Consider the following 72,089-nt stretch of genomic DNA (forward strand, 5'->3'; position numbering starts at 1 on the left):
TTTCCCCAAATTAATTTAAAAGAAACCAAAAAGATTTATAACCTGAAAACGTACTGTACGAAAGAAGTTGGACTTATAAAATCTGACGTATATTCCCTTGGAGCCCAAAAGAATATTTCTCTGCTTTTGATGCTAAGTGGAAAACACAAGACGCTGTAACACAAGAAAAGGAAGCCCTGTTCAGAGGAGATAACAAAATATTAAAAGCGTAGGACATGTTGCCATTTAGAAAAGTAGAAGGGCTACTGAATATACAAAAAATAGATTCACTTATTTTTGTGGGGCATATATTCCTGTCTTTCCTGTGATATTTCTGTTGTATTTTCAGAATTCAAATTAAGATGAAAAGTCAAGAAAAAGCAAAGTCAGTATCCAAAGAGCTGAGGTATACCCCCAGCTCAGGATATTAAAAAGAAAAACTCTCCATTCATCAATCTGCCACATAATATATTATGAAGTGGTCAGCCAGCATGACTTAGTTTCATATTTGGCTAATTAAATAATATCTTCATTGTCTACAGTGGAAAAAATATATTGAGAGGCATTTTATCTGTTGTTGTTGTTAGCAGCCCTTGAGTCATGGTGGCCCCATGCACAATGGAATGAAACACTGCTCGATCCTGTGCCATCCCCATGTTCCATTGCAGACTTGACCATTGTGATCCATAGGGTTTTCACTGGCTGATCTATAAAGAGTCCTAAATAAGAGAACTGATTTGGTGTTCACATTGGTTTTCCCCAATCCTTTTCGGTACTACAGCAAAAAAATCAGAAAATCCTCTTTAAAATGTGTAATTTTTTTGTTTGATTTTTTATATAGTAGCTGTTGAATAACATTGGATGCATATGTCAATCGTGCTTTTAAAGGATGTCATTTTAATGTCCTGTATCATTTTTAGATTGATGTTTCAACTACAAGCACTGCAATACTAATATGCTGTAATATTTAGAGCCCATAAATGCTCAATAGATTCTAAAACTGCATTAAGTTTTTGTAACTATTGTCTCAGTAGGGGAGGAGAAGAGATGATGATAACTTATGAGTAATTTATCACTCCATTAAGAATGAAATACAATGAATTAAAATCGCTGATCTTAATTAATAACTTATTCATTTAACTCTCCCCCTAACCCTAAAAGGATTAGACGAAGGAGTTAGACAAAGGATGCATTCTTCAAGACGGGTTAGAAAGTATAGTATTGTGAGCTGAGTCCTGAACCCCAGGAATGAACGCTTGCAGCTGCAACATGAACTGTTTTCTGTTACCTTAAATACTGCTGGGCCATATGGAGCATTTCTGAGGACCTTCTATTTTAAAACGTTCTGTTCATATTTTATGCTTTTCCATATGTCTCCTCCTTATTTCAGAGTTTCTATTCATTTCTATAAAAATAAGATCTTTGTTTTAGAAGCGTTCATTTTCCCTGTCCTCTCATCCCTATTATGGTGGCAAACCTCTACTTGGGTTATTACAGCCACTCCAGGACCAGCTGATTGTGGCAAGATGAATAGAGAATTATTTGGAAGAAAAACAGCAGCGGCAGATGATCTGTGGGGCTACAGAGCTTCTGCTTTCTTTACTCATTCCAACCGACCCAGCGTGAAAGATAATAAACCTGACATTGGTGGTGAACTGTTTTAAAACGAAGAAAATGTTTACAGAAATCATTGTTGAAACCCTGAAGGAAGTGCTGAAGGAAGACATAATTTAGTTAACCGAAAATTAACCAAAATGTGCTTTCTGAAAGAGGGAGCTCCCTGTAGTTTGGGGTTAACACAGAGCAATTATTAAAACAAAAAGCTTGGCTCCTATGTTGGTGACAAAGTAGTGTTTGCATAAAGTAGAAGAAGGAGAAGACAAATATGCATGAAAATTAAATTTAGGCCTCTGGGACTACCCTTTTGGGGCCATAGAAGAGCTGATTACATGTTCACAGCTGGAACTGGTGTTGGCAGGCAGGCCTTATTCACGGGCAGAGGGAGGGACTCCCCTTTTGAGCGACACTTGTGGCAAAGCAAGAATGGCAGCATTAAAGACATCTGATGCTTACAGACCTCAAGCCCTGTGGCCTCATGCTGCTCAGATCAGGCATGCAACTGGCGTTCTCTCCACTGAGAAATATTTATGCAGCTCAAAATGTATGGGTCTCCTTAAGCTCAGGTTCTCTCTCACATCTGTCATTCCATGCATCTGTCCAGACTACTACTTTTAGCAACTTTTCCATTCAGAAGGTAGCAAATATGGCCAAGAGAACAGCCAGTGTTCTGGACAAGAAGACTGGTCTTGCAATACCACAGTTAAAGGTCATGACATGATGCTGAAGCTGTCTTGCAACAGGGTCCTTGGGGAACTTCAGTGACCAAAAGTGTGTTCTTGAGCAAACATTTGGCAATAGTCCTCTGGGCATGGTTCTCTTGGCATCTGTGGTATAGAATGCAAAAATGGACCCAAGTTTCCACCCCTTCCTATAGCAATGTGACTTTGCCTCATCTCAAGGTACAGTCTATGTCCCCACCCCTTAATCTGGGCTGAACTTGTGACTCGTTTTGTCAAACAGAAGGTGGCGGAAGTGACAGTGTGCCAACCTGAGCCTAGACCCACTAGATCTGGTGCACTTGCATTCTCTTTCTCTTGGAACCCTGCCACTACCATGAGAAAAAAACTTAGGCTAGCCTCAGGGAGGATGAGAAACACCATGGAGAAACGCCTCATTGTCCCAGCTGAGGCTATCCTAGACAAACCCTTAGCCAGCCAACCCACAAACATGCGAGAGAACCTATCCAAGGTCAGCAAATCTACCTACCTGTTTTTCAGATGGCCACAGACCCACGAGTCAGCCTAGCTAACACCTGAAGAAATGTTCAACTGATTCACAGACACATGAGCAAAAATAAATGTTTATCATTTTAATCCACTGAGATTTGGTGCAGTTCGTTGCATAGCAACAGCTGATATGGCATCTATTTGTGATGTGAATTTCCTAACCCAGAAAATAATTTCATCCTTTCATATATCTAAAAGAATAAGAATTTGTTTTTCATTATTCACTTGTATGTCATGCCCTTCTCTATAAGCGCACTGTGTTGGCAACTCCAGGGTTTATTGCTGAGTCACCCAACATTTATTGATGGATAGGAATACGCTGTGGTTAGGCACTATTCTAGAAGGTGGGAATTCTAGAAGTAGTGAATAAGAAAGATATGAACCCTACCCCAAAGGAGTTCACATATTAAAAAACAACCAAATAAGCAATCACAATATAGCAATAAAAGATCTTTTAAGGGGAGTGTTGTGTACTTGGGAAAAGATCAAGATTTTGTAGGCAGGAAGGGCTGCCTATGACAACTTAGATTAAAGGATAAAGGATGAGTAGAAATTTGCCTGATAAATAGGGCAAAATGGACAAGAATCCTAAGAGAAGAAAAAGCATATGATGTTCAATAAAAATAATAACATCTAACATTTATTTGGACACTCATATCCAGGAACTGTGCAAAGAATTTTACTTGTATTAATTAATTCAGTTCCCAACAACAACGTGATGAGATAGGTACAATTATTACCCTCATTTTTTAAATTAAAAAACAAGGCCCAAGGTGGCTAAAAACCTTGCCCAGCATCTCACAGATAGTAATTGGCAGAGTCAGGATTCAAATCCAGGTCATTTGACTGCAGAGCCTACACTCTTTTACCATTATTCTATGGTGCTCTTGAAAGACCTGGAAGAAGCTTAGCAAGACAAGAACAGGTTGTGAAAGTCAAGAACCATAACCCCTGCAAAAGCCTGACAACCAGAGTTCCATGTTCACTCTGTGCGCCCCAATCTATTCTCCATAGGGCCACAAGGGGGATCCTTTCGAAAATTCAATCAGATCTTGTCTCTTTCCGGCTCAAACCTTTCAATGAGTTCCCACTGGCCTTATAGAAAAACCAAAATTGCTTATCATGCCCACAAGGCCTTACATGATCTAGCCCCTTCCTACCTTTCTACCTACCTATCATACCACTCTCCACATTTTCCACTCGGCTCCAGCCACAGTGGTCTTCCTGCTTCTCAAACACACCAAGCTTATTCCTACCCAGATTTCATGCCTTTGCTGTTATTTCTCCTTAAAATGCTATTTCCCCAGACCCTGGCATTGGCTCAGCCCATCACTTCTTTCAGACTCTGCTCAAATATCACCTCCTCAGAGAGGTCTTCCATGATCACCTTATCTAAAACAACATCTCTCCCTCTCATTAATCTCTCTTTACCCTGATTTATTTTTCTTCATAGGGCTTATCACTGCCTAAAATTGTTGTTATGTATTTGTTTGTTTACTTTCTGCTCTACTAGAATGTACACTCCATAAGGAATAGCCCTTGGTATTCTTGTTTACTGCCTAGACTAGGTCCTGACATATAAAAATAGCTCAATAATGTTTACAAAATGCCCAAGAACCTTAATATTGCTTGAGATTTCTTTCAAAAATTTGGAACATAATTAACAAGAGTATGCCCAAAGTAAGACAAATAGGAGTATGAGAAACAGTGAAAGAAGTAGTTTCAAATCTTCAGTGAATAAATGTACATTTTCTGAGTCAGGACCTCTGAGGAAGAGGCCCCAGGTTATTCTGAATCGGGTGCTCTGTGGACAGGGTTGCCATACTTATATAGTAAAACTACAGGATGCCCAGTTGAATGTGAATTTCAGAACAACAATGAATAATATTTAAGTAAGTAATAGATAAGGACCCCTGGTCTTGCAGTGGTTAACCACTCAGCTGCTAACCTAAAGGTTGGTAGTTCAAACCCACAAGCCACTAAACAGGAGAAAAGATGTGCCAGTCAGCTTCCGTAAAGATTGTTGTTGTTGTTGTTCTTAGGTGCCCTTGAGTCAGTTCTGACTCACAGTGACCCTATGCACAACAGAACGAAACACTGCCCAGTCCTGAGCCATCCTTACAATCGTTGTATGCTTGAGCTCATTGTTGCAGCCACTGTGTCAATCCACCTCGTTGAGGGTCTTCCTCTTTTCCGCTGATCCAGTACTCTACCAAGCATGATGTCCTTGTCCAGGGAATGATCCCTCCTGACAACATGTCCAAAGTATGTAAGACGCAGTCTTGCCATCCTTGCTTCTAAGGAGCATTCTGGTTGTACTTCGTCCAAGACAGACTTGTTCGTTCTTTTGGCAGTACATGTTATATTCAATACTCTTCGCCAACACCACAATTCAAAGATGTCAATTCTTCTTCGGTCTCCCTTATTCATTGTCCACCTTTCACATGCATATGATGCCATTGAAAACACCATGGCTTGGGTCAGGCGCACCTTAGTCTTCAAGGTGACATCTTTGCTCTTCAACACTTTAAAGAGGTCCTTTGCAGCAGATTTACCCAATGCAATATGTCTTTTGATTTCCTGGCTGCTGCTTCCATGGCTGTTGATTGTAGATCCAAGTAAAATGAAATCCTTGGAACTTCAATCTTTTCTCCATTTATCATGATGTTGCTCATTGGTCCAGTTGTGAGGATTTTTCTTTTCTTTATGTTGAGGTGCAATCCAAACTGAAGGCTGTGGTCTTTGATCTTCATTAGTAAGTGCTTCAAATCCTCTTCACTTTCAGCAAGCAAGGTTGTGTCACATGCATAACGCAGGTGTTAATGAGTCTTCCTCCAATTCTGATGCCCTGTTCTTCTTTATAAAGTCCAGCTTCTCAGATTATTTGCTCAGCATACAGATTGAAAAGGTATGGTGAAAGAATACAACCCTGACGCACACCTTTCCTGACTTTAAACCAATCAGTATCCCCTTGTTCTGTCCAAACAACTGCCTCTTGACCTATGTAAAGGTTCCTCATGAGCACAATTAAGTGTTCTGGAATTCCCATTCTTCGCAATGTTATCCATAGTTTGTTATGATCCACACAGTCGAATGCCCTTGCATAATCAATAAAACACAGGTAAACATCCTTCTGGTATTCTCTGCTTTCAGCCAGGATCCATCTGACATCAGCAATGATAACCCTGGTTCTACGTCCTCTTCCGAAACCGGCCTGAATTTCTGGCAGTTCCCTGTTGATACACTGCTGCAGCCATTTTTGAATGATCTTCAGCAAAATTTTGCTTGCATGTGATATTAATGATATTGTTCTATAATTTCCACATTCGGTTGGATCATCTTTCTTGGGAGTAGGCATAAATATGGATCTCTTCCAGTCGGTTGGCCAGGAAGCTGTCTTCCATATTTCTTGGCATAGATGAGTGAGCACCTCCAGCGCTGCATCTGTTTGTTGAAACATCTCAATTGATATTCCATCAATTCCTGGAGCCTTGTTTTTTGCCAATGCCTTCAGAGCAGCCTGGACTTCTTCCTCCAGTACCATCGGTTTCTGATCATATGCCACCTCTTGAAATGGTTGAACATCAACTAATTCTTTTTGGTATAATGACTCTGTGTATTCCTTCCATCTTCTTTTGATGCTTCCTGCATCGTTTAATATTTTCCCCATGGAATCCTTCACTATTGCAACTTGAGGCTTGAATTTTTTCTTCATTTCTTTCAGCTTGAGAAACACTGAGCGTGTTCTTCCCTCTTGGTTTTCCATCTCCAGCTCTTTGCACATGGCATTATAATACTTATTTTGTCTTCTCAAGCTGCCTTTTGAAATCTTCAGTTCTTTTACTTCAACAATTCTTCCTTTTGCTTTAGCTGCTTGACATTCGAGAGCAAGTTTCAGAGTCTCCTCTGACACCCATCTTGGTCTTTTCTTTCTTTCCTGTCTTTTCAATGACCTCTTGCTTTCTTCATGCATGATGTCCTTGATGTCATTCCACAACTTGTCTGGTCTTCGGTTACTAGTGTTCAATGAGTCTAACCTATTCTTCAGATGGTCTCTAAATTCAGGTGGGACATACTCAAGGTTATATTTTGGCTCTCATGGACTTGCTCTGATTTTCTTCAGTTTCAGCTTGAACTTGCATATGAGCAATTGATGGTCTGTTTCACAGTTGGCCCCTGGCCTTGTTTTGACTGATGATATTGAGCTTTTCCATCATTTCTTTCCACAGATGTAGTCAATTTGATTTCTGTGCATTCCATCTGGCAAGGTCCATGTGTTTAAAAAAAATTGGTGAAACAAGGTATCTGCAATGAAGAAGTCGTTGGTCTTGCAAAATTCTATCATTCAATCTCCGGCATCGTTTCTATCACCAAGGCCATATTTTTCAACTACTGATCCTTCTTCTTTGTTTCCAACTTTTGCATTAAAATCACCAGTAATTACCAATGCATCTTGATTGTGTGTTCGATCAATTTCAGACTGCAGCAGCTGATAAAAATCTTCTATTTCTTCATCTTTGGTCCTAGTGGTTGGTGCATAAATTTGAACAATACTCATATTAACTGGTCTTCTTTGCAGGTGTATGGATATTATCCTATTACTGACAGCGTTGTACTTCAGGATAGATCTTGAAACGTTCTTTTTGACGATGAATGCAATACCATTCCTCTTTGAGTTGTCATTCCCAGCATAGTAGACTGTATGATTGTCCAATTCAAAATGGCCAATATCAGTCCATTTCAGCTCACTAATGACTAGGATATCGATGTTTATGCATTCCAATTCATTTTTGATGATTTCCAATTTTCCTAGATTCATACTTCTTACATTCCAGGTTCTGATAATTAATGGATGTTTACAGCTGTTTCTTCTCATTTTGAGTCATGCCACATCAGCAAATGAAGGTCCTGAAAGCTTTACTCCATCCATGTCATTAAGGTAGACTCTAGTTTGAGGAGGCAGCTCTTCCCCTGTCATCTTTTGAGTGCCTTCCAACCTGGGGGGCTCATCTTCCAGCACTATATCAGACAATGTTCCACTGCTATTCATGAAGTTTTCACTGGCTAATGCTTTTCAGAAGTAGACTGCTGGGTCCTTCCTCTTAGTCTGTCTTAGTCTGGAAGCTCAGCTGAAACCTGTCCTCCATGGGTGACCCTGCTGGTATCTGAATACCGGTAACATAGCTTCCAGCTTCACAGCAACATGCAACCCCCACAATACGACAAACTGCGAGACACATGGGGGCCATAAAGATTACAGCCTTAGAAATGCTATGGGGCAATTCTATTCTGCCCTATAGTGTTTTGGAATTGACTAGAAGGTAAGAGCTTTGGGCTTTTCTTTTTTAGGATTATATAATACATAGAGTACTTTTAGACATACTGTATATATATAGCATATATGGAGCCCTAGTGGCAGAAACAGCTAATAGCTCGGCTACTCACCAAAAGTTTGGTTGTTTGAACCCATCCAGCAACTCTGAGGGAGAAAGACCTAGAGATTTGCTTCCATAAAGATTATTGTTTGTGTTATTAGGTGCCCTGGAGTCAGTTCTGACATGTAGTGATCTATGTACAGCAGAATGAAGCACTACCTGGTCCTGCATCATCCTCACTATGGTTGCTATGACTGAGCCCATTGCTGAAGCCACTGTGTCAGTCCATCTCAATGTGGAACTGCGTCTTTTTCGCTGACCCGCTACCTTATGAAGCATGATGTCCTTTTCCAGGGACTGGTCCCCTGATAACATGTCCAAACTACATGAGACAAAGCCTCACCATCCTCACTTCTGAGGAGCACTCTGGCTGTACTTCATCCAAGACAGACTTGTTCATTCTTCTAGCAGTCCATGATATATTCAGTATTCTTCACCAACACCATAATTCAAAGGGATCAATTCTTCTTCAGCCTTCCTTATTCATTGCCCAGCTACCGCATGCATCTGAGGCAAGTGAAAATATCATGGCTTGGGTCAAGCACACCTTAGTCATCAAAGTGATATCTTTGCTTTTTAACACTTTAAAGGGGCCTTTTGGAGCAGATTTGCCCAATGTAACATGTCATTTGACTTCTCGACTGCGGCTTCCATGGGTGTTGATTGGGGATACAAGTAAAACAAAATCCTTAATGACTTCAATATTTTCTCTGTTTATCATGATGTGGCTTATTGGTCCACTTGTGAAGATTTTTGCTTTCTTTATGTTAAAGTAATCCATACTGAAGGCTGTGGTCTTTGATCTTCATCAGTAGGTGCTTCAAGTCCTCTTCACTTTCAGCAGGAAAGGTTGTGTCATCTGCATATCACAGGTTGTTAATGAGTCTTACACCAAGCCTGATGCCATGTTCTTCTTCACATGCTTCTTGGATTATTTGCTCAGCATACAGATTGAATAAGTATGGCGAAAGAATACAACCCGGACACACATGTTCCCTGATTTTAAACCAGACAGTATCCCCTTGTTCTCTTTGAATGACTGCCTCTTGATCTATGTAAAGGTTCCTTATGAACACATTTAAGTATTATAGAATTCCCATTCTTTGCAATATTATCCATAATTTGTTATGATCTACACAGTCCTCGTGCTGCAGTGGTTAAGAGCTATAGCTGCTAACCAAAAGGTAAGCAATTCAAATCCACCAGGCACTCCTTGGAAACCCTATGGGGCAATTCTACCCTGTCCTATTCAGTCACTATAAGTTGGAATCAGCTCAACGGCAATTTTTTTTTTTTTTTTTTTACACAGTCGAATGCCTTTGCATAGTCAAAAAACACAGGTAATCATGTTTCTGGTATTCTTTGCTTTCAGCCAAGATTCGTCTAACATCAGCAGTAATATCCCACATTTCATTTCACGTCCTTTTCTGGATCCAACTGCGATTTCTGGTAACTCCCTTTCTATACACTGCTGCAACCGCTTTTGAATGATCTGCAGCAAAATTGTACTTGCATGTGATATTAATGATATTGTTCGATAATTTCCACATTCTGTTGAATCACCTCTCTTTGGAATGGGCACATATATGGATCTCTACTAGTTGACTGGCCAGGTAGCTGTCTTCCAAATTTCTTGACATAGATGAGCGAGCACTTCCAGTGCTGCATCCATTTGTTGAAACATCTCAATTGGTATTCCATCAATTTCTGGAAACTTGTTTTTCACCAATGCCTTCAGTGTAGCTTGGACTTCTTCCTTCAATAACATTGGTTCTTGATCATATGCTACTTCCTAAAATGTTGAGCATCTACCAATTCTTTTTGGTACAGTGATTCTGTGTGTTCCTTCCATCTGCGTTTGATACTTCCTGGGTCGTTCAATATTTTGCCCATGAAATCATTCAAAACTGCAACCCTAGGCTTGAATTTTTTCTTCAGTTCTTTTGCTTGAGGAATGTCAAGCATGTTCTTCCCTTTTGGTTTTCTATCTCCAGGTCTTTGCACATGTCGTTGTAATACTTTGCTTTGTTTTCTGGAGCCGCCCTTTGAAATCTTCTGTTCAACTCTTTTACTTCATCATTTCTTCCATTCACTTTAGCTACTCTATGTTCAAGAGCAAGTTTCAGAGTCTTTTCTGACAACCATTTTGTTATTTTCTTTCTTTCCTGTCTGTTTAATGACCTTTTGCTTTCTTCATATATGATGTCCTTGATGCCACCCCACAACTCAGCTAGTCTTTGGTCGTTAATGTTTAATGCATCAAATATATTCTTGAGATGATCTCCTAATTCAGGTGGGATATACTCAAGGCTGTAATTTGGTTTTCATGGACTTACTTTAATTTTCTTCAGCTTCAACTTAAATTTGCATAGGCGCAATAAATAAATAAACTTGCATAGGCGCAATTGATGTAATCAGCCCCTGGCCTTGTTCTGAATGATGATATTGAGCTTTTCCATCATCTATTTCCACAGATGTAGTCAATTTGATTCTATATCTTCTATCTGGTGAGGTCCAAACGTATAGTAGCCATCTACGTTGTTGAGAAAGGGATTTGCGATGAATAAGTAGGTGGTTTTACAAAATTCTGTCATGTAATCTCTGGCATTGTTCCTATCACCAAGGCCATATTTTTCAACTACTCGTCCTTCTTCTTTGTTTCCAACTTGTGTATTCCAATCACCAGTAACTAACATTGCATCTCGATTGCATATCTGATCAATTCCAGACTGCAGAAGTTGGTAAAAACCTTCAATTTCCTCATCTTTGGCATTAGTGGTTGATGCATAAATTTGAATAGTAGTCATATTGACTGGTCTTCTTTGCAGGTGTATGGATATTATCCTATCACTGACAGCTTTGTACTTTAGGGTAGATCTTGAAATGTTCTTTTTGATAATGAACGTGATGTCATTCCTCTTAAATTTGTCATTCCCGACATAGTAGTCCATTATGATTGTCTGATTCAAAATGGCGAATACCAGTCCCTTTCAGCTCACAAATCCCTGGGATACTGATCTTTATCTTTTCCATTTCATTTTTGAAGACTTCCAGTTTTCCTAGATTCATACTTCATATATTCCACATACTGATTGTTAATAGATGTTTGGAGCTGATGCTTCTCATTTTGAGCCGTGCCACACCAGCAAATGAAGATCCCAAAAACTTGACTCCAACCACATCATTAAGGTCGGCTCTACTTTGAGGAGGCAGCTCTTCCCCAGTCATATTTTGAGTGCCTTCCAACCTCAGGGGCTCATCTTCTGGCACTATTTCAAACAATGTTCTACTGTTTTCATAAGGTTTCCACTGCCAAGTTTTTCAGAAGTAGACTGCCAGGTCCTTCTTCCTTGTCTCTCTTAGGCTGGAAGCTCCGCTGAAACCTGTTCACTATCGGTGAACCTGATGGTATTTGAAATACTGGTAGCATAGCTTCTAGCATCACGGCAATACAAAAACCACTACAGTTCAACAAACTGACAGATGTGTGGTGGCCATAAAGATTACAACCAAGAAAACTCTATTGGATAGTTCTCTGTCATGTGGGGTTTCTATGAGTTAAAATCAACTTGACAGCACCTAACAACAACAGCACATCTGTCAGTTTGTCATAGTGTGTTGGCTTGCATGTCATTATCATGCAGGAAGCTATGCTACCAGTATTTTAAATACCAGCAGTATCCCCCAAATTTCAGTGGCACTTCAAGACTAGGAAGAGAGATCTGGCCATCTACTTCAGAAAACCAGCCAGTGAAAGCCCTATGAATCACAACAGTATATTGCCTAATATAGTGCTGAAAGATGAGCTCCCTAGTGTAGAAGGCACTTAAAATACACAGTCGTTGCAATAATCGTTTGGACTGTACCAAGGATCATGAAGATGGTGCAGGACGGGGCAACAATTCATTCTGTTGTACACTGGGTCACCATGATTAAAAGCCAACTCAATGGAAACTAACAACAACAAAAAAAATCATGGGACACATTTATATTAAAATATTATTCATTATTGATCTAAAATTCAAATTTATTGGGTGTCCTGTATTTTATCTGATAACCTATCTGTGGATCACACTTAAAGAAACCCTGTATTAAAGGGAGAAAACCAAAAACCCATTGCCATTGAGTTGATTCCGACTCATAGCGACCCTATAGGACAGAGTAGAACCGCCCCATTGAGTTTCCAAGGAGCGCCTAGTAGATTTGAACTGCCTGCCTTTTGGTTAGCAGCCGTATCACTTAACCACTATGCCACCGGTGTTTCAATTAAAGGTAGCGGTAATATTTAGTCTGGAGAAAGTAAAACTAGTTGAGAAGATATGATTTATAGCTATATGCAAATGTATGAAGAGAAAGGATCTTTAGTTTATGTTAATCTAGAGGACAGAACTATGGCCATATATTGAAGTGACCAGATGACAGATTTCAATTCTTTAAATAGAAAGATAACCTTTCCAATAAATCTAGGTGGGCAATGGTAGAATAGGTTACTTCTCAGAACAGCAGCTATTTCTCTCTAAACAACAACAACAAAAAACATTGCTATTGTCATGGAGTTAGTTTAGACTTATAGCAACCCTATAGGACAGAGTAGAACTGCCCCATAGGGTTTTCAAGGCTGTAATTTTTTCTTTTCTAAATTGTACTTTAGATGAAGGTTTAAAGAACAAACTAGTTTCTCATTAAACAATTAGTACACACATTGTTTTATGACATTGGTTAACAACCCCACAACATGTCAACACTCTCCCTTCTCAACCTTGGGTTCCCTATTACCAGCTTTCCTGTTCCCTCCTGCCTTCTAGCTCTTGCCCCTGGGTTGGTGTGCCCCTTTAGTCTCATTTCGTTTTATGGGCCTGTCCAATCTTTGGCTGAAGGGTGAACCTCAGGAGCAACTTCATTACTGAGCTGAAAGGGTGTCCAGGGGCCATACTCTCAGAGTTTCTCCAGTCTTTGTCAAGCCAGCAAGTCTGGTCTTTCTTTTTGAGTTAGAATTTTGTTCTGTATTTTTCTCCAGCTCTGTCTAGAATCCTCTATTGTGATCCCTGCCAGAGCAGTGGGTGGTGGTAGCTGGGCACCACCTAGTTGTACTGGACTCAGTCTGGTGGAGGTCGAGGTAAACGCGGTCCATTAGTCCTTTGGACTAATCTTTCTCTTGTATCTTTAGTTTTCTTCATTCTTCCTTGCTTCCAAAGGGGCGAGACCAGTAGAGTATCCTAGATTGCCGCTCACAGACTTTTAAGAAGGGCTGTAATCTTCACAGAAGCAGATTGCCATGTATTTCTCCCATGGAGTGGCTGATGGATCTGAAACGCTGACCTTTGGGTTAGCAGCTGAGCTCTTAACCACTGTACCACAAGGGTTCTGGGAGTGGCAAACCATATTGTTGAAATAATTGAATGAATTTTGAGGTGGGAAGACCATTCTGGATGAGGGAGGAACTAGTTAAACTCCAAAGATTCTTTTAACACCTCAGATGGAGTGTGAGACAACCTCCACTGTATTGAATGGAATTCTTGTTCATTGCAAAGTAACCAAAACCTAACTCAAATGAGCTTAAGCAAAAAACTGAGTTCATTATTTTGCACTGAAAAATTCAAGAGACTATTGATTCAGAATGGCTGAATTAAGATGTGTAGAAAGGATGTCATCAGAATTCCACTCCATCTCTTGGGACTATATGTCTCTGTGTTGCCCTCATTCTCATTCACCTCTTTCATGGGGGACAAAATGGTCACCAATGTTCTCAGGCTGACATCCTAACAGCTTAGCAACCTTATCACAGGGAAAAAATTCTTTGTAAATTTTTCCAGCAAAAGTGCAAGGATAACACTTCATGGGCTGCCTTGGGTCAGATTCCAATCTCTGAGCCAATATCAGTGTCCGGGGAATTAAAGGCTCTGATGGGACTCTTTGGGGCCACGTTCTCATCCCCGGTACCTGGGAGTAAGATCAGTCACATCCAAGTCATATAGACTGAGAGTGAGGGATGAGGAGTAAAACTGCCAAATAAAAAGGAGACTGGATGCTAGACAGATAAAAAACACCAGATAGCCTTATATTGTAAATTCAATCCATATCGGTTATGTTAAATAGCATTATACATGTTAACATGTTATCAAAGTCATCCTCCTTCAACTATGCCTTCACCATTTCTTCAGCAAGTTGCAACTTTACAATACGAAGATGCATCTCTGTCCCTCCCCACAAGACATAATCAGTTCTACTGAGTGAAAACATTTATTGAGTACTTACTATATTCCAGCTACTATACTGGAAATATAAAGATAATTAAAGCACAGTTCTGGTGGCACAGTGGTTAAAGCCTGGCTGCTAAGCAAAAGATCTTTTCGAACCCACTAGCCACTCCTTGGAAACACTATGGGGCAGTTATACTCTGTGCTATAGGGTTGGTATGAGTCAGCACCGACTGGGCGGCAATGGGTTTGGGTTTTTTGGAAGAGGGAAAATGCAGAAGAGATTGTGACATGATGTAATCACTGTGGTGAGGCAGATGAGCGTTTGGGGTTATGGCAGCACAGGAGGTGGCACTTAACCAACAGAGGGTCATGCAGAGGGCCCTTATTTCCACTTTTCATAATGCAGTGGCCATGTGTAAGTGTGTAAGAATTTTTAACATCTTTTAGTTTGACACCTTGCTGTTTTAATGGTCACTTTTTTTTTTTTTAAGATAGCTCAAGAAGCCCTGCTGGTGCAGTGGTTTAGAGCTATGGCACAAACCAAAAGGTCGGTGGTTCAAATCCAACTGTTGCTCCTTGGAAACCTTATGGGACTTCTTCCATTCTTCCATTCTGTCCTATAGGGTCCCTATGGGTCAGAATCAACTTAAGAGCAACGGTTTTTTTTTTTTTTTTTTTTAAGATACCTCGAAAGAGACTAAACTAAATAATTCCATTGCTCTTTATAAAACACAAAAGTTTTTAGTTTACTAGCCCTGGTGGCTGAGTAGTTAAGTGGTGTTTAGCTGCTAAACAAAAGTTTGGCAGTTTGAATCCACCAGCTACTTTTTGGAAACCCTATGGGACAGTTCCACTCTGTCCTATACAGTCATTATGAGTTGGAATCAACTCAACAGCAACAGGCTGTTAATAATAAAAACAGAATCCAATTTCTCATGGAATACAGACATTCTGCAGCCATGGAGGCTGAATATTGCCCTCAGATAATCTTTAAACCTTAACCCAAAAATATCCCCTGAAGTCTTCTTAAAATCAAACAATAACTTAGCTTAACTAGCAAAAAATATCTGCCTTGAGTATTGTGCTCTTTTAAGAACTGTCTATATAAGATCAAATTGACAAAAACAACTCAAAAGATTAGATAGGAAACTTAGGGGGCAGAGAGTTTATGTTAATGGAGAAGGAACAATTCAAAAAGGAGGGTGAAAATGGTTGCACAACTTGAAGAATGTAATCAATGTCACTAAAGTGTACATGTAGGACTTGTTGAATTGATATATGTTCTACTGTGTATATTCTTAACAACAGCAAAAATAATTATAAAAAATACATATTCATTGCACAGCATTTGTCGAATAAAGGAAGACATGGGAAGAGGAAAAAAACACATAGCAACTATTGGCATTTTTGTGCTATTTTCATTCCAGTCTTTTTCCTCGCTCTTTCTACGAAGAATAAATAAATAAACCAAACCCATTGCCAGAGTCAATTCCAACTTATGGAGACCTTATGGACAGAGTGTTTTATTGAGTATGCAAAGGCATTTGACTGTGTGGATCATAAGATATCGTGGATAACATTGAGAAGAATGAAAATTCCAGAACACTTAATTGTGATCATGAGGAACCTGTACATAGATCCAGAGGCACTTGTTCAAAAAGAACAAGAGAATACTGCGTGGCATGGTTTAAAGTCAGAAAAGGTGTGTGTCAGGGTTGTGTTCTTTCACCACACTTATTCAATCTGTATGCTGAACAAATAACCCGAGAAGCTGGTCTATATGAAGAAGAACACATCAAGATTGGAGGACGACACATTAACAATCTTTGATATGCATATGACACAACCATGTTTGCTGAAAGTGAAGAGGATTTGAAGCACTTACTGATGCAGATCAAACACTACAGCCTTTAGTATAGATTGCACCTTAACACAAAGAAAACAAAAATCATCACAACTGGACCAATAAGCAACATCATGATGGATGGAGAAGAGACTGAAGTTGTCATGGATGTCATTTTACTTGGATCCACAATCAATGCTCATGGAAGCAGCAGTCAAGAAATCAGACCACATATTGCATTGGGCAAATCTTTTGCAAAAGACCTCTTTAAAGTGTTCAAAAGCAAAGATGTCACTTTGAGGACTAAGGTGTGCCTGACCCAATCCATGGTATTTTCAATCACCTCATTGTATGTGTAAGTCTGACAATGAATAAGGAAGATCAAAGAAGAACTGATACCTTTGAATTATGGTGTTGGCGAAGAATACTGAATAAATCAGCCTTGGAAGAAGTATACCCAGAATGCTCCTTAGAAGCAAGGATGGCGAGAATTCATCTCACGTACTTTGGACATGTTATCAGGAGAAACTAGTCCCTGGAGAAGGACATCATGCTTGGTAAGGTGGAGGGCCAGTGAAAAAGAGGAAGACCCTCAACAAGATGAATTGACCCAGTGGCTTGCAACAGTGGGCTCAACATAGCAAGGATGTGATGGTGGCACAGCACTGGGTGGCATTTCTTTCTGCTATACATAGGGTTGCTATGAGTTAGAACCAATTCGATGGCACCTAACAACAACAACAACAGAACTGCCCCATAGGGTTTTCAAGGCTGTAAATCTTTACACAGGCAAACTGCCACAACTTTCTCCCATGGAGTGGCTGGTGGGTTCAAACCACTGACCTTTCAGTTACAGAATGTAATTAACAAATAACTCTCATGTGATTCACATTCATATTAATGGCAAAGCATTCTTTATTATATTTACAGTGCTCAGTTGGGATGAATATCAATTACTTTTAGTAGTCTGTTTAAAGAATTTAATAACCTAATCCAACTCCTGATGGACCTATGTACAGAGGTTATAGCTGTTGATTTCACAGGCTGTTCCTGTATTAAATTCAAGAACGAGGAGGCAGTTCCACTGGAGCTAAAGGAATTGCTCCCAGGAGTACACAAGAGCTTTAATGGGATTAGGCCCATTAGTCTCAACAAATCCCTTGGTGTCAAAATCTGGATAATCTGTAACCATTAATTTTAAATTTAAGTGGGTGGCTGCTCAGACTCAGAACATAGAGGCACTACATGGGTCTAATTTTATTAGAAAGCTGGCTAAGACAAGCATGACTCCAGGGAGAAGGACCACGGCCATTCGCCCACTGTCACTACTGTTCCTAAGTCCTCCAATTTTCTTTCTAACTGCGTTATTTTGCTGTGTCTGCCTGTGTTCTGGAAATCCTGGTGGCATAGTGGTTAAGTGCTATGGGTGCTAACCAAGAGGTCGGCAGTTCAAATCCACCAGGTGCTCCTTGGAAACTTTATTGGGCAGTTCTACTCTGTCCTATAGTGTCGCTATGAGTCGGAATTGACTCAACAACAGTGGGAGTGGGTCTCTGTGTTCTAACTCCCTACAGGGCTTCATTCCTCACCACTGAGTCCATCTGAATTATAGTCATCTGTGTCCTCGCCTGACTCCCATGTTAGTAAGAATTATCTAAATCTTTCTCATCTATTTATGTCAATTTGTCATACTGCAGTGGCTTGTGTGTTGCCTTTCTGCCTAGTCTGTCTTGGTCTGGAAGCTCTGCTGGAACCTGTCTACCATGGGTGACCCTGCTGGTATTTGAAATTCTTGTATCATAGCTTCAGCTTCATAGCAACACACAAGCCTCCACAGTATGACAAACTGGTAGACAGGTTGTGGGTGTATAGGGCTTAAAACCAAAAAAACAAAGTTACGAGAAATGGGCAAAAGAAGTCTAACATTTTTACCTCCCTTAAAGTTTATGGCACTTTAACTTTCTTAAATTGTGTAGGAGTTGTAAATCTCAGACTATTTTGTTGTAAAACATCTTCGCGTGCCAAATGAGCCACTTCACATGACAATTTCTTTTTATTGCCTCTGTCATAAAGAAAGACTGTCCAAAAAGAGCAGTAATGTCATTGTACATGTAACGCAATATTAAAGAGTCTTCAAAGAATATTTATTGGCATGGGGAATATCTAATGATGGAGAGTAAAATGTTGCTACAATGCTGGAAACTAACCCACCGGTATTTCAATACCAGAAGAGTCATTTATGGTGGACAGATTTCTGTGGAGTTTCCAGACTAAGATAGACTAGGAAAAAAGGCCTGGTGATGTGCTCCTGAAAATTAGCCAATTAAAACCCTGTGGATCACAACAGAACATTGTTCGATACAGTAGTGGAAGATGAGCCCTCTAGGTTATTGGAAGGCACTCAAAATACACAGTGGCTCCAACGATTGGCTCAAGCATACCAATGATTGTGAAGATGGCGCAGGACTGAGCAACATTTTGTTTTGTCATATGTGGGGTCACCATCAGTTGGAGCCAATTTGATGGCAACTACCAACAACAAATTTAAATGTAGAAGATAGTCAATGTGAGGATCTTACCAGTCCTCTTCTCCTACCCCATGCTTAGTCCTCTCCCCAGGATGGGACTGGCCAGGTTATCAGCTGTAGGGATCACTGTACTTCAAAGCAGAAAATAGGATTTAGGCACTGTTGCTCTCCTATTTCCTTATATGCCTACTTTCAAGCATGGTGGGCTCATCTGGTGCTTCCAGTTCCCTTACTGCAAGCAACCAAGTAAAACTGCCACCTTCTCCTGCCCAGCTTTACCATTAGCTAGTAAGCCAAGGCTTTGATTTTTATTATGGTGAGGGGACTGAGTTAGTGATCACACCCTCCAGACCCCTAGCACTCCCATTCTGACTGAGTCTTGGCACAGGAACAACTGCTCTGACACTAAGGCATGCATGGCTGGGTATGCTTCAGTGAGAGTATGATTAGCTTCCTGTCACCAGATTTGCCCACCACCACCTGGAAAGGCTTTTGCTCTATGCATCTTTCACTCTCAAATAAAACTTAAAACTTACAAAATTCATCTGCTAACATCTACTAAATACAAAGTGTTATGGATTGAATTGTATCCCCCAAAATGTGTGTCAACTTGGGTAGGCCATGATTCCCAGTATTGTTTGATTGTCCACCATTTTGTCATCTGATGCAATTTTCCTATGTGTTGTAAATCTTACCTCTATAATGTTAATGAAGCAGGATTAGAGGCAGTTATGTTAATGAGGTGGGACTCAATCTACAAAATTTAGTTGTGTCCTGAGCAAATCTCTTTTGAGATATAAAAGAAAGAAGTAAGCAGTGAGATGGGGGGGACCACATACCACCAAGAAAGCAGTGCTGGGAGCAGGGTGCATTCTTTGGACCCAGAGTTACTGTGGGGAGAAGCTCCTAGACCAGGGGAAGATTGATGACAAGGACCTTCCTCCAGAGCTGACACAGAGAGAGAGCCTTCCCTGGAGCTGATGCCCTGAATTTGGACTTCTAGACTACTAGACTGTGAGAGAATAAAATTCTGTTTGTTAAAGCCATCCACTTGTGATATTTCTGTTATAGCAGCACTAGATAACTAAGACACAAGGCAATGAATAAATGAAGCCCAATCTCTACCTTCTAGAGGCTACATTCATGAGGGTAGCAGGATAATGTAAACAGATAATCACCACCTAGTGTGACAAAGCTGTCATAAAATCCTGCACAGAGTAGAATAGGAACATCTCATAGTAGTCCAGTGATTCAGGTTCCATTTTACAGATGTGATAACTGAAGCTTAGAAAACCTGAGCTGCCCAAGGTAATATGGCTCAAGATAGTTAGGCAGAACCAGAGAAGGCTCTGGTCAATCGCATTTCCACTACATCATGTAACTTCTGCAGAATCCTGAGACCTCATTTGTCCTAGAAGGAACAGAAAGCCAAGATGATTAAGGAAGTCATCAACGATTTCCTCAGTTTATGCCAGACTGCACCAGCTCACATAGATCTTTTAATTCTCTGAACCACTCTGATGGATCTTACTGCTGTTGGGAAATCATCTAGCACCTGATTTCAAGTTATATTTATTGATCAGCCTAAGGGTAAGTTATGCTGCAGTAACAAACAACCCCAAAATATCAGTGGTTAACAAAAACAAAGAATTATTCTCACTCTAATTCATACTTTTAAGCAGGTCAGCTGCAGCTCTGCTCCACATCACCTTCCTTTGGGTCTCATGAAGAAGAAGCAGTCTGCATTTGCGACACTGCTGTTATTATAGAATCAGGAAAAGAGAACATGGCAGAGCTACATGAAGGCTCTTACAGTATTTGTTTAGAAGTGGCACACTTCTGCTAACTCTTTATTGGCCAAGGCAAGTCACATGGCCAAGCCTGATGTCAATGACATAGAAGGACATAATCCTCCCACAGGTAAGGGCAACACATATTCTGAACAACAGGAGCCCATTAACTCCATTCATGACTATAGGAGGTCAACCAAATGTGGAGACAGAAGATCTGGGAGTGAATACTAACTCATCCATTACAGGTGAACTGAAATGAAACTCTCTGAACCTTAGTTATATCACCTGCAAAACAATGATACTTATTACCATCTATCTCAGGAATTTGCCTTGAGGTTCAAGTGACGATACGTAAGAAAAGTTCCTTATAAATCATGGTGTGCATTGCTCTTGCTCTCACATATAGCTTCACGGTCAAATTTCTTGTATCTTCCTGTAAATCAGAGATTGTAATCTCAAAATCTACAGGACCAAGCAGATAACACAAACATAAGTATGTAAGTTCCTTGTTCTGAAAACAGAAACAAGAACAAAAAACCCTAATACCCACCTAGTCACATTTCTAGATTTGGCCTGTAGAACCACTTCTATAGACTGTGAATTCCTTAGCATATGAGAATATGACCAATATACACAATCTACAGCTTCAAACACAGCTTTCACACTCAGTAAATACCTGATGAAGTTAACGAAACTGAAGTCCATTATCAAGTAAATAATATATTAATCTAAAAATGAATGCAGTAGTTGTTCTTATTATGGAACCTAGAATATTCAAGACTCATACCTGCTAACTTGTGACTCTTCCTTAATAAAACAAGTCAACTCTCTATGTAAAAGATATAATACTTCATGATTGACCCTGATATAATCATCAACCATTTCAACTATGAGGAATTATTCATTCATTTCTTCATTAAGTGTTTGCACGGCTGTTATATGGTAAGGACTGTGCAAGGCCATGCTGTCATTGGACATGCAGTATAACAGATGGCAACTCACACAATGTAGAAAGTGTGAAGATAAGCTAAGCCCAGGGAGCTAAAGGCGACCAAAGGAGGAACATGTTGCCTAGTTCACTGATGAAAAGGGTAGAAAGGGTCACGATGCCTGGAGGTAAGTGAGATGATCCTGGACTTAGAGGAGGACAGTGACAGGGGACAACAGCATGGGATGGAAACTTAGGGAACAGGAGGCAGGAGAGGTGAGCAGGGTTCAATCATACAGAGCCTTGGCAAGCCTCATCCACAGCCTAAACCAAAAAAACCAGCTGCCATAGAGTCGATTCCCACAAATTGTGGTCCCTAACTGACCAGCAAAGCTCAAAAAGCCGCCTCCTGAGTCTCTACCATTAAAACCAGTTATTGGAGGGTCAGCTTAGCCATGTGTGTCAGAGTAGAACTGTGCTCCACAGGGTTTTCAATGGTAATTTTTTGGAAGTAGATCATCAGACCTTTCTTCCAAGGAGCCTCTACACAGACTCACACCTCCAAATTTCATTCAGCAGCCAAGCTCTTTAACCTTTTGCACCACCCAGGGTCTACTGCATACCATTACCCTGTTTAATTCTCTAAATAGCACTCATCTGTAACAAATATTTGTTTATATGTTTATCTGTCTGCCTCCATGGGATGGAGGTTCCTTAAAGGTAGGGACTTTGTCTAATTTGTTTGTTACTGTATCATCAGCATGTAGAGTAATGCTAGGCACTCAGCAAATAATCTTGAAATGAATCAATTGTGAGGCGATAAAGATTTAAAGCAGTGGAAGTTGCCAGTGGGAAAAAACAGAAAGAACAGGTTAAGGGATTGCATTGGAAGCATCAGCAGGGTTTATTGTTAAGGAAAGGCCCAATCTGAGTTCCCATTCAGTCAGTAGAAAAGTCCTCATTGAAAGGATTTACTCTGACTTGGGAAGATTCTTATGTGGGTCTTCAAACCCTAGAGTTCTCCACCTATAGGCAGACCAGAGGTATAGGTACACCAGAGTGGTTAGGAGCAAGACATTTAGTGAGACAGACCTGGGGTGAAATACTGGCATGGTGTCTTATTTACAGTGTGAACTTCAGCTCCTTGACATCTCTGACCAGGCTATGTGGACTAGCTCAATTCTTCCTTGTACATATGTAAATACAGATTCTGATTCAGTAGATCGGGGGCAAGCCCTTTGATATTTGGCATTTCTAACAGCTTTCAGTGATGCCCATATTGCTGGCCCTTGCACTACGCTTTGAATAGCAAGGGGCTAGAAAGCATCAGTTCTTAAAAGAAGCTCAGTGGTGGACTCAGCAGAACCAAAAGAGGCTGTAATAGAAAGCAACGTAGCTAAAAATAATGTTAATATCTGTTTGAGCTAAATAGAACATTTGCCCAGTAATGCATTGGATCAGCAAACTACAGTCCATGGACCAAATCTGGCCCACCTATGCACTGCAAAGCCTAAAATATTTACTGACCTTTAAAAAAATGATTACCAGTCCTGAATTAAAAGGTCTGCCTCTCTGTTTTGAGAATTAAAAAACATTTAGGAACTCACTCCCAATTGTATTAAGAAGTAAGCAGCATGCCTTGTGCACAAAAAGAAATCTCAGATGGTAAGGAATAAGCACAACAACTCGGCTGGTCTTCGGTCACTAGCGTTCAATGCATCAAATCTGTTCTTCAGATGGTCTCTAAATTCAGGTGGAATAAACTCAAGGTCATATTTTGGCTTTCGTGGACTTGCTCTGATTTTCTTTAGTTTCAGCTTGAACTTAAATATGAGCAATTGATGGGCTGTCCCACAGTCAGCTCCTGGCCTTGTTCTGACTGATGATATTGAGCTTCTCTGTCGTCTCTTTGCACACATGTAGTCAATTTGATTTCTGTGTGTTCCATCTGGCGAAGTCCATCTGTATAGGCGCCGTTTATGTTGGTGAAAGAAGGTATTTGCAATGAAGAAGTGATTGGTCTTGCAAAATTCTATCATTCGATCTCCGGCATTGTTTCTATCACAAAGGACATATTTTTCAACTACCGATCCTTCTTTGTTTCCAGCTTTCGCATTCCAATCACCAGTAATTATCAACGCATTTTGACTGCATGTTTGATCAATTTCAGACTGCAGCAGCTGATAAAAGTGTTCAATTTCTTCATCTTTGGTCCTAGTGGTTGGTGCATAAATTTGGATAATAGTCGTATTAACTGATCTTCCTTGTAGGTGTATCGATATTATCCTATCACTGACAGCGTTGTACTTCAGGATAGATCTTGAAACATTCTTTTTGATGATGAATGCAACACCATTCCTCTTCAAATTGTCATTCCCAGCATAGTAGACTATATGATTGTCCAATTCAGAATGGCCAAAACCAGTTCATTTCAGCTCATTTCATAATGCCTAGGATATCAATGTTTATGCATTCCATTTCATTTTTGACAATTTCCATTTTTGACAATTTCCATTTTTGACATCATCTATGAAGAAAGCAAGAGGTCATTAAAAAGACAGGAAAGAAAGAAAAGACCAAGATGGATGTCAGAGGAGACTCTGAAACTTGCTCTTGAGCATCAAGTAGCTAAACAAAAGGAAGAATTGATGAAGTAAAAGAACTGTACAGAAGATTTCAAAGGGCCTCTTGAGAAGACAAAATAAAGTATTATAACAACATGTGCAAAGACCTGGAGATGGAAAGCCAAAAGGGAAGAACACGCTCGGCGTTTCTCAAGCTGAAAGAACTGAAGAAAAAATTCAAGCCTCGAGTTGCAATAGTGAAGGATTCCACGGGGAAAATATTAAACGACACAGGAAGCATCAAAAGAAGATGGAAGGAATACACAGAGTCATTATACCAAAAAGAATTAGTCAATATTCAACCATTTCAAGAGATGACATATGATCAGGAACCAATGGTGCTGAAGGAAGAAGTCCAAGCTGCTCTGAAGGCATTGGCGAAAAACAAGGCTCCAAGAATTGATGGAATGTCGATTGAGATGTTTCAACAAACAGATGCAGCACTGGAGGTGCTCACTCATCTATGCCAAGAAATATGGAAAACAGCTTCCTGGCCAACTGACTGGAAGAGATCCATATTTATGCCTATTCACAAGAAAGGTGATCCAACTGAATGTGGAAACTACAGAACAATATCATTAATATCACACACAAGCAAAATTTTGCTGAAGATCATTTAAAAGTGGCCACAGCAGTATATCAATATGGAACTGCCAGAAATTCAGGCCGATTTCAGAAGAGGATGTGGAACCAGGGATAGATGTCATTGCTGATGTCAGATGGATCCTGGCTGAAAGCAGAGAATACCAGAAGGATGTTTACCTGTGTTTTATTGACTGTGCAAAGGCATTCGACTGTGTGGATCATAACAAATTACGGATAACATTGCGAAGAATGGGAATTCCAGAACACTTAATTGTGCTCATGAGAAAACTTTACATATATCAAGAGGCAGTTGTTTGGACAGAACAAGGGGATATTGACTGGTTTAAAGTCAGGAAAGGTGTGCTTCAGGGTTGTATTCTTTCACCATACCTATTTAACCTGTATGCTGAGCAAATAATACGAGAAGCTGGACCATATGAAGAAGAATGGGGCATCAGGATTGGAGGAAGACTCATTAACAACCTGCGTTATGCAGATGACACAACCTTGCTTACTGAAAGTGAAGAGGACTTGAAGCACTTACTAATGAAGATCAAAGACCATAGCCTTCAGTATGGACTGCACCTCAACGTAAGCACCTCAACGTAAAGAAAACAAAAATCCTCACAACTGGACCAATGAGCAACATCGTGATAAATGGAGAAAAGATTGAAGTTGTCAAGGATTTCATTTTACTTGGATCCACAATCAACAGCCACGGAAGCAGCAGTCAAGAAATCAAAAGACGTGTTGCATTGGGTAAATCTGCTGCAAAGGGCCTCTTCAAAGTGTCGAAGAGCAAAGATGTCACCCTGAAGATTAAGGTGTGCCTGACCCAAGCCATGGCATTTTCATCACATCATATGTATGTGAAAGCTGGACAATGAATAAGGAAGACCAAAGAAGAGTTGACACTTTTGAATTGTGGTGTTGGGGACGAATATTGAATATACCATGGACTGCCAAAAGAACGAACAAATCTGTCTTGGAAGAAGTGCAACCAGAATGCTCCTTAGAGGCAAGGATGGCGAAACTGCATCTTACATACTTTGGACACGTTGTCAGGGGGGATCAGTCCCTGGAGAAGGACATCATGCTTGGCAGAGTACAGGGTCAGCGGGAAAGAGGAAGGCCTTCAACGAGGTGGATTGACACAGTGGCACCATCTAGTTCTCCTGGTCTCAGGATGATGTAGACTCTGGTTCATGTGGCCCTTTCTGTCTCTTGGGCTCATAATTGCCTTGTGTCCTTGATGTTCTTCGTTCTCCTTTGATCCAGTTGGGTTGAGACCAATTGATGCATCTTAGACGGCTGCTTGCTAGCATTTAAGACCCCAGACACCAGTCTTCAAAGTGGGATGCAGAATGTTTTGTTAATAGATTTTATTATGCCAATTGACTTAGATGTCCCCTGAAACCATGGTCCCCAAACCCCCGTCCCTGCTATGCAGGCCTTCGAAGCATTCAGTTTGTTCAGGAAACTTCTTTGCTTTTGGTTTAGTCCAGCTGTGCTGACCTCCCCTGTATTGTGTGCTGCCTTTCCCTTCACTAAAGTAGTTCCTATCTACTATCTAATTAGTGAATGCCCCCTCCCACCTTCCCTCCCTCCCTCTCCCCCTCGTAACCACAAAAGAATGTCTAAACTATTTCTCAAGTTCTTATAGTAGTGGTCTTATACAATATTTGTCCTTTTTCAACTGACTAATTTCACTCAGCATAATGCCTTCCAGATTCCTCCATGTTATGAAATGTTTCACAGATTCCTTACAGTTCTTTATCGATGTGTAGTATTCCATTGTGTGAATATATCATAATTTATTTATCCATTCATCTGTTGATGGGCACCTTGGTTGCTTCCATCTTTTTGCTATTGTAAACAGTGCTGCAATAAACATGGGTGTGCATATATCTGTTCGCGTAAAGGCTCTTATTTCTCTAGGATATATTCCAAGGAGTGGGATTGCTAGATCGTATGGTAGTTCTATTTCTAGCTTTTTAAGGAAGTGCCAAATCGATTTCCAAAGTGGTTGTACCATTTTACATTCCCACCAGCAGTGTAGGAGTGTTCCAATCTCTCCACAGCCTCTCCAACATTTATTATTTTGTGTTTTTTGGATTAATGCCAGCCTTGTTGGAGTGAGATGAAATCTCATTGTAGTTTTGATTTCCATTTCTCTAATGGCTAATGATCATGAACATTTCCTCATATATCTGTTAGCTACGTGAATGTCTTCTTTAGTGAAGTGTCTATTCATATCTTTTGCCCATTTTTTAATTGAGTTATTTGTCCTTTTGTAGTTGAGTTTTTGCAGTATCATGTAGATTTTAGAGATCAGGTGCTGATCAGAAATGTCATAGCTAAAAACTTTTTCCCAGTCTGTAGGTAGTCTCTTTACTCTTTTGGTGAAGTCTCTGGGTGAGCATAGGTGTTGGATTTTTAGGAGCTCCCAGTTACCTAGTTTTTCTTCTGCATTCTTAATAATGTTTTGTATACTGTTTATGCCATGTATCAGGGCTCATAATGTTGTCCCTATTTTTTCTTCCACGATCTTTATTGTTTTAGATTCTATATTTAGGTCTTTGATCCATTTCGAGTTAGTTTTTGTGCATGGAGTGAGGTATGGGTCTTGTTTCATTTTTTTGCAGATGGATATCCAGTTAGGCCAGCACCATTTGTTAAAAAGACTATCTTTTCCCCATTTGACTGTTTTGGGGCCTTTGTCAAATAGCAACTTCTCATATGTGGATTTATGTCTGGATTCTCAATTCTGTTCCATTGGTCCATATATCTGTTGTTGTAGCAGTACCAGGCTGTTTTGACTACGGTGGCAGTATGATAGGTTCTAAAATCAGGTAAAGTAAGGCCTCCCACTTTGTTCTTTTTCGGTAATGCCTTATTTATCCGGGTCCTCTTTCCCTTCCATATGAAGTTGGTGATTTGCTTCTCGATCTCATTGAAGAATGTCGTTGGGATTTGGATTGGAATTGCATTAAATATATAGATTGCTTTTGGTAGGATAGATATTCTTATAATGTTAAGTCTTCCTATCCATGAGCAAAGTATGTTTTTCCACTTATGTAAGTCTCTTTTGGTTTCTTGCAGAAGTGTACTCTAGTTTTCTTTGTGTAAATCTTTTACATCTCTGGTAAGACTTATTCCTAAGTATTTTATCTTCTTGGGGGCTACTGTAAATGGCATTGATTTGGTGATTTCCTCTTTGATGTTCTTTTTGTTGGTGTAGAGGAATCCAACTGATTTTTGTATGTTTATCTTGTATCCCAATACTCTGCTGAACTCTTCTATTAGTTTCAGTAGTTTTCTTGAGGATTCCTTAGGGTTTTCTGTGTATAAGATCATGTCATCTGCAAATAGAGATACTTTTCCTCCTTCCTTGCCAACCTGGATGCCCTTTATTTCTTTATCTAGCCTAATTGCTCTGGCTAGGACTTCCAACACAATGTTGAATAAGAGTGGTGATAAGGGGCATCCTTGTCTGGTTCCTGATCTCAATGGGAATGCTTTCAGGCTCTCTCCATTTAGGGTGATGTTGGCTGTTGGCTTTGTATGAATGCCCTTTATTATGTTGAGGAATTTCCCTTCTCTTCCTATTTTGCTGAGAGTTTTTATCATGAATGAGTGTTGAACTTTGTCAAATGCCTTTTCTGCCTCAATTGATAAAATCATGTGATTCTTGTCTTTTGTTTTATTTATGTGGTGGATTACGTTAATTGTTTTTCTAATGTTGAACCATCCCTGCATACCTGGTATGAATCCCACTTGGTCATGGTGAATTATTTTTTTGATATGTTGTTGAATTCTATTGGCTAGAATTTTGTTGAGGATTTTTGCATCTATGTTCATGAGGGATATAGATCTATAATTTTCTTTGCTTGTGGTATCTTTACCTGGTTTTGATATCAGGGATATGGTGGCTTCATAGAATGAGTTTGGTAGTGTTCCGTCTTTTTCTATGCTCTGAAATACCTTTAGTAGTAGTGGTGTTAACTCTTCTCTGAAAGTTTGGTAGAAGTCTGCAGTGAAGCCATCCAGACCAGGGCTTTTTTTTTGTTGGGAGTTTTTGATTACCTTTTCAATCTCTTCTTTTGTTATGGGTCTATTTAGTTGTTCTACCTCTGTTTGTGTTAGTTTAGTTAGGTAGTGATTTTGTGTTTCTAGGAATTCATCCATTTCTTCTAGTTTTTCAAATTTGTTTGAGTACAGTTTTTCATAGTAATCTGATATGATTCTTTTAATTTCAGTTGCGTCTATTGTAATAACGCCCATCTCATTTCTTATTCGGGTTATTTGGTTCCTCTCCTGTTTTTCTTTTGTCAGTTTGGCCAGTAGCTTATCAATATTGCTGATTTTTTTTTAAAAAAAACAGCTTTTGGTCTTGTTAATTCTTTCAATTGTTTTTCTGTTTTCTATTTCATTTAGATCAGCTCTAATTTTTATTATTTGTTTTCTTCTGGTGACTGTGGGTTTCTTTTGTTGCTCTCTTTCTATTTGTTGAAGTTATAGGGATAATTCTTTGATTTTGGCCCTTTCTTTTTTGTTGGCTGTAATCTTAATGGAAGCAGAGCACCAGGACTTTTCATGAGATAATAAACACAAATTTCTTATAAATTGCTTGTCACACAGTATGCGTGCAATAATTGTCAGCTATTGTTATTACTATTGCTACTAGAAACCAGAATTGTATCTGCAGTTTAATTGACATGACAAGGAACTGTAAAGCTCACTCCTCAGAAACAGAGCTTCATTTTCAAAACAGTTAGACTTATTGAAAGGTAAAAATAAATCCCAGGAGCAAGGAAAACACATAAAGAATAAAAACCTGTTTTCCTTTTTCAGGTGTAACAGGTAATCCGTGGTCTTACTCTGAAAACTCAGAACAACACATCCAAGACAAGCTGAAAAATTCCAGTCACTTCTTTCAATATTATTGTGTTGTACTGGTACCAAACTTTTAATAACAGACTTTCAAAGTTAAAAAAAAAAAAAAAAAAGACCTATAACGCTTGCATTTCAAAATCGCCAAGCAAGTTTGCTATTAAAATCTCCCTAGATGGGACCCACTGTAGTTAGCATCCAGGGAAGTTATCATGGGGAGTCAGCTTTGAGAGACGCACTCCAAAATTAAGACAAAGAATAATGTCTGATATGAAAACAGCAGCATGAGTACCTGCCCAGACCTCTAACTTCGGTGTCCTAACTGCAATCAGCTACTCAATTAAAGTTTAAGTTCCTGAGTGTGAACAACTGTAGCCTAATCTGTGGTTTTATGCATATAAATGCCCAGTTAATTTCTAATTGGCAACTTTAGCCTCCTTCTATTCTTTTTTTTTTTTAATAATGTAAAATCCAGAAAGCATCAAATTTGTGCCTGCACAATTCCATATTACTCTCAGCCTTTCCTCTAGAAAGGAAAAATAAATAAATACAACTTAAAAAGCCCTACAGTAACTTGTTTCAGGCGGTTTGAGTATCCTGAATCTAAACCAGCCCTTATCTAAACTTGCCTATGTGAGATTTACAAATGGAGAAAGAACAAATAGGGAGTAATTTAAATTTAAAAAAAAAAACCCTCTATTTTCTTATCCCTTATCAAACTGCCAGCACTTTTCCTGCTGACAATGAGCAAGTGCCATTGGCATAGGCCAGACCCTACCCACAACCAAGTAATCTCTTTCATCTAAAACCCTGATCCCTTTAATAAACAAAATACGAAAAGGCAGTCAAAATTACGCTGTGGCTTTATAAAAGAAGGCAGGGAAATCCTCTGAGGACAATCCCCTACTTGTTATTTTTGCATACCATGTGACTCAAAGTCATTCTGAAGGATAAAGAGACAGGGGCTGCCACCAGATCCCAGCCATGCTTTCCCCTCCATTCCCAGCCCCGGCCCATCTGTTATCCAGAGGCCACATGGATGGCATGTGTCAAGAGAGTCAGAGCTGTGCAAACTGCCCAAAGAAATCTCTCGGCCAGCTTCTCTTTGCTTCCACGGCTTCAGTAATTGTTGCTGAGCCAACCACCATATGGCGAATAATTAGTTTTTCGACCCCACTCAAGAAAAATGTTCGCTTCATTGCCAAGCGTTAGCAATATATGTGTTAATGAATAGTGGGAGTGGAATGCCTATACATGGATAAAAGTTGGGATTTTTTTTTTCCCCCTTTTCCAGCTTCAAACTCTGTCCCGTTTGCTTCACCCCCTTTTAAATAGGTGATGGTCTGGAGTCTATAGTATTTGGGAGCAAACTGGTTTTTTTTTTTTGCTAGAAAGAGAGACTGCAAGCTGGTAGGAGACGCTCAGTTTCCAGTTTTCACAGCCAAAGATCTTCTTTTCAATAAAATACCTTTAATCTTTTTTCTCTCAAAATGATGAACTGAGCTCATATAAGGATTTGGAGGGCAGAGCCAGACAACAGGACTTCTTCGGCAGTTGACATTGAAGAGGTAAGCGTAAATGTATAGTGAATAGCACTGGTGCTCTGTCTCAAGCAGGATGTACTTTTGGCCTCTTGAAATAAACACTTACCTCCTCACTCTAGCAGAAAAGCCACATATAGGCTTTTAGCATGAAGATTTATGAACCTAATTAACATTTCAAGCTCGCTATCCCAAGAGTAGAAGTCGTAATAGGCAGATAATTTCCCTCAAGAGAGAAAGATCTCTGCACTGTCAGAAAATAAGGATTTATTTCACATAAGGGGTGAAAGATAAAAATCCATAAGTTTACATCATTTTTGCATTTTCTGGTGCAAGGCCACACTGATTTGTCCCTTGTAAGCTTTGAAGCAAACTGCTTTTTGACCTTGGCCTTCACATTGTCTGCATACAGACACAGGAACCCTGAGAAAAAGAAACAGGGAATTGAAATGTTTTCTAATGCAATGTTCAAAGAGTCTTGCTATAGGTCAGTGGTTCTCAAATATCTTCAGTTTGCAGACCATGGTACCATAACAGAAGTCCCCAGAGGCCCTCCCTCCTATTTGCAGCTGAAAAAGAAATGCCTTACCAGAAGAAATCAGCAGAGGGGTGCTGATTTAATGAGGCAGCCAGCGGAAATCTCAAAAGCAAAACATGAATTTGTACCAGACACAATGATGACTGTCATTTTCTTTTTATACTTATAATCCATTAGAATAACAGCTGTATCTTCTTCAAGACTATAAACTTGTCGAGGACCAGAATGGCTTCTGTTTTTTTCACCACTGTATCCTCAGTACTTTCATCTGTACCCAGCTAGGTGTTGGTGATTCAGTGTACAAACTTTCAACGTGTATTTGTTGAGTAAATGGTTTTAAAAATCTTGACTATGACCTGAGACTAGCTTGGAACCACGGGCATTTTGTAAATCACAGTTGAGAAACTTTGCCAGTGGGCATTATAAGGTGGTATTGAAGATAGCACCTAGTGGTATCTTCAATTTCAGCTAGGGTGAAGCCTGTGTAGCCGAAACTGGACGGGACTGCCTTGCTTTTCTGGGTCTCAAGAGTTTTCTGTCTTTGACAGGGTACAGTCTTACCATTTTCTATCTACTAGTCTCTATTAAAAAAAAAGAAAAAATCAAACCCATTGCCCCAGCCATAGCTCTTAGCCACTCTGCCACCAAGGTTTCCTACTCTCTATTAGTGGAAGATACTTGAGTGTTCCTTCTCTGACAGGTTTCCAACTTGCACAGGTTCCAGTTTTCACAGGTTTTACTGTAATTAGAGTTGTCCCTATGACCATCAGCAGACTATAATTATGGTCTTTATGCCTCCCTGCTCTAAAATTCTAATTGCAAGAAAGAAACATATTCCATTTAGGGTCATGGAGCAGCTGATCAGGCATTTTCTGCACACTTTTGGGCAGAAAACTCAAGGGTAACAGCAGAGTTTTAAGGTTATCTACCCCTGAACTTCAATTCCAGTCCTATCATTGACTACCAGCTTTCTTGTCATTGCTCTGTGCCTCAGTTTCCTTAACTGTTTCCAAAAGGTGGGTTGTGTGTATGGGAATAATACCTCATTTGTGGGATTTGCGGATTAAAAAATAAGTCAGGCAAACTGTCTAATATGGTGCCTAAGACATAGTAGATCTATAAAATATGACTATTTTGCATTGTAATCAATGAACATATCCTCTAAACATCAAATCTACTTAATCCTGGAGATCATGAAAGCTGCAGGCTTGGAGGAACCTTTGAGAAACACTGACTTGGAACATGAGAAGAACTGATTATAGGTTTATCCTCTTATTTGAAGCAATGCTTTTTTTTTCATACACACCAATTAATAACACAGTAAACATGCATCACGGGAAAAAATAAACAGCTTGATGTGTCTGTCTTCATAGTTCACACAATGCATTAGAAACACAAGTTTCCCTTTGCTTCCTATCCTGAGGGGAATAACAATAACCTGGTTGACTGAAAGATTTTCAAGTCTCTGGAATTCTTCTTTTGGTGAACATCAAAATTGCATCAAACTTGGTTCTAGGTGCAGCTCCTGATGGAAGGATGGTGGCTTCACAAAAGTGTCTCTACTTTAAAGAGCATATAGGAGGATCACCAACGAAATTGCTCTTAAGGGAACTACTTCTGCTGGATGACCAAGAGTGTCACCCTGCAGGGTTACACTTGAATTGTGCTGAGTTGGTTGGAATAACATTAAAGTAAGTCTGCTGGTCTGATATAGGGTCACTATGAGTCGGAATCAACTCGACAAGCAATGAGTTTTGGTTTTGCTGGTCTGACTGGTCTACAGTCAAGAAATTTATTCAATGAGGAACCAAACCAAAAAGTGCTTAGTTGTAAAAGAGGAAGTAACTCCCTGCAGGAATAGGCTGTCCCAGGTGCTGTCTGCCACTGGTTCAAACCTGTTTCTTGTCAAGTCAATCCTATAGAACAGAGGAGAATTGCCCCACAGGGTTTCCAAGGCTGTAATCTTTAGAGAAGCAGATTGTCACATCTTTCTTCCACAGAGTGGCTGGTGGGTTCAAACTGCCAAGCTTTCAGTTAGCAGCTGAGCACTTAACCACTGTGCCACCAGGGCTCCTTCTGCCCTTGGTACACACCTGAAAAGTTTGCTCCTAAATGGAAGCTTCTAAATTCCAGGTGGGGGGATGGGGATGAGGGAGCAGAATCAGAGAAGTTGGAGGGACAAGAAGTTTTAATATAAGACATGGATTATTGTTAAATATCCCTTTGGCTGAGTATCTTCTAATAAGCTACACACCCTTTCACCAATTTAAACTAACACCCTCCTCTTCCTGCCTCTTACCATACTCATAGCCTCCCTAATCAATGGCTAAATGGCTGCTTTGTCAAATGATTCTCTCAATATTCCCCTACAAAGAGCTGTCCCACTTAAAATAAGCTGGTTGAGTAAACAGGAAGTGACGATTAGGGTAGAATGCACCCCCACCCACATGAGGTGAGCTGTAAAGTCTACTTTCCTTCCCCAAATGGTGTCCCCCCTCAGACTTAACAAGCGAATTGGTTCCCTAAGGAAAAAAAAAAAAATGTTGCCATGGAGTCAATTCTGACTCATAGCGACCCTACAGGCTCCCTTAACAAATTACCAAAACCTTGGTGACTTAAAAAAACACAAATACATTCTTTAACAGTTCTGGAGTCTTGAAGTCTGAAGTCAAGGTGTCAGCAAGGCAATGCTCCCTCTGAAGGCTCTGAGGGAAAATCCTTCCTTGCTCTTCCAGCTTCTGGTGGCTCCTGGCATCCCTTGGCTTGTGGCAGCATAGCACCAAGCTCTGCCTCCATCTTCATGTGGCCTTGTTTTCTATGTGTCTCTGTGTGTCCTCTCCTATTCTTACAAGGACACTAGTCACTGGATTTAGGGCTAACCCTAAACCAGGATTATTTCATCTCAGAATCTTTAAATAATTACATCTGCAAAGACCCTATTTCCAAATAAGGTCACATTATATACAATGTTCCAGATGGATGTGAATTCTTGTGGGGACACTATTCAGCCCACTCAACCAGGTTACTCAGAAATTCTTATCCTTACTTTTACACATGGTTTTGTGGAGAGTCCAGAAAGTCTCCATTAAAAGACCTATATTTTAGTTGGAAGGACTCATTATTCCACCTCTTGCTGACTCACTTTGGTGTCTATACAAGTCTTCTTCACTTTCCTCAACTTCAAATGCTCCTACTCACCCCGACACATCATGAGAAGATGGAATCCATCCAGTATGCACCCTTCCCCATACTTCTTCTCCATATCTCTAGCCACCCACTTTTTTTCTGTCTTCCTTTCTTTGCTAAGACTCAAACCTTTACCTGGACCTATGATTTACCTGGACCCTGCCACTTCTCCCAGGACCACATTGTGTTAATTGTCCATGTTTCTATTGGAATATTTAATCTCTTTGTACATACCCATATATGTCTCAGGTCTTTTAGCAGTAAGATTACTAACTTATCTTACTCTTTCCCTTTATAACCAAACTTCTGGGAGGGAGAAGAACTCTACTCATTGCCTCCATTTTCTTACCTCCAACTCATTCTTCAATCTTCCAATTTGAAATTTGCCTCTATCAACTGAAACTGCTCTCCCAATGATCATTGTTGAACTTTAATCACGTAATCCAATGACCATGTCTTCTTCCTTCTTGTCCACCATGCAGTATTTCCCTACTTTGTACGCTCTCTATTTTCACAATTCTTCTGGCCTCCTTAGGCACTGCCCGCTCTGGCTCCACCCACATTTCTGATTTTCTCATTTCTACCTATTAGTTCTCCCGACATCTCTGTCCAACCACCCACCTCCTAAAATGCAAGCATCCCCTAAAAAGGGCTGTACAATAGAACTTTCTGCAAAGATGGAAGTGTTCTGTGTCTGCACTGTCCAATACAGTAGCCACTAGCCAGATGTGGCTAACAAGTGCTTGAAATGTAGCTAGTGTGACAAAGAATTGAATTTTCTTATTTTATTTATTTTTAATTAATTTACATTTAAACTGTCCATGTGGCTACTGGCTACCATTTTGAGGAGAACAGCCAAAAAGTTTAATCTCTTCTTTTGTGCATCCTGTCTTAAGACTTCACCATCTCCCATAGGTTTGTCTATCTCCCTTTTGCAGAGAATGGCCAAAATTCTCTAATGGGTATAAAAAATAGTCCCAAGTTTCCAATTTCCTTTTAAAAATCAACAGTAGCTCTCTCATCAAACCTGAAACTCAGCATTTCAGACCTTGATTTTACTGCTGTACTTTATACACTTGAAGCTGATGTCAACCTGGAAAAGCTCTGAGCAGCATCTGCTTCTGTACAACAAACTCTTCTGAGGAGGAGTGAAGGATTATTTTCTGGCCACTTGAAATTTCTCTGTTGCATTTAAATCTTTACAATTCTCCCACCCCCTGGATTATATTTCTTCCTAGGACCCCTCCTCAAGATAAGGGCTTCCTAAAGTGTTTTTATTTTTTACAACCCTTTCGTCCCTTTTAGTTTACAGACCACAGATTTACCCTGTCACCTAGAGTTCTTGAGTCCCTGACACTTACAAAATTAAAGGGATGCTCTATGGGTTCTCTGGCCAACCTCCAGGTTTACAAAGACTGGTGATTCGTGAATTTGCAGAAAGGGGTTTTAGAGAGGCAAGACATTGAACAGGAATGGGATCAGGCGGAAGAGAGGGACTATCTTAACTGATTTCAACACTTAACAAAATCGTTAGCTGAATCCCATTCTGTTAAGCCATAGTCACGTAGTATCAGGGCACAGTGTATCTCTCCCTTCACAAGAATACACAAAAATTCACATTTTTATAAATACAACCTCAAATTTTCATTCACATTTTTATCGTTATTGTTAAAAAATATTGTTAGGTGCCATTAAATAAGTTCTGAGTCAGAGCGTACAACAGAACAAAATGCTACCTGGTTCTGCACCATCCTCACAACCACTGCTATGTTTGAGCCCATTGTTGCAGCCACTGTGTCGATCCGTCTCCTGGAGAGTCTTCCTCTTTTTCACTGAGCCTCTACTTTACCAAGCTTGAAGTCCTTCTCCAGGGACTGGTCCCTCCTGATAACATGTCTAAAGTAAATGAGAAGTCTCACCATCCTCGCTTCTAAGGAGCATTCTGGTTATACTTCTTCCAAAACAGGTAAGTTCTGGCAGTCCATGGTATATTCCATATTCTTTCCCAGCACCATAATTCAAATGCATCGATTCTTCTTCAGTCTTCTTTATTCATTGTCCAGCTTTCACATGCATATGAGGTGATTGAAAATACCATGTCTTAGGTCAGGTGCAACTTTGTCCTCAAAATATCTTTGCTTTTAAACACTTTAAGAGGTCTTTTGCAGCAGATTTGCCCAATGCATTGCATCATTTGATTTCATGACTGCTGCTTCCATGGGTGTTGGTTGTGAATCCAAGTAAAATGAAATCCTTGAAAACTTCAATATTTCTCTGTTTATCATGATGTTGTTTATTGGTCCAGCTGTGAGGATTTTTGTTTTCTTTAAGTTCAGGTATAATCCGTACTGAAAGCTGCAGTGTTTGATCTTCATCAGTAAGTGCTTTAAGTCCTCTTCACCTTCAGCAAGAAAGGTTGTGTCATCTGCGTAATCCAGGTTGTTAATGAGTCTTCCTCCAATCCTGATGCCATGTTCTTCTTCATATAGTCCATCTTCTTGGATTATTTGCTCAGCATGCAGATTGAATAAGGACGGTGAAAGGATACAGCCCTGACACACACCTTTTCTGACTTTAAACCATGCAGTATCCTCTTGTTCTGTCCGAACTACTGTCTCTTGGTCTATGTACAGGTTCCTCATAAGCACAATTAAGTGTTCTGAAATTCCCATTCTTCTCAATGTTATCCATAATTTTTTATGATTCACACAGTCAAATGCCTTACACAGTCAATAAAACACTGGTAAAAACCTTTTTGCTGTTCTCTGCTTTCAGTCAGGATCCATCTGATATCAGCAATGATATCCCTCATTCCATGCCCTCTTCTGAATCTGGCTTGAATTTCTGGCAAGTCCCTGTCAATGTACTGCTGCAACCACTTTTGAATTTTCTTCAGCAAACTTTTACTTGTGTATGATATTAATTGGATCACCTTTCCTTGGAATGGGTATAAATACGGATCTCTTGCAGTCAGTTGGCCAGGTAGCTGTCTTCCAAATTTCTTAGCAAAGGCAAGTAAGTGCTTTGAGCATTGCATGCATTTGTTGAACTCCTCAGTTGGTATTCTGTCACTTCCTAGAGCCTTGTTTTTCACCAATGCCTTCAGTACAGCTTGGATTTCTTCCTTCAGTACCTTTGGTTCTCGATCATATGCTGCCTCCTGAAATTGTTGAATGTCAGTGTCTCTTTGTATTCCCCCATCTTCTTTCAATGCTATCTGTGTCATTCAATATTTTGCTGATGGAATCCTTCAATGTTGCAACTCAAGGAAGCTATGCCACCAGTATTCAAATACCAGCATGGTCACGCACGGTGGACAGGTTTCAGCTGAGCTTCCAAACTAAGACAGACTAGGAAGAAGGGCCCAGTAGCTGACTTCTGAAAAGATTTAGCCAGTGAAAACCTTACGAATAAAAGCAGAACATTATATGGTATAGTGCCAGAAGATGAGCCCCTCAGGTTGGAAGACACTCAAAAGATGACTTGGGAACAGCTTCCCCCTCAAAGTAGAGTTGACCTTAATGACATGGATGGAGCCAAGCTTTTGGGACCTTGATGAATCACATAAACATTTGTAATTGCCCATGTTTTCTCATTTTACTGTTTTTAAAACCAGAAATAGTTGAAATTTAGAAGACTTATCTTTTTTTTAACCTTCATAATAAAAAACAATTTAAGACAAAAATATTATTTGCATTTTGGGTTTCTAAGGTAGGATACCATATTAAGATACATATTTTATTGAGTAAATTCAGATATGCACTTTATATTTCTTTCATGAACTTTTTGTACTCTAGCAAAGTCATGGTATTTAAGAGCTTATAGTAATTTTCAGAAGATCATCTGGACCAAAATAATTTACTCAGAATTTAAATAAATTGCAAGTGATAAATTTGGTTATTTGGCGAGGAGTTTTCTAAGCAGGCTCTTAAAGGGGCAGCATGATTTCTCCATGCCACTTAGTAGAATGCAGGTGGAAAGAGATGGACTAAAAAATGAACAGTGCAAAATGAAACCAGAACATAAAGACTTGGAAAATTCTGTTGTACAAAATTTTTAAAAATGTGTCCTGGAAAAACTTTCACCAAGGACATGGCTACACCATCTTTTGTTAAAGAGCCTAAGCCTGAGTGATGGATACAACAGCAGAACACCTTTCAGCTTAGACTGAAGTGGACAGAGACAGGATAAAAAGAAGAAAAGATGCCTGCCTCTTGGAATTCTACAGGCAGGAAACAGGCCAATGGAGCTACTTGGTTGCAAACATTTGTCGTCCTCCAAGAAAAGAAAAGGACCATCCCTGGAGCAGTACAGAGATAAGCAGAACTGTTGGAAAGAGCACAGGGAGCAGGGCGGCCTGTTTCAAAGGGTGTAGCCAAAGTCTCCTAGGTTTCAAAGACTCCAGTCTTTACCACCTCAGTTCTGGAAGGTGAGGTTACCACCAACATGTGGACTAGAAGAATGGGGCTACTCAAAGCTGAAAGGGGAGAGCTGCCATCCCAGTGAGCCTTGAAGGTGGGGCTGGGTCCCATGCCAAGGGTCCCCCACCTAGTATCTGGAGAGTGTGGCCAATATCCAGATTCTGGAGAGCGGGGCCATTGCCTAAATGGTCTCAAAAAATAATACATTATTTTCAAGCCTTGAGAGCTGATATAATTTGTTCTGTTTGGTTGTGGTCTTACTTGATACCCATGAACCCTTCTTTCCCTCCAATTTCTCCCATTGGTAATGGCAACGTCTACCTTGTGTTTGTTTCACTATTGTACTTTGGAAGCAGATAACTTGTATTCTAGATTTCACAGGTCCAGAGATGGAAAGAAATTTTGCCCAAGGATGAAATACGCACAGGTTCTCACCCATACGTGATTTAGATGATTCAGAATATGGGACTTTGGACTTAGAGTTGATTTATGACTTTTGGGATGGTGTGATAGAGTGAATGTGTTTTGCATGTGGGAAGGATCTGAATTTGGGGGGGAACAAAGGGTGGAATGTTATGGATTAAATTGTGTCCCCCAAAACAAAAATATGTGTTGTAAATCCTAACCCCTATATTTATGAATGTAATCCCATTTGGGAAGAGAGTTTTCTTTGTTATGTTTACTGAGGCCATAGCAGTGTAGGGTGTATCTTAAATCAATCACTTTTGAGGTATAAAAAGAGCAGAGTAAGCACTGAATCAAGGAAGCACAAAAGGAAAAAGATCAATGCCACGTGGAGATCACCAAGAACTAAGGAAGAGAAGCTCAAAGAGACAAGGATTTTTCCACAGAGTAGACAGAGAAAGTCTTCCCCTAGAGCCAGGATCCCGAATTCAGACTTCTAGCCTCCTAAAAAAAAAAAAAAAAATTTTTTTTTTTCAGTGAGAAAATAAAATATTGTTCATTAAAGTTACTTACTTGTGGTATTTGTTATAGCAGCACTAAGACACTAAGATAGTACCCAACACTCATGCAGTGTCATGACTAGAGCCTGCTGTAACCAGCCAAACTGAAAAACATCAAAATTCTTGAAGTATCTGGTACAGTGCTCAGAGGATCTTGCCTCATTAGAGGTGAAATTAGCTGTCTTGGTCATCTACTGCTGCTATAACAGAAATACCACAAGTGGATGGCTTTAACAAAGAGTTTATTTTCCCACAGTCAATAAGCTAGAAGTCAGTCCAAATTCAGGGAGCCAGCTTCAGAGGAAGGGATTCTCTCTCTGTTGGTTCTGGAGGAAGGTCCTTGTCATCAATCTTCCCTTGGTCTAGGAGCTTCTCTGCTAAGGGACCCTGAGTCCAGAAGATGAGCTCTTCTCCCAGTACTGCTTTCTTGATGGTGTGAGGTACCCATGTCTCTCTGCTCACTTCTCTCTTTTATATTACAAAAGAAATTGGCTTAAGATACAATCTAATCTTGTAGATTAAGTCCTGCCTCATTATATAACTGACTCTAATCCCATCTCATCAATATCATAGAGACAGGATTTACAACACATAGGAAAATCATATCAAATGAGAAAATGGTGGACAATCACACAATACTGGGAATCATGGCCTAGCCAAATTGATACACACTTTTGGGGAATGCAATTCAATCCATAACAGTCATATATCTGATAAAAATTCGGCTTGCAGAATATATAAAGAACTGTCAAAACTTAATAAGAAAACAAACAACAAAGCAAAAAAAGGGGGGGAAGAGCAAAAGATTTGAACATTTATTTCACCAAAGAAGATATACGAATAGCAAGTAAGCATGTAAAAAGATTCTTAGCATGATTAGTTACTAACATTCAAATTAAAACCATGCATACCTATGACGCAAGTAGTGGTTAGATTAAATTAAAACTGATCATAACAAATGTTGGTGAAGTTATGGAGCAACTAAAACTCTCATGCACTGCTGGTGGGAATTTAAACAAAACAATCACATTGAAAAAGTTTTGTAGTTTCTTAAAAAGTTAAATGTACACCAATCATGTGATCTAACCATTCCCCTCCTAGGTATTTACCCAAGAGAAATGAAAACATATGTCCATAGAAAGACTCATACACAAATACTTGTACCAGCTTTATTTGTAATAGCCATAAACCATAAACAACCCAAATGTCCCTCAACAGGTGAATGGACAAATAAACTGTAATATATCCATACAAGGGAATGCTACTGAGTAATAACAAAGAGCAAATTCTTGGTATATTCGACAGGATGAATAAATCTCAAAATAATTATGTGGAAAGATGCCAATCCAAAGGATAAACAAGAATTTACATACATATGATTCTATTTTTATAAAACTGTAGAAAATACAAAATAACTTATAGTACAGAAAGCAGATCAGTGAGGGGCGGGGATCAGGGACAGGTAGGAAGTGGGGAATACAAAGGCATATAATGAAACTTTTAGAGATGATGGATCTGTTCATCGTCATGATTGTGGTGATGGTTTTATAGAAGTATACACGGTACCAACTGATCTGTGTCCCCCAAAGAGGTGTGTTTAAGTGCTAACCCCCAGTACCTGTGAATGTGACCTTACTATCTATGAATGTGGAAATAGAGCCTTTGTTGATGTAACTATTAACATGAGGTCACACTGGAGTAGAGTGGGCTCTTATCTAACATGAATGGTGTCCTTATAAAAAGGAACAGACACAGAGAAAGGTCAAGAGAGAGAAGGAAGGCAGCCATGTGAAGACAAAGGCAGAGATTGGAGTTACGCTGCCACAAGCCAAGAAACACTTGAACATTTGGGCTACCACAGGTTGGAGAGGTAAGGAAAAGATCTTTCTTTAGACACTTCAGAGGGAATGTGGCCCTACTGATGACACGTTAATTTTGGACTTCTAGACCCACAGCTACAAGACAATGAATTTCTGTTATTTTAAGCCTCCCACTTTGTGACATGTTGTTTCAACAGCCCTAGGAAACTAAGACAATACATAGGCCAAAACTTATCATATCTGTGCACTTTAAATATGCGCAATTATTTTATAAATTATACAGTTGTGAGGATTAAATCTGAAAAAAATAAGAAAGAAAGGAAAGGACCCAAACCCCTGGAGTAAAGGTAAACTTCCTGGGTATTATGGGCCCATCATCTCTCAGTTTCTCCCTGTCCTATACTACCGTCTGCCTGCCATGCATCCATTGGATAATTGGATACATATCATATAATCCATATCTCCACAAAACTAGGTAAATAGGCAGGAGGGCAGGCAGATAGATGGATGACAGGAACGAAGGAAGGAAGGAAGGGAAGGAGGGAGGAGGGAGGGAGGAAGGAAGAAAATATCTACACCGAGCTGATCAACTTGCAGGCACATCTGCCTTCCTATGGATCCTCAGGTAGAGGTGTGCTGGGTTGGAAACCTCTGACACACGACAACCTCAAGGACCCAGCAGACACTGAAAAGACTTGATGGGCCTCCTTAACCATTTACTTTTTACCAGAAAAACCAATTTCCTAAGACCTAAGGAGTGGGTTTGTTTTTTTTTTTTTTAAGGAGTTGTAAAGATATCAAGAGAGCATCAGACTTCATCTCTTACCCTATTTAGCCTGAGATGTGTAATTTTACTGTTACAGAGACCTAGCCAAGGAGTTATGCCCTACTGGACCCCATTACAAACTGCATTCAAATAAAGAGAGGAAAGGAGAATCTACTGTGTACTGGGCACTGGACTGAGTGTTCTGTATACACAGTCTCAGCTAGCACTCCCATCTGTCTGAATGTAGTATAATTGCCACACATACAGACCAAGGAACAAGCTTAAACAAAGTTAATTAACCACACAAGCTTGTTAATCAGGAAACATCCTAACCTTTTTCAGTTCACACGCACACACACAAACACACAAAAAAGCATGCAAACACAGATTTAAGAGATTATATATAGGTTTCTTTCCTCTATCTTTCTGTAAACACAAGCCCACTATTAAACAAAACTCCATGATAAAAGCTACAAAATGCAGAGACGGCTGGACTGCATTAAATTAGAGAGATTACGTCAGTTTCCGAGGGTCAGCATTGATAGGAAAACCTCATTGTCCTGTCACCACAGTCTCTGCCGCCCTTCCAGATGTCGGGAAGAAAATAACCAGATGAGTGCTGGGGGCAGATTCAGGAGTTCTGTTGGGGAACCTTTTGCTTCCTCACCCTGTTTACAAGTTACGATCTGTATTCAAGGTACAAGGAGTTCCACGGGCCTGACAGGGATTTCTTAAAATTTAAAGAGTAAAAAGGAAACCTGCAAGCATTAGAATTTTAGTACAAATCCAAATGGAATTGTCTGTTTTCAAAATATCAGTGTGTGTTGCCAACGGAATTTAACAGAATAAGAAATCCTAATGATCACAAATGAAAACAGATCTCTTCTCTACTCAAGAAACCCACAAAAATGGTTCTCCCAAATGTCTTCTCATAAGAAATGGAGATATTTAATATCTTTCTTTAATTTTTTTTTCTATAGAAGAATTTGAATCACAAAATCAATTGTTTCACTTTTTTTTTTAACCTGATAAAAATCATTCAATGCCGCAAAATTAAAATGCTACCCTGAAAAGGTAAACAAGTTGAAATCAATGATTTTTTTTAAATTGGACTGTTAGCAGTTTTCCATTTCAAAAAGAATATTCATAAAAGTCATTATGTAGTTGAATGATCTTAAAAGAAGCAATATAGACAGCCGAGAAATACTTTCTGACATCCATTTTAACGGCATTTTGAAAACCAGCATTCCTAATAATTTCCAAATTGAAACATAGGGAGTGTTTTAGTTGTAGTGCTCTTATAACAGGAATACCACAAATGGGTGGCTTCAACAAAAACATATATTTTCTTACAGTTTAGGAGGCTAGAAGCCCAAATTCAGTGTGCCAGTTCTAGGGGAAGGCTTTCTCTGTCTGTGGGCTCTGGGGGAAGGTCCTTGTCTCTTCTGAGCCTTTGCTCCTGGCAATCTTCATGTGGCTTGGCATCTCTCTTTTCCCATCTCTGCCTGCTCAGTTGTTCAATTCCTTTTATATCTCAAAAGAGATCAACTCAAGATGCACTCTACACTAATCTTTCATCATTAACATAACAAAAGACAAAACCCGTTGCTGTTGAGTACACTCCTACTCACAGCAACCCTATACAATGGAGTAGCACCACCCTCTAAGGTTTCCAAGGAGGAGCTGGTAGATTCAACCTGCTGACCTTTTGATTAGCAGATGAGCTATTAACCACTACACCATGAGGGCTCCAACCCATTCCCAAATGGGATTATAACTACGGGCATAGAGGTTAGGATTTATAACATGTATTTTGGGAGTTCATAATTCAATCCATAGCAGAGAGACAGTGCAATGTTTTCCTCCAGAACTGCTAAAGTTTTAATGCTACAAATTCACTGAAGCAGTAGCATATTAAAAACCAAACCAAACCCAGTGCCATCGAGTAGATTCCAACTCATAGCAACCCTATAGGACAGAGAAGAACTGCCCCATAGAGTTTCCAAGGAGCACCTGGCAGATCTGAACTGCCAACCTTTGGCTAGCAGCCATAGCACTTAACAACTACGCCACCAGAGTTTCCAGTAGCATATTAAGCACTACCAATTTGCACGTCCATGTACCCTGAATATACATATCCAGAGGAAAGGTTTTTATTTTCTTTTTCATTTTTGAATCCAGCCAAGAAATAGTAGCTACACTCAGGCACGTTACCAGGTGTCACCTGATGTGCCCAAAATAGGGAAAGCCCATGCATCTGAAAGTCCTCCTGAAGTCATTTTCAGCCTCTTTCATTTTTATTATATGGAAAAGAGGGAAGATAAGGCAGCTGGATCTTTTATCAAGATAAAGAAGTCCTCCTGACCTCATCTACAAAGATGAAAATTAATCTAATTCAAACTTCTCTTGGCACAAAGGGGCAGCAGCTGAAATGGGTTGCAGTGGTGGAAGCGGGTAGACACTGGACATTGAACCCCTCATGCAGAATTATACATGAGAATGCTGCCCACAAGCTGATCAGTGAAGGAACTAGCAGAAGGCAAGGACCACAAAGTCCCTTTCCCCTATTGGAAATGCTGTTTTCTGCTCATCTGATTCCAATTAGTAATAAAAATATCATTCTCTGCTTTGCTAACCACTGACCCACCCATAGCCATGTGTCCTGTGATCTCCACACCCACCCAACACAGGTAACTCGATAAAACTTCAGTCAAATTAGACCAATCAAACTCTCCATTCTCAGGAACCTGAAACTGAGACACAGGGGCTAAATCAACTGGCTGGAAAGTTTGATAGATCCAGGGGCTGCCCACGGTAGTGCATGGGCAGGTGCAGCAGAGGAAACTGGTTAACAGAAAGAAAAGAGGTGTACGACGAGTACAGAGAAACAGAGACCAGGAACCCCAGAGAGAGAGACAGAGAGAAGTACAGCCTTGGAAAAAGGGAATGTAATATCACATGCTAGCACATTTTTGCTGAAGATAATTAAAATAATGACTGTAGCCATATAGCAACAGAGAACTGCTAAAAGTTCAAGCCAGGATGTAGAATAAGGGATATCATTGCTAATGTCAGCTGGATCTTGGCTGAAGGCAGAGAATACCAGAAAGATGTTTACCCATGTTTTATTGACTACGAGAAGTCATTCAACCGTGTGGGTCATAACAAGTGATGGATAATATTAGAAAGAATGAGAATCCCAAACACTTAATTATGCTCATGCAGAACCTGTATGGATTAAGAGGCAGTCATTTGAACAGGACAAGGGAATATTGTACGTTTCAGAATTGGAAAAGGTATATGGCAAGGTTGTATTCCTTCACCTTACTTATTCGATCTTTGTGCTGAACAAATAATCTGGAAAGTTGGACTATCTGAAGAAAAGCACAGCATCAGGATTGCAGGAAGACTCATTAACAACCTGCAATATGCAGATAACATACCTTACTTACTCAGATGAAGATGACTTGAAACACTTATCGATAAAGCTCAAAGGTTACAGACTTCAGTGTGGATTATATCCGAACATGAAGAAAATGAAAATCTTCACAATTGCATCAATAAACAACATCATGATAAATGAAGAAGAAATTGAAACTGTCAATTATTTTATTCTAGTTGGATCAACAATCAAAGTCCATGGAAGCAGCACTCAAGAAATCAAATGATGTATTTCAAAATCTGCTGCAAAAGACATCTTTAAATTTTTCAAAAGCAAGATGTCACTTTGATGACTAAGGTACACCTGACCCATGATCTTTTCAATTGCCTCAAATGCATGCAAAAGCTGGACAATGAAAAAAAGAAGACAGAAGAAGAATGGATACATTCAAACTGTGGTGTTGGTGAAGATATTGAATATACCAGGGACTGCCAAAAAAATTAACAAATCAGTCTTAGAAGAAACACAACCAGAATGCCCCTTACAAGCAAGGGTGGTCAGACTTTGGCAAACTTACTTTGGGCATGTCATCAGGAAAGATCAATCAGTAGAAAAGGACACCATGTTTGTTAAAGTAGAGGGTCAGAGAAAACTTGGGAAACCCTCAGTGAGATGGATTGACATAATAGCAACAATGGACTCAAACATACCAACAAACAGACACATTGACCAATGAAACAGAATTGAGAACCCAGATGTAAATCCATCCACCTACAGTTACCTGATTTTCAACAAAGATCCAAAGTCCATCAAATAGGTAAGAGACAGTCTTTCTAACAAATGGTGCTGGCAAAACTGGATGTCCAGCTGCAAAACAATGAAACAGGACCCATGCCTCACACCATACACAAACATTAATTCAAAATGGATCAAACACTGACATATAAAACGAAAAACTATAAAGGTCATAGAAGAAAAATAGGGTCAATGCTAGAAGCATAAATATAGATCTCTTCCACCTGACTGGCCAGGTAGCTGTCTCCAGATTTCTTGGTGTAGATGAGTGAGCACTTCCAGAGCTGCATCCGCTTTTTGAAACATCTCAGTTGGTATTCTGTCAATTCCTGGAGCCTTGTTTTTCACCAGTGCCTTCAGTGCGGCTTGGATCTCTCTTCCGTAAGTACCTGATCATATGCTACCTCCTGAGATGGTTGAATGTCGACCAATTCTTTTGGTACAGTGACTCTGTGTATTCTTTCCATCTTCTTTTGATACTTCCTACGCATTTAATATTTTTCCCATAGAATTCTTCAGTATTGCAACTCAGGCTTAAATTTTTCTTTGGTTCTTTCAGCTTGAGAAATGCTGAGCATGTTCTTCTCTTTTGGTTTTCTATCTCCAGGTCTTTTCACATATCATCATAATACATTGTCTTCTCGAGAAGTTTTTTGGAATCTTCTATTCAGCTCTTCTACGTCATCATTTTTTCCTTTTGCTTTAGCTACTCGACTTTCAAGAGCAAGTTTCAGAGTCTCTTCTGGCATCCATTTTGGTCTTTTCTTTCTCTCCTCTCTTTTTAATGACTTTTTGTTTTCTTCATGTATGATGTCCTTGCACAACTCATCTGGTCTTTGGTCATTAGTGTTCAATGCATCAAATCTATTCTTGAGATGGTCTCTAAATTCAGGTGGAATATACTCGAGGTCAATGCATCCCAATATTGCATGCTCCATCAATTTCAGACTGCAGAAGTTGGTAAAAATCTTCATTTTCTTCATCTTTCATCTCAGTGGTTGGTGCATAAATTTGAATAATAGTTGTACTAACTGGTCTTCCTTGTAGGCATATATTACCCTATCACTGACAGTGTTGAATTTCAGGATAGATCTCAAAATGATCTTTTTGACAATGAATGCAACGCCATTCCTCTTCAGGTTGTCATTACCAGCATATTAGACCATATGATTCAAAATGACCAATACCAGTCCATTTCAGCTCACTATGCCTAGGGTGCTGATCTTTATGCATTCCATTTCATTTTTGACGATTTCCAATTTTCTTAGATTCATACTTTGTACATTCCATGTTCTGATTATTAATGGACGTTTGCAGCTGTTTCTTCTCATTTTGAGTCATGCCACATCAGCAAATGCAGTTCCTGAAGGCTTGACTCCATCCACCTCACTAAGGTAGACTCCACCTCACTAAGGTAGACTCTACTATGAGAAGGCAGCTCTTCCCCAGTCATCTTTTTAGTTCCTTCCAACCTGAGGGGCTCATCTTCTGGCCGTATATCAGACAATGTCCTACTGCTATTCAGAAGGTTTTCACTGGTTAATTCTTTTTAGAGGTAGACCACCGTGTCCTTCTTCCTAGTCTGTCTTAGTCTGGAAGCTCAGCTGAAACCTGTCTGCCATGGATGGCCCTGCTGGTATTTGAATACTGGTGGCATAGCTTCCAGCATCACAGCAACACGCAAGCTGCCACAGTACGACAAACCGACAGATGCATGGGGGACCCATGAACGGACAACTGATTTTTGCAAAGATGCAAAGACAGCTCATTAAGGAAAGGACAGTCTTTTCAGTAAATTGTGCTAGAACAATTTTGATATCAATATGCAAAAAAGTGAACTTTGATTCATGCATCATACCATTTACAAATATTAACTAAAAATGGATCATAAACCCAAATGTACAACAAAAAGAAACATACAACTTTTAGAAGAAAATGACAGTAAAACTGATAAGTTGGGCTTCATTAAAAAAAAAAAATCTGATCTAGTAAAAACACTGTTAAGAGAATTAAAAGGCAATCCACAGTCTGGAAAAAATATTTGCAAAGCATACGTCTGATAAAATTCTTGTGTCCAGAATATGTAAAGACCTTTCAAAACTTAATGAGAAAATGAAACAGGCAAAAAAGTTGAACACACATTTCACCAAACAAGATTATGGATAGCAAATAGACACATAGTCATTAACATGCAAATTAAATTCACAATGAGACACCATGCACAACTAGTACCACAAAAAAAAAAAAAAAAACACACACACACACACAGTCAAGTCAATTCTGATTCATAGCGATCCTACAGAACAGAGTAGAACTGCCCCAGAGGATTTCCAAGAAGCTCCTGTTGGAGTTGAACTGCCGACCTTTCTGGTTACAAGCCAAGCTCTTAATCGCTGTGCCACCAGCGCAACTGCGCACCTATTAGAATGGCTAAAACTAAAATGACTGAACATGCCAAATGTTGATGAGGAAGTAGAACAACTTGAACCACTGTGGATGGGAATGCAAAATGATAAAACCACTTTGGCAGTTTCTTAAAACCTTAAAGATACACCTGTCATATGATACAAACATTCTACTCCTGTCAATCCAAACACTTGTACACGGATATTTAGAGCATTTTTTTATATGTAATAGTCACAAAGTAGGGAAACAATGCCCATCAATAGGTGAATGCATAAACAAAGTATAGTATATTCAAATAATAGAATACTACTCAAAAATAAAAATGAATGAACTATTGGTACACACAACAACATGGATGAATCTCAAAATAATCATTCTGACTGGGGAAAAAAATGCCCAGAAAAAGGATTATGCATTTTTTAAAAGATATATATATATATTTTTTTTTAAGATATATATTTTTATGAAATATATCATTTTGTGAGTGGAATAAATAAACGTAAATATTCACATACCTTGTGTGTACACACACACACACACAAAATTAACTTAATCACATGATACACAACTGTTTTGGAAAGGTATGTCCCAAAATAATAACAGTGGTTATATCTGGGTAGTGTGATTAAGTTGATTTTTGTTCTTTCCTGTATTTTCTAATTTTTCTAAAATTAGCAGGAATAATTTCAATCATCAGGAAAAAAATAATATTTGGAAGTGTGATGAGTTCATGTTGTGGCTGTTCTGAGTGAGTTGCATATCAAGCCAAACAGCCAAAGCTAATGACAGCTGACAGCACAAGTACTGTCCTAAGCCCTCTCCACGTACTAACCCATTTATGCTCCCAATAACCCTAGTATTATCCTCGCCACATTACAGTGGAAGAAAAGATACACAAAGATTGAGAACATCTTCTCTTACAAGAAAATCTCAAGATGGGCAAGACCTGCCATGCACGAAAACAAAATAAAAATGGATTTGAACAAAGCCTTCTTGGTCTCATTCTTCTGAACAGCATAGGTCTCTGCGGGTTATATAGAAGAGCCTACCACATCATATGCCGCTCTCGCTGAAGGTAACATGTGTTCATGATTGGTTAAAAGAAGGTTCTGTAGTCACACTTGGGGTTTGACATGTTAGCTCTGCAGTGGAGCAGATCTATGTTGATCAAGTAACACATGCAAAAAGCTGAGCAGAGTTGCCTCATTAAATTTACCTATACTGAATGTTCAATAAATATTACCGAATGCTATTACTGCTTCTACTTAATCTTTTCAGTAACGAAATAAACCGTAGCCTAGATGCCGCTTCTAGCTCCTCCTTTCATATGAATACTTCTAGATATATATTGTTGTTCTCAGCTGCTGTCTAGTCAGTTTCATCTAATGGTGACCTTATATATAACAAAACGAAATCCTGGCCAATCCTGTGCCATCTTACTGATCGTCAATGTATTTGCGTCCGTCGTTGTGGCTATTGTGTCAAACCATCTCATTGGGGGTTTCCCTCATTTGCACTGACCCTGTACTTTATCAAACATGGTTTTCTTGTCCAGCAATTGGTCTTTCCTGATGACATTTCCAAAGTAAGTCAAAGTCTCGCCGTCTGCACTTCTAAGGAACATTCTGGTTCTATTTCTTCTAACACTGATTTGTTCGTTCTTTTCAGTCTACGGTGTATTCAAAAGGAGCACTGGTGGCACAGTGGTTAAGCATTTGACTGCTAACCAACAGGTTGGTGGTTCAAATCCACCGGCCACTCTGTGGAAGAAAAATATGGCAGTCTGCTTCCATAAAGATGTACAGCCTTGGAAACCCTGCGAGGCAGTTCTACTCTTTCCTATAGGGTTGCTATGAGTCAGAATCAACTGAAAGGCAATGGGTTTTAATGGGTATGGTATGTTCAGTATTCTTCACCTGCAGAAGAGTTTGGACACATCAATTTTTCTTCTGTCTTCCTTTTTCACTATCCAACTTTCACATGTATGTGAGGCAATTGAAAAGACCATGGCTTGGGTCAGGTGTACTTTAGCCATCAAAGTGACATCTTTGCCAAATAATGCAATGACAGTCTTCTGTTACTTATACCTTGTGGAATAACAAATTAATTTATCCCTGAAAAGCATAATCTATGGGCAGATGGATCATGGTAAACATTTAAATATCACTTGAATTTTTCAAATATGGCCTGTTACAATGTGTTTCTCAAAAGCAAATCAGCTTATTTGCCATTGGTAAATAAGGAGCGATAGCCATATAATGCAGTAGTTTGAAAAATCACATTTTTTTACATGATATTTTCCCAGTGTTTTAATTTTTGAACCTCTAGCAACAGCAGATGAGTGCAACTTGCCCTGATACAGCCAAATGCAGCCAGCTACAAAAGAATACAGTTGTACAAGATGCCATTCACCACCATGTTCTTCTTGGTCAGTTTGACCATAGGCTCTGTCCTGCATAGCTAATTGTGCAATCCTCCCAAATGTTCATGCATTTGCCCTTGCCACCAAAACTTAGAGACCTCAACCCTCTCTTACAATTCCTATACAAGCAGTCCCCAGGTTATGAACGAGATCCATTCCTAAGTGTCTCCTTAAATCGAATTTGTAGGTAAGTCGGAACAGGTGAATACAGTTCTCTTTAGCCTTACTTGAGCCTTTGCAGTAACTTAAAAGCTGCATATGCAGCAAATGAAGGCGATTGTGATGAAGAACTTGTTGCAAGTAGAGATTAGTTCAAGTGTCTCAAAATGAGGGCAAATTTACATAACATGAAAGGGCAAGTACTTGTTGTTCCTAAGTTGAACTTTCGTAACCCGGGACTTACTGTATTTACTGGAGTTGTTCTCTAACTGTGTCAGTACTGTAGATATAAAGTTATATTTACTGTAGTTGTTCTCTGTGTTGATACTTTTTTTAGGATTGCTATTATATTGTTTCTTTAGGAAACCTTGGTGCCATAGTGGTTAAGTGCTACGGCTGCTAATCAAAAGGTCAGCAGTTTGAATCCACCAGGCACTCCTTGCAAACTCTATGGGGCAGTTCCACTCTGTCCTATAGGGTCACTATGAGTCGGAATCAACTCAACAGCAATGAATTTTTTATTATTTTGTTAGTGTTTCAAAGTTGCATGTGTTTTGAGTGATCAGGCTCAACTTCATTCTTCCCATTTTTGTATATGATTTTGCAGTTTCTCAGAAACCCATAAATCATATAATAGCAGAAATAACTGCAATTTCTGAACTAGTCCACAGCTTTTTCTTTCTCCCTATTCCTCCCTGTCTCCTCGAATCCCTCATCAGACCCAGATTTCATATAAACTGTCTCAGATTCTACCAGATAACCATGAAAAGAGACAAGTCTCTGAGGTCTTTCTAACATCTATTAACTTCCAGGGGAGATAGCAGAGTAGATCTGCCATTTGAAGTGACAGATGGCATAGCAAGCAATATTCAATAATATCTTTCCAAATGAGCAGCCAAGTCCCAAGCAAAAGACTTTAGTTTCCCTACACACAAAAAAATGAAGGACTATTTTTAGGAGTTTCTTTTATACGGTTATGTTTATGGAGGAAGCCGTACAACCTCAAGACTCATGTGATAATAGCAAGGGTTATTACTCACGTTATTCCATTTTGTAGATGGGATTGTTCTTGAGTAATAAGTAACTTGTGCCTCAAGACCACTCAGCATTTCTGGAGTGAGCACAAATTTACCATCTTAAGATGTAATGCATTGGTGTCAAACAGAAATTGCTTAGGTTTAATGTAATGTATTAGCCCAGTGTCAGATGTAAAAACCATCCTATGGAGTCTTAATACATAGGATAGGTTTTTAGTAGGCTATGAAACAAGCTTATTGGTAGTTGCTTTTTGTGGGGAAAAAAAAATACTAAACATCAAGAATGGTATACGCCTTCTTATGTAACTTGATTATGCCCCTCCCCCCATGGTAATTCAATCAAAAAGAATTAGTCAAGCAAGGAATCAAAATATTCTACATATATATCTTAAATATCCAATTTATTTTAATTTAGAACAAACATACGAAAAAATACATATATGCACATTTTTTACGAAACTTTTGATGTGGGAACAAGACCTTTTCTTTGAGCATGGACCTACTGAGAAAGTTTTTTGTTTCCCTTTTTGCGTATGTTGCATTTGTAATAAAAGAATTAAAAAAAAAAAAAACCCACTGCTGTCAAGTCGATTCCAACTCGTAGCGACCCTATAGGACAGAGGAGAACTGCCCCGTAGAGTTTCCAAGGAGCGCCTAGCGGATTCAAACTACTGGCCTCTTGGTTAGCACCTGTAGCACTTAACTACTATGCCACCAGGGTTTTCGCATTTGTAATATATATCTATAATTGCATATATACAATTTCTAATTTTTAAAGTGGAATGAGCTGCTTCCAGAACAATGTGAATACAATTTTTTTTCTAAATGTTATGATTTATTTCTAAATTTTTACAACAATCTGTGGTGAAATGAGTTCCTTTATTCAGCCTTTGCTTTGGTTCTTTGGAAAAACTGCCTGAGAGATTTTTCCCCTAAGCCCTGAGGAGTTATCTTTGTCTTAGTTTTCTACCCCCCAGAGGGTTTGCTACTTTTGTCCAGGTTGATTGACATTTCCCGGGTAAGCTGTGAACAACTTGATGGTTGGATACTTTTTGTCTGACCCTGAACCACAGCCTGCCCTGTGATTGATCAATTTTACACACCTTGCAGGGATTGATCAATATACTGTGCAAATGAACGGACTATAGCCTACTATGCAAATGAAGTGGCCTGCTGTGGGGATTGATCAGTTTCTGGCCCTGACTGAGGAGGGGGGCATGCCTTGAAATTGCCAAGGAGTTTGCTTATATAAGCAGCCAATCCCAGAGGTTTGGGGGAAAAGGCAAGAAAAGCAAAGAGAAGGAAGGAGAGAGAAGCAGAGAGAGAGGAGCCAAGGAACCTTCTAAAAGAGCTATTACATGGGTCAAGGGCTGTAACACTGACAACAGCAAGAGGCCTGCAGCAAAGTAGGCAGTGGTAGCAGAAACCTGCTTCTAGGAACCCAGGTAAGAGAGCTGAGCAAAGCTGCTAAAAGGGCCAGAGTCAGCAGTGGAGAGGCTGATGGCAGGAAGGCTCTTAGTCATCTAATGCTGCCATAACAGAAATACTGAAAGTGGATGACTTCAACAAAGAGAAATTTATTCTCTCACAGTCTGGTCGGCCACAAGTCCAAATTCAGGGCATCTGCACCAGGGGAAGGCTTTCTCTTCTCTGTCAGTTCTGGAGGAAGGTCCTTGTCATCAATCTTCCCCTGGTCTGGAAGTTTTTCAGCACAGGGACTCCAGATCCCAAGGACGTGCCCTCCAGGCTCTGCTTTCTTGGTGGTATAAGGTCCCCAAGTCTCTCGGCTTGCTTCTCTCTTTCATATCTCAAAAGAGATTGATTTAAGACAAAATCTAATCTTGTAGATTTAGTCCTGTCTCATCAACATAATGGCTGCTAATTCCATCTTGTTAACATCATAGTGATAGGATTCACAACACATAGGAAAATCACATTAGATGACAAAATGGTGGACAATCACACAATACTGGAAATCATGGCCTAACCAAGTTGATTCCAATTCAATCCATAACAAAGGCCTAAGGTAAGAAAGTTCTGCATGGCTGAAAGGAGGTGTGCACAGTCAAAGGGAGACGTGCCCTGAGGGGTTGAAAGGAGGCCTGCATGATTGAGAGGGTATGTGCAGGGCCAAGAGCCCTGTCCAGAAGGGGCAGAGAGAAGTGCCTGTTTGCTTGCCTGGCCGAGAGTAGCTGACAGAGCTGCCTTGTACTGATGAAGGGAGGGATGTGCTCTCTACTTTGAGGGATCCTTCCAGACTTTGTCTACATGCTTCCTGATCCTGATCCTGAGTTGTACCCTGTTACTTCCTTAATAAACCACTTTACTGTAAGTATGGTCTGTGAGTTCTGCGTGGCTGTTGCAATGAATCGTTGAACACAGCAAAGAAGTAGAGAGTGCTGTGGGGAGTATGGCTTGTGTCAGAATTGGAGAAGAGGTTGGAGAATGGAGATATGTCTGCCCTCCACTCCATAAGAATCAGCTTTGTGTTGATAGTGATTCTCTCTCCTCTTCCTGAAGTTAAAGAAATTCAGGCACTACTAGAACTTTTACACTATCTTAATCTTAATAATTTAGCCATAATTAAAAATATATATATTGCTAAAGTATTTGACTTAATTTTCAAATTCTATTGATCTGGCTGAATATCTTGATTTTGAAAGAGATGTGATGAAATTTTATTTAAAATATATTTCTTAAGCATTTTCCTAAAGATTAATAGCATGCTTTTCTTTCCAGAGCTCTTCACATAACTAAAATAACTAGATCCTCCTTATTTATCAGATCCAGGTTTAAATGTCACTTTCACAAAGAGTTTCTCCAAGTTTATTTCTTTTATAGCCCTTTTCACGATCTATAATTATATTGTTTACATATTTCTTTTAATGATTAATTTTCTGCTGCCTCCACTAGAAAATAAGCTTTACAAGGACAAGGACCATGTCTTGTTCGCTACTGCTTTACACAAAGTAGGCACTCAGCAAATATTGGTTTGAATAAAAAATGAATAGGCCAGCTACCCTACATATGTATAAACAACTGGCATTTTCCCATGTATTCTAGTGACTGGGCTGAATTTGGACCAAAAAGAAGCCACATAACACGTATACACACAACCTATAGTTTTAATACATGCTCAGCTGCTAAGTGAAAGATTGGAGGCTCGAGTCCACCAAGAGGTGCAAAAGAAGTTCTGGCAATCTACTTCTGAAAACTCAGACATTGAAAACCCTATGGAGCACAGTTCTACTCTGACACGCATGGGGTCACCGTGAGCCAGAATAGACTCCATGACAACTGGTTTTCAACCACCATTTAGCAGTATCGTGAACTCCAGTCAGATTCTGAATATCCCTGATGTCCCAGTTAGTTATTTTGCCAGAAAATAGAGACAGCACCTCCCCACAGGGTTTCTATAAGGATTACGTGGGTACTTAAGGTAAAGTATTAAAACAATGCTTGGAACAGAGTCAAGTTGAACAAACATGGCGGTTGTTGTAGTAGTTGCCGAGTCTATTCCAACTCATGGTGACCACATATGTGCTACATGGGGTTTTCATGGCTGTGAACTTTAGAAGATCACCAGGCCTGTCGTCTGAGGTGCCTCTGGTGGGTTGGAATCACTAGACTTTTGGCTTCTCCTCCAGTGCTAAACCATTTGCACTACCCAGGGACTCCTTCAACAAACATAAGCTATTATTACTTTTTAAAAAATTAGATACAGGCCACTGGGTCTTATCTCAAAAAACAGGGCAGTATGTGTTTATGAGATGTAAACAGGCTAAATAGAGTTGGAACAAAAATACAACCATCAAACCAGGACCCTAACCTCATATTCCTCACCATGTACCAAACAACCTTGAATTTAGTCTTTGCCCCTGTTTACATGTAAAGAACTGCAACATGCTACTTTTTGCCTGTAACAAAACTATGCCAAAATATAGGGTCTGAAAGACACCCTGAATTTTTCCCGAGGCACAGAGATTACCATAAAGGCACAAAACAAGAACTCTGCACACTGAGAAATTCAGGAAACCTATCTTCCAGAGGGGGTTGGACCGATGGCCGTGGTACTCATAGAAATTGCCACTCTTTTTGTTCCTGCAGAGTTTCATAGAATTAGAAAAAGGGGCTGGGGGAGTACAAAGGCTGGGGGGCACCACTGAGTGAATGTGACTGTGTTTTATTAATCCATGTGATTAATCCAGCATGCTAAGGATGAGTCTTTGCAGAATCAAAACTTTCGTCATTTTGATCCACGTGGATTAGGAAAACACTGCTGCATCCGCCTGCCAGTGCCTCCTTTGCTTTGTGCTTGAGTTTTGTTCTTCAAGAGCCCAACAGGGACAAAGAAGGAACAGCATTAACATGAGGGCCAGTAGCACAGGAACTTTGACAAATGTCCTTCTCCCCCTCCCCTTCTGGGAGACACTTCCTGAATTTCCCAAGGACTAAGCCCTGGGTTTGCATTGGCATCATTTTCCCCCAGAAGAAAAACAATGAGAATCTGACCCCCAAATGCAGATTTCTGTCAATTCATGAAAAGTGGTTTCCTCCAAGGGCTGGGTGGATGGAAAACCCTACCCCAAGCTCTTTGCAAGAAAGTGGCAATAATGGTACAGAAGTATTCAAGGTTTCAGTGAGAACCACCATTTCTTCATGAGGGTGAGTTATCTGAAAGAGCCCTGTCAGAAACTGAGCGTTTTCTCACAAACTTTAGTGTGAAAGGCAACAAAGCCTTTCCAAAGAAAGAGCAAGAAAGCTTCAGAAATGAAGAGAGAGCTATCCTGGCAAGGACCAATCAGGTGTTGTCTGCTTTCAGTGTGCTATAATGTGATTATGAAAACCGGTATGAAGTATATCTAAACAAAATAAGACATTTAGAAGCCATTTTATCTCTTCCTATTCTATGTGGAAGGAGCAAAAACGAGTCTTCTTTAGGAAACCTCTATGGTCTATAATACAGGGGTCTCCAGCCTTTGTGAGGCTTTCTCAGACAATGGATTGGGCTGACACCACTATTAATGCCAATAAAATGATGGTGTGGGGTAGTAATCACAGAAACCTTCCCAAAAGCACATTAGGGACATGGGAACCACTTGTCTCTCAGTTCTAGAAAGACAGAATTGTGACTTCCAAGTGATATTGATCTAGTCTAGGATAACAAGATCCCAGCTCTCCCTCTCACCCTCCTGGCCTCCATTTACCTGTGTTCTCCACACTAAAACCCCTTACCCGATTACAAAGATGATACTAACAGCTGCAAGACCTCCCAGGTGGCAGTCTGATATCATTCAGTTGAAATCAGTCAATGTAGCTCATAGGAAAGCTGAAAGCTTATGACACCTCCCTATTAGAGGTAATTTACACTCGCCTTGCCCGTATTAGACTTTATCTATGCTTTTCTATGGCTTTCCCCAGTATCTAGCACAACGCTTGGCACAGAGTCAGCATTTAATGAACATTTGTTGAACTATATCATAGAACTTGTCAGCTACCTTGTTCTAATTCCTAACCTGCCTTTAAGATCTTCAAGGACAATAACCCTGTGTGTCCCCAACACCTAGAAGAGCACTCTGAACATGATAGGTTGTTAATAAGTATTGGTTGAATCTGTGTCATAATCTATATGTGTGTAGTCTTATTGTTTTTCATATGCATCTATGGAGGGCATGAGTTGTGTCTTCCTGGTGGCACAGGGGTTAAACAGCACTCAGCTGCTAACCGAAAGGTCAGCAGTTTGAACCCACTCAGCAGCTCCTTGGGAGAAAGTTGGAGCATTCTCCTTTTGTAAATCTGTAAATCATAAAGATTTACAGCTTTGGAAACCTTATGGGGCAGTTCTACTCTGTCCTATAGGGTCTCTATTAGTTGGAATTGACTCAACGGCAATGGGTTTTGGTGTGTGTATGTTTTCGTGTATGCTCCTGTCTGTGCCTGTATTGGTATGTGTGTCTGGCTCTGAAGAGAGCGGCACCAAGTAAGACATGCGAAAACCACAAAATTAGGCTGGTCATCAAGCCTCCCACCTGGGAAAAAAAAAAAAAGCATTTCTATGACATTCTGCTGGCTGACCATCCAGGTTCTCTTTGGTTCATTAAAAAATGTTTAGAAATGGGTAGTAAATCATTCACTGTTCTCCTCCTATTGCTTTACAGAGGAAGAGACTGACCCAGAAAGGTTAAGCATCTCATGCAAGGTCACGCAGATGATGGTACTGCTAAGCCTGGATCACCTGTGGTCCCTACCTCCTCTTCACTCCTCAAGTCTCAGCAGCTTGGTTTGAGGTCTATGACACTACAAAGACTCTTTCTGTCAATTTTACCAAGACATCCTAATTGTTAAATCAAATAAGCATTCTTACTATATTTCTAAGTTGTCTGCGCACAGTATTGGATGCTAACTAGCCTTTCGATCCCCCTGAAGCTTATGTTCTTCTTTGAATGTTGTATCAATAATAGCTAATGTTTACTGGACATTTAATAGGAGGCAAGCACTGTTCCAAGAACTTTAAATATATTGTGACGTTTAGCCCTCACAATAACCCTAGGTGTTAGAAATATTATTATCCCCATTTTAACTCAGGGAGCTGAAGTGCAGAAGGTAATTTGCCAGGGTCACACAATTAGTCAATGCTGCACTGGGCATTCAAACTCAAAAAGTCCAAATCCACATTGGGCGTTAACCATCATGCCTCTTTTGGCTCCATCTTCTTCCCTAGATCTTTGACCACGTGCTTTCTTAGCTTCTCTGCCTTTGTGTGATTAAGTGTTATTTCTTTGAGTTCCATTCTCAGCCCCCTTATCTTCTCCCCTCTCTTGATCATCTCATCCACTCCCAAGACTTCCTTATGATCTATATGACAATGATGCCTTATTTTTTTTTAATCCAGCTCAGGCCTTTATTCTAAGCCACAAACAAATATAACATCTATAAACATGCCCACTTGAATGTCTGCATCTGTTCTTGTCCATGGAGATAGCTCTATTAGACATAATGGTTTCCTTTGCTAACTTCCGTTCAGCTGATAAGAAATTGGGTTTAGCTTTATAATATTCCATTTCCTCTTCTTTCTGTGCCACTTGTATTTGGTTTACTTAAAACAAAAATAGCAATCTAATCTCTACTTGTTATTTTAAATAAATGTGTATCTATTGCTTTTAACCAAAAGTTTAGGTGTGTTACAAGAGAAATTCTCCACATATATGCTGAGGGCAAGGTCCCAGTTGTTCTGCAGGCCAGCTGGGACTCCAAACACTCCTCCCTCCTCCTTTGACCATTGCTGCCATCTTGGATCTGGCATCTGATCTCATGATCATAGTCAGGAGAGGAAAATCAGAGGTTGATGCTCCACTGATAAAGTGACAAAGAATCAACCTTGATCAAGAACTCCAACAAGTTTTTGCTGTAGATCATTTTTAACCCGCATTCATTGGCCAATTTGGCTAGGTGCTAATTTGGTCCACCATTAATTTGCAAATACCTCTGCAATAAACCATTCCAAATATTTCTGGATTACAAAAAACAAAGCTTTTATTATTTATTTATTTATTCATTCATTCCCCCAAGATTCTTTGGGTTAAGTGGGCAGTTCTCCTGGTCTGAGATGACTTGGCTTGGGCTAGATATTTTAGGATGAGTGCACTCATATGTCTGACAATTGGCAGATAATTTGGTCTAAGGAAAGCTTCACACATCTACCTGTCATCTGGGGTGACAAACTCATGTTATTCATCATCCAAAAGGATAGCCTGGACTCATTCTCTGAGGTTCTCAGTATTGAAAGAGGGCAAGTTCTAATGCACAAGCACTTTTTAATTCTCGATTTGTATTATATTTTTTAATGTCCCATTGGCCACAAGTCAAGTGGACAAGCCCAGATTCAAGGGGTGGAGAAATAAACTCCACTTCTTGATGGGAAGAGTAGAAAAGCACATTTCAGCTTGGTGTATACTCAAGGATATGATACATCATCGTTACCATTTTTGCAGTTTTGTGCATTTTGCTTAGTGAAGTTCTAAGAATGATAGAAATTAAAGAGATCCCAGGGATGTGAGATTATAGGTATTATTTTTCAAAAAGAGGATTTGAAGGCAGCATCTTGGAAGGGGTATTGATCCAGATTGATCAAAAGCCTCAAGGTTTTGTGGCTGAGCTCACAGGGAAAAGGTGATCTTATTCTATTTTTTATTTTACTCTCTAAAACTGGCCCTTACTCAATAATTCCCCAACCCAGTAAATGGCTGTATCATCACCCAGTTTTTTCAAGCCAAAAACCTAGAATTATACTTAATTTCTTCTTTTCTCTTACCCTGACAGCCTAACCATCAGCAAGTCTTATTAGTTTTATTCACCTACAAATTCTTTCTAACCTCCACCCACTCATTTCCATCCTCATTGCCATTGCCATCAACCAATTCAACTTGAGCTTTTACCATAGTCTTCTACCTGGTCTCCCAGCTTCCTCAGTTGTTCCCTCTATAATTAAGCATCCAAAATAATAACAGTGTGGCCATTTTTTAAAGTAAATTGGAAGATAGCACATCCCTACCTAAACTCCTTAATGGTCGTTCATTGTACTTAGGACAAAACCCAAAAAATCCTTTGTGACCTACAAGGCTCTTCATAACTTTAATTTGTACCACTCTCCTCTTTGTTAACTATATTCTGGCCACACTGGTCTCCTTTCTTTTTTCTAAACACATCAAATACACATATCTCAGGCTGAATGTCAACTTCTCAGAAAGGTCTTCCCTGACCACCGTATCTTAAATAATTCTCAGCCCTCTGCCATCCCCTCAGTTACTCTCATTCATTAATCCATTTTATTTTCTTTTTTCTCCTTTCTTTCTTTTTTTTTAAATATGATTTTCTTAAAAGTCAGGTTAACTAAAGTATAATTGATATAGAGCAAAATTCACCCATTTTGGCGCGAGTTCTATAAGTTCTGACAAACACATGCAAATTTGTAACCAATACCACAATGAAAATACAATTTCCATCACCCCAAAAAAGTTTCCCAACAATTTTCCAAAAATTGCAACAACCCGAATGTCCTTTCCCTCGTGGATGGATAAAGAAACTGTGGTCACTCCATACAATGAAATACTACTCAACAATAAAAAAGCTAGAACTACTAATAGACACAAAGGATAAATTGCAAATGCATTATGCTAAGTGGAAGAGAGTAGACTTAAAATATTATATACTGTATGATTCCATTTATATGACATTCTGGAAAAGGCAAAACTATAGGGACATAAAACTAATCAGTGGTTGCCAAGAAGTGGTATGGAAGGGGGAGGGATTAACTATGTAAGGGCACAAGGCAACTCATCAACCTATTTTCTTCATAGCTTTTATATAATGCTTATTTATTTGTTTACTTATTAATTACCTCTTACCCCCACAAGGCATATTCCAAAATGGCAAAAACCTTATCTATCTGTTCAATTCTGTGTTCCAAGAATCTGCAGATTAACCTCCAGTTAATATGTCCTCAAACATCCTTTGTTGAATGATTTTATGACTACATATAACCTCTTTCAACTCAGCCCTCTCCCTCCATCTTCATTTTTAATTCATGACTGTTAGCATTACCTCCTAAATATCTCTTCTAGTCATCCCCTTTCCTCCAACTTCACTGCTATTTCATGCTCTTTTCATTTTTCACTTAGGTGATGGTAATAGCTTGAAAAGTGTTTTTCCTGCCTGCAGTCTTGCCCTCTCAATCACTGCATCTAACTGCTGCTAGATACAAATTGAATTACATCACTGTCTTGCTTAATAAAAAAAAAAAAAAAAAGGAATGTTCTCCATCACCTAGCAACCAACCTAGCTATGGCTCTTCTCTGGTCCCAGGTGCCTAACCCTAACCCCTATCATTCTGGCTATGGTCGGGGGCTCTGTTCCTATCCAGATATGGCTCCCAGAACCAGAATGCTACTGCTTGTCTGTTTAAAGATAGGGTCTACCTACAACCAAGTGAGTCCCTCACCTCTGGAGAATCTCCACTACCTTCCTATTACCACTCATCAGTGGCCCCTCAATTTCAGCATGTCCAAAGCTTCTTGGCCTCAAATTTAAGACAGATATCAAAATGCAGGAATTTAGAACTATCAGAACAAGCTGTGTAATTATATTCCATGGCATTTCTCAAAGTTATATTCATAATCTCAACTCTCAAAATCCTGGTCTACTGAATCTTGAAGCCAAACATTTTTCAGATAGTGATAGTGGCAATTATGTTCTCTGTTCCTCCATTGTATTTTGAAAAGAATTCAAAAGTTGGCATTTACTTTTATTGGATTCCATCAGTCAGCTGGAAGTAAGCCTACATTGTTCTTTCTATAAAGCTAACAAACAAGTGGGCTGAGTCAAAACCCATTTTTAAAATATGCTATCAGAGCTCTAAAATATAAAATCCATGTTATTTTATTTAACTTTTGGTGGAAAACACTAGTGTCCATCAAAGAAAACTAGCACAATAGGTTAAGACGCATCCATAAAATACATTAGTCTGAAATTGTAAGAAAAATGAATGAGGACAATCTCAATGTACCCATGTGGGTAGAGCTCCAGGATACAGTGTTAAGTGAAGACAGCAAGGTGCAAAATACTGCTGTTTGCCTGCACACTTGTATTGCTCATACACATACTTCTGTTTGCTTAGAGAAAATGTGGAATGACTCTCAAGAAACCAGCAATAGTGCTTTCCTGTGGGAGTGGGGAGAATGAGGCACATTAGAGCAGAAGTAGGAACAAGACTTTCCACTGTATATTTCTTTATATTTTTGGTTTTTAAACCACGTAAACATATTACCCCTTCTAAACTAGAAGAGTTTGCGTAGGTACTAAAATATGATTATCAAAGACCCCATTAAAATTTCATTACTCTAAGACTTTGAAACTATCATAAAATCAACAAAACTTTTCAATAGACTGACTTCTACATATATGCAAAAAAAAACTATCAATACATAAATACAAACAAATAAATGAATATATTCTAAAACAATAAATTGCCCCCACCAAAAAAAAGCATAGCAGTTGCTTGTTTTATAAACTTCAATTGTGCCAAAAAGTTCATTTTTTCTTAGATAATATACTGGACATGTAAATTCATTTAACCTTTCAGGTCAGTGAAATAGTCATCAAAATGGAGTTTATGAATGGGTCCAGGTCATATAATAGTCTATGGTGACAGTGTTGTTTATAACTAACCACATATCCTTTTGGCTTTGACACAAAATGATCTCCCTTTGGCTGCCCCATATGTTTATTTTGGGGAATCATCCCTGCATCTATTTTAGTCTAGTCTAGTCCATTCCATCCCATCCCATCCCATGCATTCTATCCTATTCTCTTTCTCTCCCCCATCTCTCCTTCTATCTCTCCTTCTCTTACACACACACACACACACATGTGTGCACACGCACATGTTTTGTATAATTTAAAAGCAGCTGTCAACCAAGGAGCCTGTCACCCTGCCTTAGGCGTAGCAAAAATTTATTGGTATGCCCCATTTTCTAGACACACTGATTGTTCCGGGGGTAAACATGTGACCCAAGTGTGGCCAATCAGAGTCCTCAGTTAGGAGGTGGAAACTGTTTGTTACAGGACACTGGACAAAAGAGGATTTCTTTACTTTTAAGATTATGGGTTCTAAGAACCATGTACTTCTGCAGCTGCCAGCAGTCATTATTGCTATTCATCTTGAAAATGAAGCCAACGTGAGACTGAAACCAGCATGTAGATTGAAAAAAAAAGGCAATCATGATAATATTGGTGGACCCTGGATCCATCCATACCTTAACCCAATGCCGTCCAGTCAATTCCAACTCATAGCGACCCTATAGGACAGAGTAGAACTGCCCCATAGAGTTCCCAAGGAGCACCTGGAGGATTCGAACTGCCGACCCTTTGGTTAGCAGTGGTAGCACTTAACCACTATGCCACCAGCGTTTCCATATCCATACCTTAAGCCAATGAATTCCTTCTTTGGTTGCCGCTTTCAAACACAGCTCAAGTGTTCTTCAATAAAGTACGACTTTTACCTGTACACGCTCCAGAGTTTCTCTGAAAATAAAAGTGTTTCCTGGGATTATTTCTTAATTTACCTGGAAGACGTAGAAAACGTAGTTCACTAAATTTCAGAGATTCAGAGAAATTCTTCATGTGGGCGGTGAATCTGGAGCAGGGCAAGGCAGTTCTTTCATGATGAGGGCTGTGCTATAGGTAGAAGGGAAAAATACACAAAATAAACTTACCACTGCCAGGTGCCACTCTTCCCTTAAATAAGAGATCTTTTAAAAGTATTTCTGCTGCTTTATTTTTTACATGAAACAACTCTGAAAACGGAATTGACCCCAATTTCCTATGCATGCCCATCCTTCTCATGTGTTTCATTAAAGGGGCTGATTAATTTATTTGTTCATTGAACAAATTTTTATTCAGTTAAACAAAGTGCCAAACATTGTGTTAGACACTGGGGACACAGTAGATGAAGTCCCTGCCCTCATGAAACTGACAGTCTAGTTTATTGTTGCTAGCTGCAGTTGAGTTGGCCCCTGACTCATGGCGACCCCATGCACAACAGGATCAGACTGTTATGACCTATGGGGTTTCTACTGGCTGATTTTTCAGAAGTAAATAACCAGGACTTTTCCTGACAGTCTAGAAGAGGCTGGCTAAAAAATAAATAAATCATCAAATACATCTATAAGAAATTTAGACGGATATTTTTCTATTGCTAAGAAGAAAAATGAGGCAAGGTAAAGGAAATGGAAAATTGGCGGGGATAGTATGATAATTTATATACAGACATAAGAGGTAGCTCTGTGGACAGGTAACACTAGAGCTAAGACTCAAAGGCAGAGAGGGAATAAGCAGTGTAAGTTCTTGGGTAAGGGCCATTCCAAGCACGGGGGCAGAGGGCAGAAAGGCATGGCACACGGAAGGAGAACAGAGATGGGGTGAGGAGGCGGGCTCTCAAGCTGGGTTCCATTACATGGAAAGAGCCAAAAGAGACAGTAAAGACAGAAAGAGATACTCAGATATTGGCTAAAGAATTAATATGAAGTAAGTTCATAAATAAGGAAAATTTGATTTTAACTCTCAGCAAACATGTAGTCAGCACTAACTGCCCATTAGGGTCTGTGTATAATTTTTACGGTTTGGAAACTGTGAATGTTATGTGTTTAGAGTACTGTTAGGCTACTGGGTCTATAAGAAAATAAGCCACTTCTGTGAGGAATAGGATCTCATCTAAAGGGTTAGGTTTTCTATCATGTAGATCCGTACAGCCATATACTCACTCCATCCCACCTATTCCACAAGGTAAAGGCTTATGCCTCAAGCCAGAAATTTTGAGCTGAAAGTGGCATCCTAGGAGAGCAGCACAGGAGAACTCTCCCCTTACCATGACTGCAGGTCATGGAGGCAAGGCAGCTGGAACAAAGCTGCAGGGATGGAGGCTTTAACGGGACACAACCAGTATCAATTGCCATGAGGTCAATTCCAACTTATGGCAACTCCATGTGTGCCAGACCAGAATGTGTTCCATAGGGTTTTTAATGGCATATTTCTCAGAGGTAGATTGCAAGGCATTTCTTCCGAGGCAGCTCTAGGTGGACTTGAACTGCCAACCTTTCGGTTAGCAGCCAAGCACATTAACCATTTGCACCACCCAGAGAATACTAAGAAGATGCACACCTCTTCAAAGGCAAGAAGAGAGCTGGGAACTGAGTGACCCGGGCAAGCTCTGCCAGCGACAGGGTGTGGGAGATTAATAGAGGAAGGATCAGAAAATATACTTTCTCAGGCTTACTGCACTTAGGTTGCCAACATTTTATTTCCAAGTTCACATGGTATTAACTGAAGTCTTATTGAAAATCGTCTCAGATGAACCAAGAGAAATGGAGAGAAAATGTTTTCCACAATTTTAAAGGGAGAGGGCTACCTCAGGAGCAGTAGTGATAAGACTAAGAAATCTTGAGAGAAAGTAAAATGAGGGGAAAGTGTCTGTAAAATTGGGTTAGCGTCACTGCCCAACCGGAGGGTACTTATCCATGAATAATCCTTGCAGGTAATGGTCAAGAGCAGGGGCTGCAGAATCAAAAAGGCCCGCATCCAAATTTCATCTCTACTCCTCTCTGTACAAGCTGGGGTGACTTTTTTTTCCAGTTGCTGTCAAGTCAATTCTGACTCATGGCAACCCCATGTGTGTCAGGGTAGAACTACTCTCCATAGAGTCTCAAATGGCTGATTATTTTTTTAGAAGATCGCCAGGCCCTTCTTCCAAGATGCCTCTGGGTGGACTCAAACCTCCAATCTTTCGGTTAACATCCGAGAACATTAACTGTTTGCATCACCCAAGAACCCCTGGGGCAACTTACCCTCTCTATTTTGGAGTTTCTACCTTTGAAAAATGGGAATAGTACTACCTCACAGTAACTATTATCCCCATTTTACAGATGAAAAACTAACTTAACAAGATTACGTATGTAATTAGCAAGTGTTGGAGGCAAGTTCAAAACCACTCTCTCCTACCCATGTTCTTAACCCTCACCATACTGCCTCCCCATCTTAGTGTTGGCATGACTATCAATCCAGCCATCCCAGCCAGAACCTGGAAGGTCACTCCAGCCTCCTTCCCCCTCACCCTCATATCCACTCATGACCAAATCTTGTCAATCTCACTTCCTCAATGTCTTCCAGATCCACTCCCTCCTTCACAGTCCCCCTGCCTCAGCTTCTTTACCAGTTTCCCTGCATGTGACTTCAGTGTAATTCTCTTTTTCATATTCTTTTTATAAAACTCAAATCTAAAAGTGTCCCTCACGTTCTCCATATTGTTCAATGGCTTCCCATCATCTAAGCGAGAGTTCTCAAATTTACTGTGCATAAAAACCACCTGGAGAAATGTTAACATGAAGATTCTGATTCAAATGGTTTGGGGGTTGGGGGGAGGCTCCCAGGAAGGTGCACTGTTAACAAGCATCACAGGTGATTGATATAAGTAATAACTAGATTCTTGTTACCCAGAGTGTGGTCCATGGACCACCACCATTAACATCACCTAGGAGCTTGTTAGAAATGGAGATTCTCCGGCCCTGCTATAGACCTACTGGATCAGGATCTGCATTTTAACAAGGTCTCTAGTTTATTCATATGCACAGTAGAAATGTAAACCCCACTTTGATCTAAAGGATAAAATACAAGACCCTTGCAATGGTTTAAGAGGTTGATCATAACCCAGCATCTATTTATCTCTTCACTCCTATCTCACAGGACTCTTCTCTGTGATCTAAGCATGACAAACTAGGGAAACTCAGGCACCAAAGAAGATAAAGCAGTGACTCCCCTTTTCTTCATCTTGGTCCTGCCAGTACCTAGCACCGTCCCTACTACATGAGACATGCTGCTTTATTGATACATGTTCAGTCAAACCAAACTGACATTATATTGTAAAACATACTTTGAATACAGGATTACATTCAACTTGTGCCTTTCATCAAGATATGATTTAACTGGAAGAAAAAAAGAATGAATGGAGAAAAGACTGCCACTGTCGTGAGCCAGATGCATTTTACTCCTTACAACCTTGAGCATTTCGTCATTGAAGACCTTGTGGCTTTCAACTGATTCACTGCCTGAAGTCAAATCATGCTCTATATATTAAAGCACAGCCCCCACTTTTTCTTTTTTCTTTTTTTAAGAAGAGCAAACTTTCACCACAAAGATACAAGAACAGTAAATATTGATCTTCTTGATGGATGGTGCACCTCACGCCACAGGTCGCTCAAGCATCTGCTCATTACCACCCAACCCTCCCTTTTGTTGGGAAATAATGCCAAGTGGCCTCATGTGCTATCGGCTGCAGATTGCAAATATTTAAAAGAAATAAATTTCTCTGAATGAAAAGCACCTTTCTTTGTTATCCAACCCCCTCTCCTCCCAAGTCATGTTGATTTTGAGCCTGTGCACACTCCCAGCACCTGTACTTTTCAATTGTTTGTTTGCCAGGAGCACTGTGGTTTTCTTGTTGGGTTTTAGGAACCATTATAAGTACAGTAGCCAATGGAGGCATATTTTCTTTCTGTCTTGTTAATATATAAGGGAAGCATCAGCTCCAGGATACCTAGATGCAATTATAATTAGAAGACATGGGAAAAGAGGAAAAAGAATTGGAGTGTCTATTCCTGAGTCCTTGACAATGAAAAAAGTACCACCACTACAGACCAAAAATAAAGCTTTGGATTTCCGCAACAACCTAATTATTTGGCAGAGACTTTTTGAAGTTGGTTTTGCTGAAATCCAGAACCATTGTTTAACTCAACATGAAGACCTGCAATAAGAAATGAGAATTTAATTTCAGCAAATGTAAATTCAGATGTGATTGAGAATGGCCACTTAGAACACTAATTCAAGGGTCTAAACATAATAAGTGAATAAAATTATTATTTTTTATATGAAGCCTTACCCATTTGCTGTAGTACAATCATGGCCTGTGTGAGCTTGATCATGCCTCTTAATCTCTTCCCACTGAGCTATGTCAATACGGTGTTAGAGTAATGGACTGTTGTCAGTTATTATGATCTGATCTGTGTTGATGATCAAACTGGATATGGGAACAAATGATCTGTGAGTGCAGCTTGAGCCCCTTCTCTTGAATTAGAATGACTTTTAATTCAAAGGGAGGACTGCAGTCTCCATTACTTCCACAACTGGGGAGGATAGTAGTTATTTTGGCTGCAATACATACTTTTTTATTTTTATTTTTATTTTTATTTTTATTTTTATTTTTATTAAGCTTCAAGTGAACATTTACCATTCCAATCAGTCTGTCACATGTAGGTCTACATACATCTTCCCTTCTCCCACTTGCTCTCCCCCTATTGAGTCAGCCCTTACAGTCTCTCGTTTCGTGCCAATTTTGCCATCTTCCCTCTCTCTCTATCTTCCCATCCCCCCTCCAGTCAAGAGTTACCAACACTCTCTCCAGTGTCCACCTGATTTAATTAGCTCACTCTTCATCAGCATCTCTCTCCCCCCCACTGACCAGTCCTTTTCATGCCTGATGATTTGTCTTCGGGGATGGTTCCTGTCCTGTGCCATCAGAAGTTCTGGGGAGCATTGTCTCTGGGATTCCTCTAGTCGCAATCATACCATTAGGTATGGTCTTTTCATGAGAATTTGGCATCTGTATCCCATTGGTCTCCTGCTCCCTCAGGAGTTGTCTGTTGCGCTCCCTGACAGGGCAGACATCGATTGTGGCCGGGCACCAACTAGTTCTTCTGGTCTCAGGATAATGTAGGTCTCTGGTTCATGTGGCCCTTTCTGTCTCTTGGGTTCTTAGTTGTCGTGTGACCTTGGTGTTCTTCCTTTGCCTTTGCTCCAGGTGGGTTGAGATCAATTGATGTATCTTAGATGGCCGCTTGTTGGCATTTAGGACCCCAGGCGCCACAATTCAAAGTGGGATGCAGAGTGTTTTCATAATAGAATTATTTTGCCCATTGACTTAGAAGTCCCCTCAAACCAAGTTCCCCAGACCCCAGCCCCTGCTGCGCAGACCTTTGAAGCTTTCATTTTATCCCCGAAACCTCTTTGCTTTTAATCCAGTCCAATTAGGCTGACCTTCTTTGTATTGAGTGTTCTTTCCCTTCACCCAAAGCAGTTCTTATCTACTGATTGATCAATAAAAAGCCCTCTCCCTCCCTCCCTCCCTCCCCCCTTTGTAACCACATAAGTATGTGTTCTTCTCCGTTTTTTCTATTTCTCAAGATCTTATAATAGTGGTCTTATACAATATTTGTCCTTTTGCAACTGACTCATTTCGCTCAGCATAATGCCTTCCAGATTCCTCCATGTTATGAAATGTTTCAGAGATTCGTCACTGTTCTTTATCGATGCATAGTATTCCATTGTGTGAATATACCACAATTTATTTACCCATTCATCCGTTGACGGACATCTTGGTTGCTTCCAGCTTTTTGCTATTGTAAACAGAGCTGCAATAAACATGGGTGTGCATATATCTGTTTGTGTGAAGGCTCTTGTATCTCTAGGGTATATTCCGAGGAGTGGGATTTCTGGGTTGTATGGTAGTTCTATTTCTAACTGTTTAAGATAACGCCAGATGGATTTCCAAAGTGGTTGTACCATTTTACAATCCCACCAGCAGTGTATGAGAGTTCCAATCTCTCCGCAGCCTCTCCAACATTTATTATTTTGTGTTTTTTGGATTAATGCCAGTCTAGTTGGTGTGAGATGGAATCTCATCGTAGTTTTAATTTGCATTTCTCTAATGGCTAATGATCGAGAGCATTTTCTCATGTATCTGTTGGCTGCCTGAATATCTTCTTTAGTGAAATGTGTGTTCATATCCTTTGCCCACTTCTTGATTGGGTTGTTTGTCTTTTTGTGGTTGAGTTTTGACAGAAATCATGTAGATTTTAGAGATCAGGCGCTGGTCTGAGATGTCATAGCTGAATATTCTTTCCCAGTCTGTAGGTGGTCTTTTTACTCTTTTGGTGAAATCTTTAGATGAGCATAGGTGTTTGATTTTTAGGAGCTCCCAGTTATCTGGTTTCTCTTCATCATTTTTGGTAATGTTTTGTATTCTGTTTATGCCCTGTATTAGGGCTCCTAGGGTTGATCCTATTTTTTCTTCCATGATCTTTATCATTTTAGTCTTTATGTTTAGGTCTTTGATCCACTTGGAGTTAGTTTTTATGCATGGTGTGAGGTATGGGTCCTGTTTCATTCTTTTGCAAATGGATATCCAGTTATGCCAGCACCATTTGTTAAAAAGACTATTATTTCCCCAATTGACTGACACTGGTCCTTTGTCAAATATCAGCTGCTCATACGTGGATGGATTTATATCTGGGTTCTCAATTCTGTTCCATTGGTCTATGTGCCTGTTGTTGTACCAGTACCAGGCTGTTTTGACTACTGTAGCTATATAATAGGTTCTGAAATCAGGTAGGGTGAG

This window comes from Elephas maximus, chromosome 4 (assembly GCF_024166365.1).
Source record: "Elephas maximus indicus isolate mEleMax1 chromosome 4, mEleMax1 primary haplotype, whole genome shotgun sequence".
In the NCBI taxonomy this organism is placed as follows: Eukaryota; Metazoa; Chordata; class Mammalia; order Proboscidea; family Elephantidae; genus Elephas; species Elephas maximus.